This window comes from Alnus glutinosa, chromosome 4 (assembly GCF_958979055.1).
Source record: "Alnus glutinosa chromosome 4, dhAlnGlut1.1, whole genome shotgun sequence".
In the NCBI taxonomy this organism is placed as follows: domain Eukaryota; kingdom Viridiplantae; phylum Streptophyta; class Magnoliopsida; order Fagales; family Betulaceae; genus Alnus; species Alnus glutinosa.
This window is the reverse complement of record NC_084889.1, coordinates 16,155,264-16,227,352: the sequence shown is the minus strand read 5'-3', so window position 1 is coordinate 16,227,352 and position 72,089 is coordinate 16,155,264. Positions and strand designations below refer to the sequence as shown.

The 72,089-nt window shown below is 38.7% G+C and overlaps 2 protein-coding genes across 2 annotated transcripts; one reads left to right on the top strand and one right to left on the bottom strand.

Annotated features, from left to right (window-relative positions):
* Positions 1-27,985: 27,985 nt before the first annotated feature.
* LOC133865778 (ABC transporter D family member 2, chloroplastic) lies at positions 27,986-50,734 on the top strand. The gene is made up of 9 exons (XM_062302249.1): positions 27,986-28,634; positions 28,740-28,807; positions 30,409-30,735; positions 30,828-30,992; positions 32,033-32,261; positions 33,442-33,680; positions 33,774-34,098; positions 34,867-35,138; positions 50,408-50,734. Exons 1-9 carry the CDS (start codon positions 28,205-28,207, stop codon positions 50,573-50,575), a joined length of 2,223 nt encoding a protein of 740 aa, XP_062158233.1. The 5' UTR covers positions 27,986-28,204; the 3' UTR covers positions 50,576-50,734.
* A 4,024-nt stretch (positions 50,735-54,758) lies between these two features.
* Positions 54,759-64,753, bottom strand: LOC133865880 (uncharacterized). The gene is made up of 24 exons (XM_062302390.1): positions 64,733-64,753; positions 64,508-64,598; positions 64,132-64,287; positions 63,284-63,363; positions 62,902-62,988; positions 62,707-62,757; positions 62,495-62,612; positions 62,357-62,413; positions 62,189-62,253; positions 61,971-62,054; positions 61,837-61,887; positions 61,655-61,717; positions 61,504-61,550; positions 61,269-61,338; positions 61,117-61,179; positions 59,982-60,071; positions 58,417-58,455; positions 58,064-58,291; positions 57,891-57,976; positions 57,609-57,657; positions 57,407-57,487; positions 57,182-57,275; positions 55,579-55,746; positions 54,759-55,069 (listed from the first exon to the last, which is right to left on the bottom strand). Exons 3-24 carry the CDS (start codon positions 64,247-64,249, stop codon positions 54,915-54,917), a joined length of 1,944 nt encoding a protein of 647 aa, XP_062158374.1. The 5' UTR covers positions 64,250-64,287; positions 64,508-64,598; positions 64,733-64,753; the 3' UTR covers positions 54,759-54,914.
* Between the last annotated feature and the right edge of the window lie 7,336 nt (positions 64,754-72,089).

The window sequence follows — 72,089 nt, the reverse complement described above, 5'->3', positions numbered from 1 at the left end:
AGGAGTGTAAGTATGGATTTACTTACTAAGACAAGATACTAGTTTTAACATGCATATCATTTGCTATATTATTTTACCAAGTTTTTATCATGTCAACTGTAAGTATGAATATACTTACTGAGTTGAGTTATGGTGTTTTATTACTCTTACGTTTGAATTTTTTTTTTTTTTTTTTTTTTTTTTTTTTTTTTTTTTATGTCTTTTTATTCATCCTCATGAAATTGATATATACTTTAAGAATCTACCAAACAAGAACAAAAGCTGGTGATCGTAGCGGTGGTAGAACGGCGAGCTAGTGGGCTGATTAGTGAGGCTCACAGTTCAAAGGCCTAATATATAACTTAAGTTGCGGTGGATATAGTCGCCATCATTAAACATGTAAGCATTCAAAGTGGTAGGTGAACAGATGTAAATGTGTTGGTATTTAACCTATTAATAAGAGGTCTGAATAAAAATTATCATAAAACACAAAACTAATCAATTACAATGATGCATACTCAACACATTCATTACATGCATTTTCTCTTTCACTTTTGTTAGTATTTTGGCCTCATTCTGTGTTTTGGACAAAATCACTTGTATGTGAAAAGATGCTGTAAACAGGGATTTGACTATTTGGAGCTCTCTCAGAAGACTTTGCACTGCGAAAATTTCGGTTCCCTGTCAGTCGTCCAAACCCTCCACTGTGTCGAGAAGGTTCTATCCAGCTTGCATTCGTCAGGACTTTTCAGCAGCACGTCCGGACGCCTCTCGGTACTCGACCAGTCTCAGATACTTTCCAAGTTCCGATAAAGGAAAGATCGTCCAACCGTCCGGACGCGCGTCTCCGTAAGGCAAGAATCGCAATTCAAATATCCTCGTCCGGACGTCTGTCAGTCTTGGTCCGGACGCGCGTGCAACTAATATGGAAATTGCCGATTCGATTTCAACCGTCCGGACGACTGCCTCTCATGGTCCGGACGCGCGCATAGCAGATATGGAAATTGCGTGTTAAAGTTCAGCCGTCCAAACGCTCATTCCCCCATGGTCCGGACGTGCGAAGCCTTATAAGGAAATTACTTGCAGCGAACGTGCGACCATCCATACGATGTGCCATCCCGTCCGGACGCGGCTCTTAAACAGGAAAGATTTCTCAGTGACATTTTCAGAAAATCCTATCGTACAATTGTCTGTCTGGACGGGGCCCAACTATATTTTGTCTGATGCTCATTTGAGCCCCTAGCCTATAAATAGAGGCCCCTGGGCATTGAGAACTGCAAGAATTCGGTATTGAATTCCACAACTGCTCAGAGACTTGATATTTCCTCTGAAGCTATTTCAAGTGTACTGTTGCTGCGCTACATCTGAAGTCTATCTTAGGGGTTGGCCCTAAGGTAAATGATTTCATTGAAGACCCCTTCAGGTAGGAGACCTGGTTGGGAAGCATTCGTGTTGGGTTACACGTCAGAGAGCAAGGTACGACCACTGCATCGGGTATATGTGAGTGTTACTATCTTGTATCTATCTATGTCTTCTGAATAGTGAAATTCCTGGGTTTGGCTGCCCTGGAGTGGTTTTTCTCTTGATTGAGTTTCCACTTCGTCAACAAAAATCTCTGTGTCATTTACTTTCCGCTGTGTTTATTTTTGTTGACACTTTACGCACACACTTGTCGTTTTATTTAGAAGTCAAAATTCAATTTTCAATTGATATCAGAGCTTGGTACACTCTGAGAAGATTAAAGTTCTTGAGTGTTATTTCTTTGACTTCTATAATGTCTAAATTGAGTATGCATAAAGTTACTTCTGTTTCTCATGATATGTCTGTTCATAGAACCATGTTTATTAAGCCTATTATGTCTCATACTCAATCTATTTGTGGGAGTGAAGGGGTAAATCAGTCTATACCTACATGTCATCACTATGGTGTTACTGGACATATTCGTCCTAATTGTTTCCAGATTAGGTCCCAAAAACCTAGAAACAAAACTCTTGCCCCTAGAAAAGATGAACCAGGTTTTGCAGAACAAGTCAAAATGTTAAGTGATCAAGTTAATCTCATTAGTGAGAAGTTAGCATACCTCACCCCTAATGAGCAAAGATCTGTCCTGGTGAATAATCATAAGAAAACTTCCAAACAAGTCTGGGTGAAAAAGGAAGGTAATCTGTGTTTAGTTTCTCATACTGCACTGAAAATTCTTGATACTTGTTTGTGGTATTTGGATAGTGGTGGTTCTAAGCACATGGCAGGTGACAAGACATTACTGAAAGAAGTTTAGATGGGAAAAGGTGGACAGATCACCTATGGAGATGGGAGTCAATCCAAAGTCTTGGAAATGGAATCATTGATATTCCAGGTCTCGGGACATCCCATGAAGCTTTGTACGTAGAAGGACTCAAGGCAAACCTTCTCAGCATCAGCCAATTTTGTGACAATGACTTGGTGGTGCAATTCTCTAAAAAGTAATGTAACATATTTGACAGCAGTGGCAAATGGCTTATGGGGGGAGAAAGAACTGCTGACAACTGTTATGGTCTTCCTGGTCTCACTACAGATCCTCTTCTGCAATAAAGCAGCCATAGATGACAATGAGCTGTGGCATCGGAGGTTAGGACATTTAAATTTCTCCGATATGTTAAAAATTGCAAGCAGAGAAATTGTTAAAGATCTGCCCAAAATGGAGAAGACTGGGAAAGGAATCTGTGGTTCTTGCCAACTGGGGAAACAAACTCGAGCAGCCTATAAGAAGACCTCAGGTATTCTTACTTCCAGAAATTTAGAATTGCTGCACATGGATCTCATGGGTCCCACTTGAACTGCTAGTCTGGGTGGGAAAAGATATATTATGGTTATTGTGGATGATTTCTCTCGATATTCTTGGGCTATCCCCCTTCAGGAAAAATCTAATGCTTTTGATGCAGCTCAGCATTTATTCAAGAAGATTCAGGTTTAGCAAAACTGCCAGATTATAAGAATCCGCAGTGATCATGGAAAAGAATTTGAAAATTCCAAATTCAAAGAATTCTGTCTCTCATACGGAATCAAGCAAGAATTTTCTTCTCCTATCACTCCTCAGCAAAATGGAGTTGTTGAAAGAAAGAACAGGGTTATACAGGAGATGGCTCGTGTGATGATCCACTCAAGGAATCTTGCTCAACACTTCTGGGGAGAAGCAGTTAACACTGCATGCCACATTATCAACAGAGTATACCTGAGGCCTGAAACAAACAAGACTCCTTATGAAATTTAGCAAGGTAAGAAACCCACTGTAAAGTATTTCAAAACTTTTGGGAGTAAATGCTATATCCTTCGTGACATGGAGAATCTTGGAAAGTTTGATTCCAAGAGTGATGAAGGTATATTCCTGGGATACTCCACAAACAGTCGCGCCTACAGGGTTTTCAATAAAAGGACAAAGACTGTGATGGAATCCATAAACGTGGTTGTTGATGATGAAGAAGATGAGAGACCAAGCAGGAGTGAAGAAAGTCAGCTCAATACAGTTAAGCCAGCTCCAACTGATTGTACTAAGTCCTCTCCGAACATGTCTCCAGAGAAATCTCCATCTCCCACGGCTTTGGATACCACTCCCTCTACTTCCGAAGATAAGGATATTTCTGTTAATCAGCCTAAGCAAGCATGGGTGAAGCACAATTATCCTTCTCAGCAGCTCCTCGGAACCGTAAATGAAGGGCGTAGGCTAAGAAGCAGAGTCATTCAGCCCAATCAAGTCTCCTATAGCTGCTACCTAGCTCAGTCAGAGCCCAAGAAAGTTGATGAAGCTCTACAGGATGAAGGATGGGTGTCTGCCATGCATGATGAGCTCCATCAATTTACCAAAAATGATGTTTGGACCTTGGTTCCCCGTCCTGCTGAACATAATATCATTGGTACTAAGTGGATTTTCAAGAATAAAACAGATGAGCATGGCACTGTGGTTAGGAATAAAGCTCGCCTTGTTGCTCAGTGATATACTCAAATAGAGGGAATAGACTTTGATGAAACCTTTGCTCCAGTTGCCAGGTTAGAATCCATCAAAATTCTTCTCTCCATTGCTTGTCATCTTGGGTTCAAGCTATACCAGATGGATGTAAAGAGTGCCTTTCTGAACGGTGTTCTTCAAGAAGAAGTCTATGTAGAACAACCAAAGGGTTTTCAAGATCCTCATCATCCCCATCATGTGTACAAACTGAAGAAGGCATTATATGGGCTTAAGCAGGCTCCTCGAGCATGGTATGAGCATCTCACCACTTATCTCCTGGCTAAGGGGTTTACAAGGGGACAAGCTAATCGAACCCTGTTCATTAGGCAACAAGGTACTCACAAACTCATCACTCAAATTTATATTGATGACATCTTTTTTGGAGCTACTTTAGACTCTCTTGCCCATGAGTTCTCTGAGGAAATGAAGCAGGAATTTGAGATGAGCATGATTGGTGAGCTGAACTACTTCCTTGGTCTTCAAGTCAAGCAAACTGCTGAAGGCATCTTCATCTCTCAGTTTAAATATGCTAAGGATCTGGTCAAACGATTTGGTTTGGATGGAAAAAGTCGTGCCCGCACTCCCATGAGCACCAGTGTCAAGATTAGCAGTGATCTTGCAGGAAAATCTGTTGATCCATCCCTTTACAGGAGCATGATACGGAGTCTTCTGTATCTTACAGCCAGCAGACCGGACATTGCTTTCAGTGTGGGAGTCTGTGCTCGCTTGCAAGCAAATTCGAAGGAATCACATCTCACTGCAGTCAAGCGTATCATCAGGTATGTCAATGATACCCTTCTCTATGGTATTTGGTATTCTAGAGAAACAAATCTTGTTATTTCAGGATACTCTGATGCAGATTGGGCTGGAAATGCTGATGATAGAAAGAGCACTTCAGGAGGATGTTTCTATGTGGGGAACAACCTTGTAGCATGGATGAGCAAGAAACAAGCCTCCATATCCCTCTCCACTGCTGAGGCTGAGTATATTGCTGCGGGTAGCTGCTGTACCCAATTACTGTGGATGAAGACATTGCTAGGGGACTACGGATTCTCTTAAGATACTATGATTATCAATTGTGATAATACTAGTGCTATCAATATTTCCAAGAACCCCGTTCAGCATTCTCGAACCAAGCACATCAACATCAGACATCACTTCTTACGTGATCATGTGGAATCCGAGGTAGTCTCACTCTCATTCATCCCCACTGAAAACCAATTGGCTGACATTCTTACCAAACCTTTAGATGGTAGCAGGTTTGAGTCTCTTCGAAAAGCCATTGGTGTGTGTGCCATGTCCTAGACACGATGTTCCATGCTGGGATAAGCTTCTTGTCGTTTGCCAGCATGATGTTTTTAAAAAATAAAAATAAAAATAAAAATAAAAAATTGAGAGTTTGTAGCAGGTTGGTCCCTTCTAAGGTATGTCAGCTCTCTCATGCATTTTACTTGGCTTATTAGTTCACTATGCATTGATGAATTATTCTTACATATGGTCGAGAACACAAATATGGCATATGCAAAGGTTTCTTGCTCACTTGTTTTGATTGATAGCTTCTTTTCCTCATGCGATGAAAAATGTGCACTATCTCCGACTCTTCTATAAGGTACATCTTTCCTTCTCTAACCTCGTGTTTCTAGAAATTCTGGATAAGAGAAGAAGTGTTTGATAAGATGACCAATTTGAAACATGCTAGTTGAACCTAGCACCTATAAACTCTGGCATTTCCTTTAGTTTGCAGCACCATAAGATACAAGCAGTTAATCATATGAATTCTATGCTTTAAAGTATATATTTACTGCTTATGTGCTACATTTGCTTTATGCCTTGCCCTCCACGTGCAAGTAAAACATTTACGTTGTCCTTCATGGTACAAGTAAATCACTTATGTGCTGCATCTCAGGGGGAGTGTATCAGATGAGGGTGGCTAGGCCCTAGTAAGGTTTGACTTTTGGCTTATCTTCCATTTATTTTCTCTCTGTCTGGGAAAATCTGGTTGCTATTGGTCAAAATATTGAAAGTCATACCTTATGGGAAAAGGTCTCCACACACCCACACATTGCATAAGTATAGTGCTGCTTTCGTTACTCGAGTTGCAAGGGAATCTGTGCCTATCTTATTCTTGTCTATCAACTGTATGTTTGGATAATTTTGACTTGCCCAGTGTCTAATTTCTCAAGACAGGGATACATGCGTGTGCTCTTATACCTGTGAAGGACCTATCCATGCTGCTCCTTTTTTATTTCTTTCCTCCTTTCAGCTTGATGTTCTCTTTCCTTTTGGATTATGTAAAACTGTTTGACTTATATTACTCTGTTTCCCGGGTCCTTCTGAGACCGTTAGAGGGAGTAATTTTTATTTCAGTTGGTTTTTATTACTCTGTTTTATCCTTTGTCCCTTTGTAACAAAAATGGGGAGTAATTTTTTGTTTGGACCGGGAATGTCTTTTCGAACCAGTCAAGTGATTTTTTGTCTCAGAATGGCCAAATGGGGAGTTTGTTAGTATTTTGGCCTCATTCTGTGTTTTGGACAAAATCACTTGTATGTAAAAAGATGCTGTAAACAGGGATTTCACTATTTGGAGCTCTCTCAGAAGACTTTGCACTGCGAAGATTTCGGTTCCCTGTTAGCTGTCCGGACGATCGAGCCATCCCGTCCGGACGCTCATCTGACAACTGTTCCATCCATCCGGACGACGTGTCATACCGTTCGAACGCCAGTCAGACCAAGCATCATCCGTCCGGACGACGTGCACTTCCGTCCGGACCCTCCACTGTGTCGAGAAGGTTCTATCCAGCTTGCATCTGTCCGGACGTTTCAGCAACACGTCCGGACGCCTCTCGGTACTCGACCAGTCTCAGATACTTTCCAAGTTCCGATAAATGAAAGATCGTCCAACCGTCCAGACGATGTGGTATCCCGTTCGGACGCGCGTCTCCGTAAGGCAAGAATCGCAATTCAAATATCCCCGTCCGGACGTCTGTCAATCTTGATCCAGACGCACGTGCAACTAATATGGAAAATGCCGATTCGACTTCAACCGTCCGGACGATTGCCTCTCATGGTCCGGACGCGCGCATAGCAGATATGGAAATTGCGTGTTGAAGTTCAACCGTCCAAACGCTCATTCCCCCATGGTCCGGACGCGCGAAGCCTTATAAGGAAATTACTTGCAGTGGACGTACGACCGTCCGGACGATGTGCCATCCCGTCCGGATGCGGCTCTTAAACAGGAAAGATTTCTCTGCGAAATTTTTGGAAAATCCCGTCGCATAGTTGTCCGTCTGGACGGCCCATGTCCATCGTCCGGACGGCGCCCAGCTATATTTTGTCTGACGCTCATTTGAGCCCCCAGCCTATAAATAGAGGCCCCTGGGCATTGAGAACTGCAAGAATTCGGTATTGAATTCCACAACTGCTCAGAGACGTGATATTTCCTCTGATGCTATTTCAAGTGTGCTGTTGCTGTGCTATATCTGAAGTCTATCTTAGGGGTTAGCCATAAGGTAAAGGATTCCATTGAAGACCCCTTCAGGTAGGAGACTTGGTTGGGAAGCGTTTGTGTTGGGTTACACGTCAGAGAGCAAGGTATGACCACTGCATCGGGTATATGTGAGTGTTACTATCTTGTATCTAGCTATGTCTTCTAAATAGTGGAATTCCTGGGTTTGGCTGCCCCGGAGTGGTTTTTCTCTTGATTGAGTTTCCACTTAGTCAACAAAAATCTCTGTGTCATTTACTTTCCACTGTGTTTATTTTTGTTGACACTTTGCGCACACACTTGTCGTTTTATTTAGAAGTCAAATTTCAATTTTCATCTTTCTTTACCTTTCTTTTTATTTCCTTTGGTGATTTATAATTATTGATTTACGGGAATTATGGGACTCACTTGTTTGTTTGTGTAAATATGATGACGTCATCTTTACACAGATCATGATGTAGGAATTGAGTATGTGGGCGAAGATCCTTTCGCCAGTTTTGATGGTTTCTAAACCATCTTCTTGGAGCTTGATGCTTGACTCTGGGAAAGCAAGCCTTATCTTTGTGTTTGTTTCCATGTGTTTGCTTTTAATGTGTACTATTGTCAATGTTGAATTTTGTCTGTATTTTGTGTCATCTGTGGCACATATTTGGTACACCTTGTGTGTACATATCTTGTGTATTAAACATATGCTTTTATTTATAAAATTATGAGGTAGTTCAATCAGCTCTCTAGTGTTATGTTGTTTATTCTTAGTGCTATATAGAAGGACATATTTAGCTGTGAGATTGTATCTTTGATGTAGTAGCATCATGTGGAAATCGAAGGTTTTCGCATATGATTTTGCTGGTTCAAAATCCAGGGCGTTACACTCCCTTCATAACTTGGTTTTGAAATAACCGAATTTTAAGCCTGAAAATTTGAGGACGAAATCCAGCCCTCTCTTGTTTTTCCTCATGGTTTTCTCCCTGCCTTGTTTTTCAAAGAAAGTCGAGATCAACAGGTATTCGGTCTCCTGAACTTGGGACACCGGTTTCAAAAATTCAACGAGTCTATATTTCAAAATTCAGAGAAATTTCTATATTTTTTTTATATAAAATCCAAATTTATTGAAAAACAATAACATAGTTTGACAAGAGCATAAATGAAGAAAATAGAAAATTGTCGAGATACTACTGATAATATTTCTTCAGGTGCTCTGTGTTCCAAGGCCTTGGCATAGGTCGTTCATCTGTTGCTTAAAGGTAATAGGCATTTTTCCTATGTGTCTTGACAACTTGGTAGGGCCCTTTCCACTTAGGACCTAGTTTTCCTTTCATGGGGTCTTAGGTAGCGATAGTTACTTTCCACAGGACCCAATCTCTAATCTCAAAGTCTCGATATCTAACCCTTTTGTTGAAATATTGCTCAAATTTCCTCTGGTACGCTACCATTGTTACTTGGGCTTTATTCCTCCTCTCTTGCAATAGGTCCAGGTGTAGCCATATGCCTTTTTCGTCCAATCCTGAGTTGTAGTGCTCAACTCGATAACTCAAGGTTCCAACTTCGACCGGTATTACTGCCTCAGTTCTGAAAGTTACAGCCAAAGGAGTTTCCCTGGTAGGGGTCCTGGTGGTCGTTCCATAAGACCACAACACTTCTGGCAAGAACTCTACTCAAGCTCCCTTTCTATCTTCAAGTTTCTTTTTCAACGTTGCCATTAGAGTCTTGTTTGTAGCTTTCACTTGCCCGTTTGACTGTGGGTGTCCCAGCGTAAAAAAATAGTTTCTGATATATAGCTCTGCACACATTTCTGGAACGGCTCACAGTTGAATTAAGTACCATTGTCTGTTACAAATGCATGTGGGATCCCGTAGCAACATACTATTGATTTACACAAGAAATTCATGTCATTCTAGTTGTGAAGTCGTTAAAGCCTCCACCTCGGCCCATTTCGTGAAGTAATCTACTGCCACAACCAGGAACTTGCAACCTCCTTTTCCCGGGGTAGTGGGCCGACAATGTCTACCCCCCATTGTGCAAAGGGCCATGGTACCAAAACTGAGCTTAGCTCCTCCAGGGGATTCTTCATCACCTTAGCAAAGCTTTGGCACTTGTCACCGTTCGGTACAACCCTGGTAGAATCTTTGTTCATATAGGGCCAATAGTAGCGGGTTTTGATTGCCTTGTGAGCTACCATCTGATTTCTTGCATGGCTACCACATACCCCTTTGTGTATTTCACATAAGACCTATTTTAACTCGAACTTGGAAATACACTTAAGGAGAGGCAACGTGTATCCTTTTCAGTAAAGAATGCCCCCAATCAGGGTATACCGGGCATACCACATCCGCATCTATCATGACTTCTTATCCTCTGAAAGGTTTCCTTTCTTTAGATACTGGACAACTTCCACATCCCATTCTGAGGCTTCAGTGCCTTATATCTGCATAACTTTCACTTGAGGTGTAATTGGAGGCTCGGTTAAGGTTTGTACCTGTTGGTTCGAGGCTTCAATTTCTTCATCGGTCCCAGATCTGAGGTAGGCCAGGAAATCGCTCGCGTATTATCTTCTCGCAGCACTCTCGTCTCTATCACCTTCTCGAATGAGGCTCGAATTTCTTGTACCTTCGCCAAATACTGCTTCATCTTTTCTCCTCGGGCCTCATACTCTCCTTGCGCATGCCCCACTACTACTTGTGAATCGCTCCTTACTTTCACCTTTTTGGCACCCAGATCTCAGGCTACACCCATTCCAGTTATAATGGCTCATACTCAGCCTTGTTTTTGCTAGTTGCGAAGGCCAGTAGTATCGCAGACTCCTTCTCCGTCTCAGGGCCTATAAGGACGATGCCAACACCATTCCTTTCTTGGGTGGACAATTTGTCCATACATGCCACCCAAGTTTCTCTGACTAAGTTCAACTTCTTCCGGGAACCCACTAAACTTTGCTAGGAAGTCAGTCGACGTCTGCCCTTTGATGGCTATCCATGGAAGAAGTTAATATCGAACTCCCTGAGTTCCATTGCCCAATTCATCAATCTCCTAGAGATATCTGGCTTTTATAGAACCTTTTTCAATGGATATTCCGTGAGGACTCTGATGGTATGTGCTTGAAAGTATGGCCTCAACTCCCATCCCAAGACTATCAAAGCAAATCACAACTTCTTTATCCGAGGATACTGCTCCTCTACTCCGCGAAGAGCTCTACTAGTGAAATAGATTGGCTTCTAAACTCCTTGGTCTTCTCTTATTAGAACTGAACTCACTACTGAAGGCGTTACTGCCAGGTAGAGAAAAAGAACTTCCCTTTTGGTTGCTCTGCTGAGTAACAGTGGACTCCCCAAGTATTGCTTTAACTGACTGAAGGCCTTTCACATTCTTCGCTCCAAGCAAAGGCCTTCTCAGGATCTTGAAGAACGGACATTGACTGTGAAATAAACATGTTTAGGGTGGCGATTTTCCTGGTGAGCTGTTGCAACTGTTTGATGTTCCAGGGCGCTTGCATGTCTAGCACTTCTTGCACCTTCTCGAGATCGGCCTCTATCCCTCGCCTAGACACTACAAAGCCAAGAAATTTTCCCAAGGATACTCCAAAAGTACATCTAGAGGGGTTTAGTTTCATACTGTATCGCCTTAGCGTCTGGAATGTCTCAGCCAAGTTGATGATATGGTTGGTTGCCTGTATGCTTTACACCAGCATATCATCCATGTAGACCTCCATGTTTCTCCTTATTTGTTCCTTGAACATTTTGTTGACCAGTCGCTGGTATGTATCCCTAGCGTTCTTCAATCCGAATGGCATAACTTTATAGCAATATAACCCCCGATCAGTGATGAAGGTTGCCTTCTCATGATCCACCTCATGCATATGTATTTGGTTCTACCCTGAGATGGCATTCATGAAACTGAGGAGTTTATGGCCCAAAGTTGAGTCCACCAAAACATCTATCTGGGGTAAGGGGTGTCTTTTGGACAAGCCTTCTTGAGATTAGTGAAGTTCACACACATCCTCCACCTGTTGCTAGACTTTTTCACCATTACTACATCCACCTCATACGCGACTACTTGATTTCTTTTTTGCTTTACTGGCCGGTGGTTTGGATCCACATTCAGCTTGTGGACAATTATTGAGGGATCTATGCTTGACATACCTTCATGATTCCAAGCAAAGACATCACCATTGTCCCGAAGAAAAGCCATCAGTTCCTCTTTCAGCTCTCGGGGCAACTCTGATCCGACCTTCACACTCCTGTCGAAGTCACCGATCGACAACTCTTCCAATTCTTCAACCGACTCTCCACTTTGTAATTGCTATTTTTCTTCCTTGCACCTCGTCCTGAGGCCTACTTTCTCGAGAATGTCGTCCAGGGTCACATTGTAACACTGACAAGCCGCCCAATGGTTCCCTCTAACTTCCCACACACAACTCTCAGTTGGGAACTTTATCTTCAAATGTGGGGTCAATGTTATCTCTCTTAGCTCATTGAGAGCTGTTTTTTCGAGGATAGCATTGTACGCTGAGGGACGATCTATTAGCATAAATTTTTCCATAATGGTCATTTGTTGTAACGTCCAAGATATTAATTAGAGGTTTAGAACACAATTTAGATTGATTAAGTGAATAACTAGGTGAAATGTGGAAAAAGAACACTTAGAAAATATTTAGAATTGAGTTTCTGAGTTGGGCGTTTGGGCAGACCAATTCTGTGTCCGGATGGGTTAGTCAATAAGCTCAGGATTCAGTGAGTTTTCGGATGAGGCTTCAGCTTGTTCTGACAGCCTTAGCAGAAAGTCGCATTTTTCAGCGTGTCCGGACAGGTCTACCTGAGAGTTGGTTTGTGCGACTCCACATTTGCGTGTCCGGACCACCTACTTGCCTGTCTAGACGGGCGGAGACTTAAGTTGTTGGACGCGATTTCCAACTCACTTTTCCCACTCTCTCTCTCTCTCTCTCTCTCCCCTAGCGTTTGCATGTAAACCCTAGATTCTAGCACTTTGAAGCTTCCAAACTCAAATCCGACATTGAAAATGTATTCCTCGTTGCGAGAACTACGTTTCCACCAATTGTTTTGTAATAATCCCGACCTTCTTACCAGGGTAAAATGGTCCATTACTACCTATGAGATTGGACACCTTATAATTTAAATATTAGACATGATTTTTTTTTTTTTATATATTAATTTATCCTAAAGAAAATATCCGTTTTTATATTTTATTAAATATTGGTTCTTTTTTTTTTAGGTATATTAATATTAAAGGCAGTTGATATATTTAATAAGTTATATCGTTTTCTTTATTATTATTATAAAATCTCAATATTCAAAACCCTAGTCGCTACCATGCAAAAAGAACGAAACCCTTAGCTTATAAATACACATTCTAGCAGTCGCCCTCTTCTCTTACCTCAGAAATATTGTCCCGTCTCTCTCTCACCCTGTGTACACAGATTGTGATTCTCTCTACTGTTACCACTAAGCTGCAAGTATAATATTCTCTCTTCTCACTCTTGTTATGACCTCTCTGTACGTTCTCTTTTTTTTTTTTCTCGACTGACTTCCTCTCAGATTGATACAAATAGTCACTGGCCCCTAGTATATATATATATATGCTTTAAAACTTTATTGTGGAATTTCAATTGTTGTTTATGTGGCTGACCGTGCTGTAATCGAGGAGAGAGACCTTTTCACTTGAACCTATATTCCTTGTCTTTTATCGATACCACCTTCCTCTGGATTTTGTTTTTTTTTTCCTTGTTGCCCTTCCTAACGCCACCTAGTGGAGAGTTCCCTTTTTCCCTCTTCTCTCTCTCTTCTATCCATCATGACTTGTCGTTTATCATCTTTGTCCTTATTGTATTTTTTTTTCTTGTCCTAACGTCACTTGATTGCCCCCCTTTGTTTTTGGGTTGTCTTGGATATTTCCTTTTTATTGGCATAAATCAGACATCAATGACTTATACAATTTTCTTTTTCAACCTATTTGCTCTCACTTATACGTATTCCAATTTAGGTGCTACCACAGCAGGTCTGTTGATATATTTTTCTTTCCCTATATACACTCTAGCCTCTAGAATAATCGGGTCTTAATTATGTTCTTTAACACATGAAACCTCGTCTCCTATTTGATTTGTCAAGAACACCATATACAATTTTCGGACACTTTTGCCGTATTTTTCCTTCAGCCAATTTGTTAATTATTCCTTTCTTATGTACAGTTTTAAATAACTAAGTTACAATTTCAGTTGATGCCCTGCGTCAATACCTTATAGCGATTTATTTTAACACCATACAAAATGTGTAAAAGAAAACATTTAAATAGACCAAGTTCAATCTCATTAGGCTAATTAAGATGAACCATAGTGAGATCAGAGTGTTGTCTAATGACGGGAGTATTGTATTAATTTATTTCAACCTGTACCAGGTGATTAGCTAGCTGTCGAAATATTTCCACAATGTACTGCGTCCAGAGATGTAAGGGATTCTCTACCCCTTCTAAAATTATTTTATGTCATATTATTTTATCCATTAATTCTAGCATATTTACGAATAATTGTTCTCGTTATGTATTTCAAATTTACATTGATGCATGAAGGATAATTTTAAAATAGTTTTGAGATGAAAGTTGTTGGTAGAAATGATATTCTTGAAATCAACGGTTTTAAGAAAAGCTTTAGTTATAAAGGACTTTCTAATTGTAGTAAATTGCTTATTTGGTTCTCGAGATGGGAAGTTACTACTTTTTGAAATTAATGAAAAGAGGAGTGTAAAAAAATCCTCCCACACGTTGCCTCAAGAGTTACCAAGCATAGTGAAAGGAATAAGAATAATTTATGAGAAGGAGAAAGATTTTTATAAATGAGGCACATGTGTGGAGGAGACTATTATTTTTGACCCCAGAGATGTTGACAGAGATTCAAAGAGGATTAAGCTTGGTACCGTTGCTTGGATGGAAGCGCAACCGCTAAAGGACTTGGAGAAGGCGGTAATTCATCCCTGGGTCATGCTAAATGCACTTCAATTAATTAGCTCATGGGGTAGGCCTGTGGCCACAGTTTACCTGCCATGGTCACAGCAAAGACCGCGCAACCCTAAGTACACAGGGCGTAATAGTGTACATGGGCCCTAAATATGAGAAGTTTTATTTATCAACCAGTAATTCTATGCTTTATGCAAAATGCCGAACTTATATTTTGTGTTATGGAAATTTTAGGTCTCAATTGTGTTTAATAATCGTTTTGAAGAAAATGAATTTAACTCAACCGTTTTATGTTTGAGAGTTAACTCAAGAATAAGTGGGATTTAGAGTTAGAAAATGTTATGAGTTAGTTGTTAATGTGTCATGCAATGTGATAATGCAGTGGTGCATTGCAAGGCTTTCGTTGGGAATCCTTCTTTAAGCCAATTACCAAGTAGCCCAATGTGAGTATTCAACTCACTGAGAAAAGATACTACATTTTGTGAAGGTTTTATGATGAATAAAATGTTAGATTTGTGATAAACCGAGCCAATGATATTTTGAGGTGATATATGCATGTGATTGATTCTGATACCTTCAATTATATTGAGTTATGATTTGATGATTTATGAGCTTTGGAATACGTTTATTGAATTGTGAAAGGAATTATGTTTTTGATGATTTCAAATGGGTTGAGATTTTCGTGATGTATTTTAGAAAAAGAGATAGAGAAGCATATGAAGCTATACGATGCATATGTGTATGATAGCATGATCATGATGAGTATGAGATGCGATGAGCATGAGCATAAAACGAAATCATTAACACTGAACGTAAGACGAAGGTTGAAAGACATCTTGGCAGAGCAAGTGTAAGACCAATGGCTATAAAGCGACATGGCATCAGAAACAAGACCGTTTGGGTTGAAGTCCCATCAGCACATAACAACCAAGAGCAAGTGTAAGACCAGTGGGAATAAAGCCCCACGACATCAGCAATAGAATACAAAGAAAATGGATGTAAGGCAAGCATGACATGATGTGTGACATGATATATTTTATGATGTTTTCATAGCTAGATGTATTAGTATGCATATGAGTTTAAATGAAACAGAACATATGTATACAATTACAGCTAGATTGCATAGATGATTTATACGAATTTTCATACTAGACGTACCAATATGCCTATGAGTTTGAATGGAACAGAGCATATGTATATAGTTTCGGCTAGGGCGCATATGATGTTTTATATGGCACTAAGCTTAATTGTGCTTAGATACAAGTGTTTCTCGAAGTTTTGGAAATGCTCGTATCTCTACATAGTTGGTTTATGATGCTACTTATTGTCTGCTTAGACATAACCCTATGCTTGTAGTTCCCAAATGTTTGGAAAGCTTGTATACGAGTATGGCTTAATCATATGATGTGTATAAATGAGTGTATAAGTAGTACGATTTCTCATGGATATGAGGTGCCTGTGTTTACCGTATTAGCTACAAACATTTTAAAGAAAGATTCTCACAAATAGTAGCTATTATAGTAATCGTAAGGTAGAAAAGAAAAGAGTTGGATCATTGTTAAAACTTAGTGAGTTTTATACTACTGAGTTTATGGACTCATATCTCCACCTATGCGAACGTGGTTATCAACACGACTGTGTAGATATTGATATTGTGGCTGTAGGTACCGCTGATGTCGACAAAGACCCAGTGGCTTTGTATTTTGAGTACTACGGCTGAAACTTTTCGCGACAGTTGTATTTGTCGGACTTCTGAATAGTTTATATTTTTTTATAGACGTTTGATATTTGGCTTGTGTATGTCATTAATGTTGTAATTACCCTCTTGAGTTAATGAATTTAGTTTCGCTGCTACAGGTTTATCTCTGATATATTATGCATATGTTATTAGAGGTATTAGGTTGATGTTGGCTTATGAATAATCGTCATGCCACTGTGGTGATTATATATATATAAATGGGTTGTCACACTTGCCTTGAGATTGTTCCTGCCATCATTGGGAGTTTGATCGAACCCAGCGGTTGGACCTGTTCACCCACAAACTCCATCAATGGATATTCAATCGGAACTATTTTCTCCCGACCCAGATTGAACTTCTCGAGTACTGACCAATATAAGATATCCGTCGAACTCCCGTTGTCCACCAAGATCTGATGGACATTATGATTTGTTATGGTTAGGGTGACTACCAAAGCATCGTTATGAGGAAAGAGATCCCTGCATAGTCATCATCCGAGAATCCTATCACTGGGGATTCTTTCTTCTGGAACTTCACGGGCCTCTCAACTGCATACACTTCCTGATTCTTTCCCTACGGGGTATAGGCTTTCCTTGCTGAGTTGGATTCTCCTCCTCCAACAAATCCTCCGACGATGGTTCAGATTTCAGCTACGACCTTCTGGTGCCCCGATTCTTTGGGCCGCTAACTCCGACTCCTCTCTCACCTTCGGTCCTCTCTTCTCTCTTCGTTCTCCTGAGGGCCATTATCCTGCCCTCTGTCATTGCGCCGAGTAGGGTCTTGAGGATGATAGTCCCAGGGTTGATGATCTCGAGGTTGATACTATGTGGGTTGGTAGTCTTGGGGTTGATAGTCTCAGGGTTGATAGTCATGACGATTCTGGGGCCTGTTGTTTCTGTCATTCCCTGGCGGACTCCTCTATTCTCCTAAAAACCGGACCAACTTCCCATTCTTGATGAATTTCTCAATCAGCAACATCAAGGCTATACATCCCTGATATGGTGTGGAGTGTACCAATAATAAAAACAACTCACAATAGAAAGAATCTTTATAAGATAGGGACTATGTGAGGGTGTTGAATCTCAAGGATTGTTGGCTTTGTATTGTTAAGTTTACCAAGATTAATTGTAATATAATACAAAGAAATAGTTGATTGATTTGTAGCAATTATTACTAAAGTAAAACGTAAATGAAAGTGTTACGTAATCAGGAGAAATATAGGGGATTGATCTCGCATCTAACCTCATCATAATGGTAAATTGCATTTAACATGGAAATTTCACGTACATGAATATTATGACTCATGTGTGTGTGTGTCAAGCACCCAACGATGTCATCAATAAAATTCTTTTATTAAGAAATAAGCATAGTTCATCTTTCGAGAAGATATGAATGATCTACCTAAACTAGGGTGTAGAACAATTCATTCTTCCTAGGCATGGGCTATCAAATATCCTAATTAGCTTAAACATAATCAAGTGATAATCATAACTCATCTTTTGGCAAGCATAAATTGATTTACCTAAATTAAACTAACTAAGGTGTAAAGCAATTTATTCTTTCTAGGTATGGCCTCTCAAACCCTCTTGATTTTGTGTCTATTAAAACCGATGTAAAACCATCATTCACATAATCACAGAAAATATAAACGTTGAGTTCAATCAAGATAAATAATTTTCTAAGACAAGATTTATCAAAATCGAATATCAACATTAGAAACAATTTCAAGATTAAACAACCAATATTCATGTTCATAAAATTCTCAAGAGAAAACACAATTATACCATTACGAATTGGAAAGGGCTACCTCAATACCTTACGGAAGGTTTAGCCGCTCATGAAGACACTAGAAATCATCTTTGTCGGAGAAAAATCCATCCCCAATCGTTGTTGGAAATTCTTCACTTTTTGTACAAAACCCTAGCCTCTAATCCTATTGATTTCTATTCTTTAATGTAAACTAATTCGATCTCCCCTAATCTAGACGAGTCTAAGGTATTTATAGAGAGGACAAGTGAAATGCTTCACGAATTTGTACATATAAGAGCATTTAATCTAACTAGAAATCGTAAAATAACTCATAAGTGAATTTGGTGTCCTGTTGTCAATTCTGTCGCAAGATTACGCTCGATCCCAAGTATTACTGCACTCAAGCCCAATGTGATGGTGTCTTGCATGCGAGTCTTCTTGCTGCACTCGAGCTTCTAATGCGCGATCAAGCCCAAGTGTGCCTAATGCGCTCAAGCGTAGCTGAACTGCACTCGAGCTCACTTGTCTTGGTGAATTTCCCTTAGTTCCTAAGAGTGCTGTTAACATATAAACAATGCAAATCATCATATCACAATGAAACTAAGAGGCTAATATATGCAAACTAATGGGCTTGAATGTAAAACATTCAATGCTCATCAATCCCTCAGCATGATAACCTGTTGCTTCATGGAAATCGCAGTATTTATCTTTGTTATGAGGATGGGGGATTATCGGTATCTTTGGAGGATGGCGGAACTCAGGGTCTTTCTTTATCTCCATGAGGACTTTTGATACCTCGGCGTTGAGAGACGTGAAGTCGAAGTCTTTGAACTTCTTTACTAGCGTCTGCTCCTCTCTGTTTGCCTTTTTGAACTCTTTTCTCTTCTTCTTTGGGAGTGCCTCCTTGGGTTGCCTCTAGCTGACCATCGCTTTCAAAGTTTCCTCTTGATTGATAAATTCCTCCACCTTATCCATCAGGCCTTGCAAGGTGCCCAGCTGCTTCTGGGCCAACTTCTTCATTAGTGGTCCCTCTGGTGACAGACCCTATTAGATAACTGCAAAAACCATGTTATCAGTGGGATCTTCAACCGCTATCTTCTTTAGGTTGAACCAAGCCATCAATTCCTTAAGAGTCTCATTACTGTGTTGTGTAGTGTTAGCAAGTATCCCAAGGGCTTCTTCCGCATTCTTGCGGCCTTAAATTGCATCAAGAATCCTCTACCCAAATCTTCAAACTTATTGATGGAACTCGGGGGTAGCCTTTCGAACCAATCCCAGGCATTCCCCGATAGAGTAAGAGGGAAGGCCCAACAAACCATTTCATCAGGAGTCCTGTGAATATCAATATGAACCCGGAAGTTTTACAAGTGGTCAACGGGATCTCCCACCCTGGTGTAACTCATGATCTAGGGGGACCTTGAACTTCTTGGGTAGACGGTAGTCCTCTACATGTCAGGTGAAGGGTGAACTAGTGCCTAGCAAGAGTTTGTCCACCGTTGCAGTCTTGCCTTTGTTTCTCTTTTTCATCTCCCAGGCCATTTACGTGCACTTCCTCTCTAGATCAGCAAAGATTCTACCCAAGTCTCCTGCATCTTCCCCTTGATCCCTCCGAAAGTTGATTTCCTCATTCTCTCTCCTTTGGCGGTCACCCTCCCGGTGATCCTCCTTGTGAAAATTATCTTCCTGGTGGTCATCTTCCAGATGATCACAACTGTTCTCGTGGCTGTTGTGCTCTTCCCCCTCCTTGTGCTCTTCCCGGTTTATCTCGGGTTGAGACAGTTCCAGGATTCGGAGCAGCAACTCCACATTTTGTTGTGTCAGGCAGCTATTTGGGCCTCCAGTGCTACTACTCGGTCTGGTGGTTAGGCTGTATGATCGGCTCCAAATGGGATCCTCTCAGTCGAATTGCTTGGCTATGGGAACGCGTGTGCACTGCCATGACAAATAATTTTTATGAGAACGTAATAACGTTCCCACAAACAATGCCAAACTGTTAGAACAATTTTCGGTAAGGTGTGGACAACGCGTTCTTCAATGTTCCTCGTGTTCCCATGATCATTGTAAAACAAATAAGGTTAAGAGAACTCGCCGAAAGGGGAGTGACGGGTCTCAATCCGATGCCTAAGTAAGTTTCTAAGGGAAAAGTATGCTAAAGCGCAATAATTTAGTCTTCTTCTTCATACATAGTGTAGGGTCCTATTTATAAGCTAGGAGATGGGGACAAAGCCTAATTAGGGTTTCGTCCCTAGACAGTACAAGGAGCACTGCCAGAACCCGACTTGGGCTTGGAATGTTTATCAGAATCGAATTGGGATTCTTTCCTTATTCGTCTTAGAGTAAGATTTTGACCGGATTTCTTGAGATTGTATATGATATCGAGTTATTCAGGATTGTGACCTTGTAGCCTTCTTCCATAACTCATCCTTACCACTCTCAACGGCCAGGTTGACATACCAGTTTATAGGGCACGTTTAACCCGAGGCTCGAAAAGAAAAGTCAAACTCCAGGCCTGTGACATGTTCATTCTTGGGACTAAAGCTAGGTATGCACCAATCGTGTGTAGCCGAGAATAGCCATTCCCAGGGGTTGCTTGCCTTGTATTCTCCTAGAGGGAGCTTCTTTCCAGTAGACGTACAACGTGGGCCAGGGGCCCATAATCCCTTTTTGGACCAATGCTGGTTCGAAAGCCCATGGCCTTTAAGAAGGGCCAGACCAAGTGGAATTATTCCCAATAATCACAATATATATATTTTCTAAATTTCACACTACCCTTGGTAAATGCATCTCTTGTTCTTCTCTTGATTTTTATTTTATTATATATATTTTTTAGGAATCCTAAGCATCTAGCTTGACCCTTTATAGAAGTACTTATAAGTTCAAATAACTACCTAAAAAAAAAGGACAAAAAGATTTATGCTCCATTTGTTTCGGCGCAAAATATTTTTCGTTAGAAAATATTTTTAGGGAAATCATTTTTCAGGAAAATATTTTCCACCGAAAATATTTTCTGGCGTTTGGCGCGTATGGAAAATCCCAAATATTTTTATATTCCAATTCAATCATATTAACCTATAAAAATCAGTTTTTATTCACAACCCTAAAATGATAAAAATATAATATATATATTTTTTTTTTTTTAAAAACTAATAGTTTGAGTTCCGGAAGTGGTTTGGCGAAGGCCCATAGGTGGCTCGGTGGTGGTTCGGGGTGGCTCAATGGTGGGCTAGCGTTGCTCGGTGGTGGCTTGATGGAAGTTTGGGGTGGTTCGGTGATGGCTCAATGGTGGTTCGAGGTGGCTCGATAATGGGTTGTCGGTGGCTCAGTGGTGGTTCAGGGATGCTCAGTGATGGTCCGAGGGTGGTCTAGCGATGGTTTGAGAGTGGTGGGTGGCTCGGTGGTGGTCCGCTGGTGACTCGACGGCGCTCTAGGGATGGCTCAATGGTGGTCCGAGGGTGGCTTGGTGGTGGTCATGGAGTAGCTCGATGGTGATCTGGAGGCGGCTCGATGGTGGTCTAAGGGTGGCTTGGTCGTAGTTTTGGGGTGGCTTGGTGGTGGTCTAGGGATGGCTCGCTAGTGGTCTAGGTTTGTTTGGTAGTGGACTGATGCTAGCTTGGTGGTGGTTTGACGGTTTGATAAGAAGATACTCAAACTTGGAAAATGATTTACAAAATTTGAAAAATGTAAATCATTTTCCGAAACTATAGAAGCTTTTTTGGTCAAATCAAAAATATTTTCAATTTAACTATTATTTTCAGTCGCAAAAAATACCGAAAAATACCGGAAACATTTTTCAAAAAATAATTCGCGCCGAAATAAAAAAAAAAAAAAAAAAAAAAAAGTAGCGAGTTATCCAATTATGGGTTTAATTTGAAATTTAAATTCACTCAATATCAATAAATTGTTTAATTATTATGTCCTCATTAACTGAATGGACAAGCTTTGTTTTAGACCTAAAGTGAGGATATTTATTGGAAAGAACAATTTGACACGGCTCCAAGGAAGGGGAGTTAGGCTTTCTATAATAATAACATTGTTTTTTTTAAAAAAAAAACAGAGAATTAGTTATGAAAAGAAAAGAATATTGATTGTATGAGTATGTAGTTTTTTTTTTTTTTTAGAACAGTATGAGTATTTAGTTTTTTTTTTTTTTTTTTTTTTTTTTTTTACATGTCCACACAAGAGGGTGAGAGGGGATTCGAACCAGTGACCTCTGCTTCATGAGACGTGATCCTCAGCCGATTGAGTTACCCCTTGGGGACAGTATGAGTATGTAGTTATTCAACGTTAATGGTAGTTATATTAATTAGATAAGTTTTCACTAAAATATACAGAGATATATTATGATGTTCAGTTTATTTGCTTTTAGTTTTCTTCTTTGCATACACATTTTTTTTAGAGGGAAATATTGTTTTTTTTTTTTTTTTTTTGAAGAAACTAGAGAATTGCATTACTTAAACCAGCATATCTCGCTCCGCGTGTACAATAGATTGAATAACGAGAGGACACTCCCCTATCCAAGACTGCTCAAGTGAAGGAAAAATAGCATTTTTGGCAAGCACATGGGCTACCATATTGACACTTCTTTTTACATGATGAACTTCGACCGAGCTAATAGAGCGTAAAACCGATCTAATATCTTCAATAATTTGGCCATGTGATTGATAACAAACCTCATCCTTCAACAAAGCTGAAATCACTACCAATGAATCCCCTTCCAGCATCACCTTTATTGCCCCTATCTCTCTGCCGAAGGAAACTGCATGCCACATTGCCAAAGCCTCTGCCTGTAAAGGATCAACAATAAAAGGAATTTGGAATGCCCGAGCCGCAACAACCTAGCCTCCAGAATCTCTGATGACAACCCCAACTCCCATTTTCATCGTTGTCTGGTCAACTGCCGCATCCACATTGATTTTCCACGTATCAGCAGGTGGTGGAGTCCATCTGGCATTGACCGATGGAGGCGACTCAGGTGGTCTATTCCTGCTATAAAAAGCTTCCTTAAAGTCTACCATAAATTGCTTGGAACGCTCTATCACACTAGTAGGGGGTGAGAAAACATTATCAAAGACAAAGTTATTTCTCCGTAGCCATATCATCCTAGCCATAACTAGGGCCTTTGCTGCTTCTTCTTTGTTCAACTTCTCAAAGATTTGGCTCACCAGCCCCTTGCCGTCATCTGCTGTCAAAACCAATTTCTGAATTCACCCGCTTCTGTCTTGCCACACTGCCACCGCCGCAGGACACCTCCACAAACAGTGAATCACCATCTTTGGTTCCTTTAGACAGATAGGACAGTCCACATTAGGTGCAATCTTCTAAATAGCCAAATTGTACTTAGTTGGCAACAGATTATTACACACTGTCCAGCAGAAATGCTGAACCACTGGAGGAGCTTGTAGTTGCCAAATCTGTCCCCAAATTTTGTCTTCTACCCCAGCACCTGAGCTTTCTCCCCTGGCTTGGGTATCTCTCTCCATGGTTAAATGATAAGCACTCTTCATTGTAAAGACTCCAGTAGCACTACCACACCACACTAATCGATCAGGCTTCAAGAGTGGACTCACCATGACACTACAAATACGTGCCACCTCACAAGGGTCAAAAAGGCTGTTAATTAGCTCATAATTCCACCAACCCTTTTCCTTATCAATAAGGGCAGCCACTTTAGTATTCGGGTCCAGTGAAGAGGGGGGAAGGAATAACAACCGAGGATAGGGTGGAGGAAGCCAAGCATCCCCCAACATCCTAATCCTTTCTCCATTACCCACCCGCCATCCTAGTCCTGACTTTAACACTTCTCTAGCATGGCAAATACTACGCCAAGCATAAGAAGGGCTATAACCAACAGCTGCCTCCATAAACTCCCCGGAAGGAAAATACTTACCTTTAAAGACTTTTGCCACCAGGGGAATCCGGGTTGGATAAAATCCTCCACCCTTGCTTAGCTAGAAGAGCTTTATTAAAAACAGCTAAGTCTCTAAACCCCAACCCCCCTTTCGATTTTGATGAGCTCAACTGCTCCGAACTCATCCAGGCAATTCTATTATGGTTAGCTTTATGACCCCACCAAAACCTGGACATAAGAAAATTAAGAGACTTACAAAGATCTTTTGGGAGTTGGAAAACACTCATACTATATGTAGGGATTGCCTGGACCACCGCTTTTATTAAAATCTCTTTTCCCACCTGGGACAAAAATTTAACCTTCCATTCTGCCAATTTCTTCTGTACACGGCTACAAATACCAGTAAACGTACGGTTCTTAGATCGACCAACCATTGCTGGGAGACCCAAATACTTGTCAAAGCTTGTTGTGATTTGGATCCCACCTGATGTACGGATGAAGTCTCTGAACTCAGTCCCACTATTCTTGCTGAAGAAGATTGAAGTTTTCGCCGCATTCAATTGTTGTCCCGATGCTTTTTCATACAACTGCAGCACTAGGGAAAGGTTGTCCCACTCCTCAACATTGGCCTTGCAAAATAAGAGAGAGTCGTCTGCGAAAAAAAGGTGAGTTATCCTTTGCCCCCCAACTGAAATAGGGACACCTGAGATGCGTGTGTCCATTTCAGCTTTGGTAAGTAAGGAACTCAGCCCCTCCGCCACTATCAAGAATAAGTAAGGGGAAAGCGGATCCCCTTGTTGAATCCCACGAGTAGGCCAAATCTTCCCATATGGCTCTCCATTGACCAACACCGAATATGAGACACTTTTTACGCAATTCATAATAAGAGAAATCCATCTTTCTTCAAATCCCATAGCCCTCATCATCGCCTCAAGGAATGTCCACTCCACCCTATCATATGCCTTCCGCATGTCGAGCTTGACCGCCATGTACCCTTTTTTACTCCGCATCCGGGAGTTCATAGAATGTAATGCCTCATAGGCCACCAACACATTATCAGTTATTAAACGCCTTGGGACAAAGGCACTTTGATTTTTTGATATAATAGAGGGTAGCACCAATTTCAATCTATTAGCAAGAACTTTAGCAATTAGCTTGTATAAAACATTACATAAGCTAATTGGTCGATACTCACCAACAGAAGATGCATTAGAGTTCTTAGGAATAAGAGTAATAAACGTCTCATTAATCATTGGATCAAAAGAACCCCCATTTAGAAAAGCCAGAATATCCGACCTTACCTTAGCACCAATAGTACCCCAATGGTATTGGAAAAAGCTCACACCAAACCCATCAGGCCCCTGCGATTTAAGAGGTTGCATTTGGGCCAAACCTTGATCAATCTCCTCAGCCTTGAATTCTGCAGACAACATCTCATTCAGCTCTGGACTCACCCTACTAGTGACAGCTTCAATACAGTCCTCAACCCCTTCAACACCTTCAGCAGAAAATAAATTTTGGAAATAGCCTTTGAAGGCCTCCCCAATATCTTCAGATTTGGTCCAACCGGCCATATCCTTGATAGATCTAATAAAATTAGATCTTCTGCGTTGATTAGCCTAGGCATGAAAGAATTGGGTATTCCGATCCCCTCCAGAAAACCAATTCCGTTTTGCCCATTGCCTCCACCTAACCTCCTCCATTTCTAGAAGTTTATTAAGATCCCTTTGGACTTGCTTAATGGCTTCCAAACTCTGAGGATTCTCAGCATTCTGGAGCCTTTCAAGCTTTTTGGAGAGATTATCCATGGTCCTTTTGGGATTTCCAAACTTAGCTTTACTCCACTCGGTCAGCCTTGCTTTACATCGGTCTAGTTTACTCCAAGAATGTCCCTGGCTTCGTCCCTCATCTCCCTCCTTTGCCCAAGCCTCACTAACTACTACGGAGCATTCTTCATCCAAATTCCATTTTGCTTCAAACCGAAATAGTTTAGGTATGAAATGTCTCCCCTTATCAAACTGTAAACAGAGGGGTCTATGATCAGAAGTGGTCGCTGGTAGAACCTCAATCACCGAATTATTGAAGTGGGCACACCAATCTGGGGTAGCGACGGCACAGTCCAGTCTTTCTTTGACAAATGTAGCTGCATATTGTTTGTTACTCCATGTGAACTTCGAGCCATGATAGCCCAAATCACCCAAGTGACACTCTTCCAAAGTGGTTCGAAACTTGCTCATCTGAGTGGCATTACGTAGCATCCCTCCCACCTTCTCTTGGCTATTTGTTATCTCATTAAAATCGCCCATACACAGCCAAGTTGGGGAGCTTAGAGTTCGCAAGTGAGAGAGTAGTTTCAACGACTATTCACGAAGATTGCGATCAGGGTGACCATAGAATCCTGTGAACGTCCAGGAAAACTCCTCATCGGCCATTGTAATCAAGGCCATGATATGCCGTTGTGAATAATTCATTATTTGCACCTCCTTAGCATATTTCCATAGCATCACCAATCCACCACTGCGCGCCCAATCGGATCCACATGGAACATCCCATCGAACCCTATTGAACTCCTTAGTCTTTCCACTTTCATAGACTTCACTTTCGTTTCTATTAGAAACACAAAGCGGGGTTTCTTACGGCCACTTCCTCCACGTCACCCAGAGCCTCTCCTATCTTCTGCCCAATTCCACGATTCATACACCCTAACGGCATATCATGGATTTGAACCCATATCGGCGTAGAATTAAAAACCATTAGGGAAGGTGGAATTTTCCCATCAAATTCATTCAAGATGAGTAATGTACGTTCATAGCACCACGGTCGGCCCTCCAGCACACGTTTTCTGTCACTATCTTCATCGAACTCAAACAACCAGAGATTATCTTGGATCTCCTTGAAGAAGACTCTCCCTGTAGTTCTCCAAATACGTAAAAGAAGGGATTTAAAGGCCTCCTTATTGAGTTTTTTTGGAACACCCAATCTTCCAACCAAGCACTTCGATCCCTTCGTTCTCAGGTTTTCTGTCTCGTCATCTCCAATCGGAATTCCTTGTAACTCCCCTTTGGGTAAAGGGTAGCGACCATACTGGTCCCCACCCTCTTCAGCCATCGTTACAAAATCTAGGAAAATCAGATAATGTACTTTGGGGGAGGGTGGGACTGATAACCTCCTCTCCCGGCGACCGGAAGGAGACAAAAACCAACACCTCAACTAAGGTTCAGGGACAATCCTAAACTTGAGAGGCGCCGACTAACATTATATCATAATCAGAAATACAGTAATTTGGATGAATACCTACCTCACCAAGGCTCTCCACCTGCGGTGCATGGTTTCTCCGTATAAGAACCTTTTTCTAGAGGGAAATATTGTATACATTAGGAATAGGGGCAAACTATTTATTTTCGACAGACACTTCAATAACCTCTTTTTTTTTTTTTTTTTTTTTTTTTTTTTTTTTTCATTTTTAATAAAAAATAGAAATTATACTTGCCCATGAGCCATCACCTTGCAATATCTCCTCCAAACTTACACAAAAAAAAAAAAAAAAAAAAAAAAAGTTACAATGTCTTTCCTAAACTACTTATCATCAATTAACCTATGCCGCTAGGGTTTTAAGTTAAATAAAACGAAAAAAAAAAAAAAAGACAAAATGTTTACAATACCCCAAGATTAAAAAAAAAAAAAAAAAAAAAAAAAAAAGAAGAAGAAAAACTTGTGGCCAAGAGACCCGACAAAAAATTTATGAGCATCTTATATCATTTTACGGTGCATTTTGATATTTTCACACATCTCATCGAAATATAGTAGACATGGATAGAGTTAGAAGTTTTTATGGATAGGAGCCAATGGCTAATTTTTTTTTTTTTTTTTGGTAGGGCCAATAATCTAAAATTTTCTTTTTTTATCTTATATTTTTTAATTTTTTAGAAATTTTTTTCTCCCACCTTATAAATTTTTCTTTTAAAGAAAATTAGCCAGCATCCCCTCCCTCCGTTCCTAATAATAGACATTTCACGTATTTGCCTTTAAGTTAACAATAAAATAAATAAATAAATAGAGAAATACTACATCATACATGCATTGTCAAAAAAAATTAATGTTGGAGGTTAATTGAAAGGGGCAAGTAGTTTAGGGAGCTAATTATATATATATATATATAATTTTTTTTTTTTTTTTTTTTTGAAAGTTTGAGGAAATTGTAGTGATAGTTTAGTAAATGTAGTTAAAAAAAAAAGGGGTGGGATGGAGAGCAGGTGTGAGGCTGGTGTGGCGTTTCTAGGACCGCAGAAAGCTGAAAGACTTCCTTTGGAGTAGCGGATAATTGGGTGGTTACCAAAACGAAAAGCAACGTGAGAAGAAAGAGCAGCAGCTGTTTCGGCTTCCAACCAAAATAATTAATAAATATTCCCAACCCAAGAAGAAAAAGAGTGACAAAAATGGTAATTTAGAGAGAAACCCAGCAAAGTGATGGGAGTAGTACTGCAAATACACCCACACCCACAAGCATGTGTGCCTTCCGCAGCAACACATACTAATGTGTGCCTTCTCTTCAACCATTCATCAACGCGAATGTCCTCTCTCGTTCCCAATGTAAGGCTTCACCGGAGGGGCAGACGGAGGAGGAGGAGCATCGTCGTCTCCGCCAAACCCTCCTCCGACTCTTCCACTAAAACTTTAGATTCAACCCCAGAAAAGATTGATGTGAAAAGGGATGGCATTGATGTCAAAACTACGCTTCTGAGTAGATTGTGGAAGGTGGCGGCGCCCTATTGGTCTTCCGACGACAAGGTCCAAGCGAGGCTGCAGCTTGCCGCTGTCTTTGCTCTCACTTTAGGGACCACAGGCATCAGCGTTGGCTTCAATTTCCTTGGCCGTGACTTCTACAATTCTCTTGCCAGTAATTTCTCTTCCTTTTCTATAAACACCCATATATATTTATATGCATGTATGATATGCCCCTACTTTGCTTTGGTAGTGATACTATTTAGTTTTGCATAAAAAGACAAGGACCAAGAACAATTCACGAAGCAGCTTCTGTATTACCTGGGAGCCTTTGCTGGTGGAATTCCGGTGAGCACATTTGGTCCACTTTCTGTATTAGGTATTCCTCTGCTAGCTTTGTCTTCTCTTCATTCTTTCACACTTTCATTATGTGAGACAGATCAGGATGTCAATGACAAATAATGTGATATTGCTTGTTAGGAAGCTCCATTACCTTCAGCCCTATGTTACCCCCAAGGGTAGTTCAATCGGATGTGAATCATGCCTTATGAAATGGATATCACTGGTTCGAATCTCCCATTCCCCCTCCTCTTGGGGCTAGGGCTGTAAATAAAAAAAGTTGCTCGCAAACCGGCTTGGCTCGGCTCAGATTAGCTTTGCTCGGGTTCGGTTAATTTATTAAACGAACAGAGCTGTGCAAAAATTTAGATTTGTTTATTAAACGAGCCGAACTCGTATAAACTTCGCTTGACTCGTATTGGCTCGTATAACTTTATTTTTATTATTTTTAACTTTATAATGAAAACATGTTAAGTTTTTAAAAAGATAAAAAAATGCTAAGTATTTAAAAAGATGAAAGAGAATTGTCTTCGTAATGTAATAGATATAACTTGAATTATTGTAATTGTGAGTTTGGATATAGGTATATGTATATTTCTGTATATATGAGTGGATTTATGTGTATGTATACATGTGTGTGTAATGAAGGTATATAAATACTGTAAGATAAACATATAAACTTGAGATTTGATTGTTTAATATTTGAGTTAATTTCTCTATTACTCAAATAATAAATTTTAACCATAATTAAATAACTAATAATTAGTATGGATTTACAAAGAAATTTAACCAATCATGACATTTACTTTATATTGAATGAATAAGTTAATTGAGTAATTCATGAACAAGCTCGAGTTTGTTCAAAAAATAAATAAATAGATTGTCTAGATCACTGATAAGTTCGAGTTCGGCTCGTGTTCGAAAAAATAAATAAACTGAGCTTGAACATTCCATACTTGTCTCGGTTCAACTCGCCTCTGCTCGATTACAGCCCCACTTGAGGCCAATTACTTATTAAAAAAAAAAAAAAATTACTTTCAGCTCTATGTTTATCTTTGGAGGGCTGTTCGAGCTTTTTCAATACATTAAACAGAAAAAGAAAAGAAAACTTTGGAAAAGTAACTTGTTTGAACAAATATGTGCTCTATCCTTTTTTTGTTATGGAATTTCATTTTCTTTTTATTGCCTCAACTGCTTGAAACAAAGTCTAAATTTGTCGTAGTAATCTGTGTCTAAATGTTAAGGGAAAAAGAAAGAAACCCATATACATGAATGCTTGACAAATTAGTTAGTTATTCAATTTCAGTCATAGTGCTCGAAAGTACTATTAGGTCATGGAAATATGAGACTTGTTAATTTCACATATTTTTTCGTTTTTTTAAAAAAATTCTTTACCGTATTAGAGACAATCATACAGATATATCAAGTATATTTATAAAAGTATTGTCATTCAACTTAAGAAAAATGAAAGAACATATTGGTGGGTTTCTTTTTATGAGTATCCACTTCTATCCATCTTTGCTAGTACTGTAGAATTCGCATGTAGTCTCATGCACTGTTGATCTAAACATGTTTATGCAATTGTCCCCTTGTGTATTGTTGTTATGCAGGTTTTTGTATTGAGAGATTATGCAAGAGAAACTCTTTCTTTGAGATGGAGGTCTTGGATGACAAAATATTACATGGAGCGCTATCTGGAGAATCAGACATTTTACAAAATTCAATCACAATCAATTATTGATAACCCAGATCAGCGGATTGTTGATGATCTGAGTTCCTTCACGGGAACGGCCCTTTCCTTCTCTTTGACACTTTTCAATGCTGCTGTAGACCTGATCTCATTTAGTAACATCTTGTATGGCATCTATCCTCCACTGTTTCTTGTTCTTCTTATATATTCAATCGGCGGAACAGCTATTAGTGTTTTTCTTGGAAGGGTGAGTATCCTTTTTTCACAAAACAGTGAAATTTTTCCAATAAAGATGGTACAAGTTCAGCTGACTTGAAACTTTTCCACTTCTGATTTCAGGGTTTGGTGACCCTAAATTTTTTGCAAGAGAAAAAAGAAGCAGATTTTCGTTATGGACTTGTACGCGTTAGAGAAAATTCTGAATCAATTGCTTTCTATGGTGGTGAAGAAAACGAAATGCAACTTCTGCTGCAGCGCTTCAAAAGTGCTTTTGAAAATTTGACTGTATGGATGATTTGGTCATCTCCTGCTGTTTCCATTTTATATGGTTTGCCACATTACAGTCATGCTTTTGCTTCAACAACTGCCTGTTCTCTCTCACACCTTGAATATTTTCCCCCATTTTACTTACAGGATCTTACATTATATATTCTTGTATGAGGTTGTGAGAAGCATAATGGTATAATTTATAATGTTAGAGTCCAAGGGTATTTCTCTAGGCAGTTCCATGTTTGAAAACGTCATTAATGTTAGGAGTCCTTATGGCAACTTCAACATCTCCCCGCCCAACAAAGAGAGTTTTTATAACTGAAACACCATTGAGGTTGGAGTCATTTTTGGTTGACTTCAACATTAATACAACTGGTTTGGTCAGATTTTGGCCTTTTTCTTGTGGAACCAGTAAGTTGGTATTAATTGCCCCCCCTCTCCCCAGTGTTGGAAACCTAAGTTTTGGAGGCATAATCTCAGTATTACTAGGGTGTTTCCTGCCTGCAAAGATATTTGCACTTTTTTCTTGAAGCCACTGCTGTAGACTTTTTCAACACACACACACACAACACCCTTGTGTTTAATTATGCTGGATGTGTGTATGTTCGATATTGCCTCCAGAGCAATAATAACTGCTGGATTTCTTTATGAGAATTTAATCTTCTTTTATGAACATATAGTGATGTGGGATAGTACTGCTATCAACTTTCACTCCTGTGACCCTCACTCAATGGGATAAAAAACCCGCATATGTTACTAGCAGCTAATATTGCAATTGTAATGTCTTATCATGTTGTGATACTTATGCTTTAAATGTTTATTAACTCATATAATATGACATTAACTGCTGGATATTAGTACTTTTAATATTAATCATGGCCAAACATTTTACTTTTAACTTTCACTTTCTTTTTCCTGATTGGTTCCTCCTCTAGCTTCTCGTTGATTTTTGACTAATTCAAGTTATTAGTTTTATTGATGAGTCTAATTTCTTATGTTGATATATTCATGGCCCATTCTAAATGATCAATTACTTTTATTGTTTTGCTTTGCAGCAATTGTTGATAGCTTCTAGAAATCTAGAGTTCTTCACCAGTGGCTATCGCTACCTCATTCAAGTTCTTCCTGCTGCCGTTGTTGCTCCCATGTATTTCTCAGGCAAAATTGAGTTTGGTGTCATTAACCAGTCAGTATCTGCTTTCAATCATATACTTGGAGACTTCTCTCTCATTGTTTACCAGTTTCAGGCTATCAGTGCATTTTCAGCTGTCATTGATCGACTAGGTACTGTACTTTTGTCCTGTTCTCTCTCCTTGAATAAGTAGGCTCCCTTACATCTTTAAGCAACTACAAAGGTGACATACCCATTCGGCCCATCCTCCAAGGGGATCTCCATGAGAAAGGATAAGATGGAAGATTTGAGGAAACATGGATGCATTTTTGACTTTGCTACAGTGTTACTATTTCTGGAAAGCAGAAGGATGTTTGGCTGGGATGGATATAAGCTGTGACGTAATAAACAGTGTCCCATAGTTTATGAGATATCTGTACATCTGTTTTCCCTAGACACACTTTTATCCAACCATTATTTAAAAGTAGTTTATATCTAGGAGATTTAAAATGATCAGAATGTTGCTAAAACTGTTGTTGTTTAATGTATATTGTATTGGAGTGTGTGTGATTCTCCTTCTCATGCCATTTTTGTTGTTAGAAAATATTGTTGTCCATCTTCCGCTATTGCCATTCTTCTTTGTGTGTGTGTGATTAGAAAATATTGTTGTCCATCATGCACTATTGCCATTCTTCTTTGTGTGTGTGTGTGATTCTCCTTCTCATGCCATTTTTTTTGTTAGAACATATTGTCGTCCATCTTCCACTATTGCCATTCTTCCTTGTCAAGTTACTTTGTTTTACTTCTACTTATTTTTGTCTAATAATCTCCTTTTACTCATTCATGAATTTATCTCCTTGTCTCGGGTCCCTCACTGCATTCCTTCGAAGGCGGGTTCTGCTTCCAAGCTGAAAGGCCAAAGGGAACTAAATAATTTAAAGTGTTTAGTTAATTATGAGGGGTCCAGCCGTGGCAAAGGCACAAGGAAGTAGTGTCGTTGTGGGATTTTGTTTCTCTGGGTTGTTGGGTTCTTTGTTTGCTTGGGCTGTTTTGTGAGTCTTGGGGTTTCTTTTAGTTCTTTTTTTGTTTTTTTTTTTATTAATTTAATTTTTTTTTCTTGTTTGGTGTCCTTGTGTATACTTCTAGTGTACTTTAGGGGCGCCTTACACTTTTTATAAAATGCGCTTGCTTATCTATAAAAAAAAAAAAAAATGATTCCCGAGTTCTCAAATGCACGACCCATGAGGCATGACTTTGTGAAACTGGCAAGGGAATCCTCGATGGGTTAGATGTCGTTACATTTGAACACTTATTTGCCTAAAGATAACATCTTTTACCCTCCCACATATGCAGGTGAATTTGATGATGTTCTAGATAGGAGCACCTCTAAGAGTGTTTCTGACCCCTTGGAAGAGATACGTATTGTGTACCATAGTGTTAGAAGTTCCCATGCACTGGAGTCCAATGGATCCATGCCCAAGGACGTGCACCAAAAATTACTGGATCTAGAGAATTTGACTCTGCAGACACCAAATAAAGCTACACTTGTTAGAGACTTATCATTGGCGATCAATGAGAAGGATCACTTGCTGGTTAGTGACTTATTTTTATTTTATTTTTGAATTTTTATCTTGGCAAGCCTGTAGGGACTGAAGAAATTTCCTGGTATGTTATCGTGCTAACAGGTAATGGGACCTAGCGGGAGTGGTAAGACTTCCTTGTTAAGAGCTATGGCTGGTCTATGGAATACTGGAAGAGGAACAATCACATTCTATGTGAAAGATGGAGAATATCCTCTGCCATCAATTTCTTCAGATGGGAATCCTCCTGAAGTAAGTACTATGCATGATATGCATGGGGAACTTGAAAGACCTATAAATAGAAATTCTAGAGGCATATTTTTCCTTCCCCAAAGACCATATATGGTTTTGGGAACACTTCGTCAACAATTGCTTTATCCTACATGGGCTGAAGATGCGATTGCCAACTCAGAGGGTGCTAAACCATCTGGTATGTAATTAAATTTTTTCCATTGCATGCTCTAAAATTGTTAAAATATCTCTACATCACATTTCTGCAGCACATTTGTTGTTTGGCAAGCCTCTTTGTAAGCTCATTTTTTCCAAATATATCGCTTCATAGTTTAAATTTATCCAATGCTATCAAATAATAATCTTTCTGGCCTCAATGGGTTTTGGGTTACAACAAAAAGTGTTGGAATTGACGGATCTTTGCAATAGGAAATTGAATTTTGATTGGAGTGTGTAAACGAATGTGCCAAAAGCTTAAGTGGATAGGATACAGGTCCGCCAATGCATATCAAGCTTAACACCCTAAGACCTCTTGTGCAGGCCCACCCAACACCCTAACCAAATGCAGGCCTTGTGCATGAACTTGAAACAGAAAAAGAATACTGTAAAAGAATTGGAAACAAATATGGGTTATGTCACTTATCACGATCGAACTAAAGATCTCTTAGATAACCAAGGCTCCGATATCATGTTTTAAACAACTTATCCTGAAAGCTTAAGACATTAGAAAGTAGGCCAATTAAGCACCCCTTATATTATAAACTAATAGAGAACTTACAGTTCAAATACCATTGTCCTCAATATTAGCTTATACGATTCAGGTAGGTATGCCATTTTGAATCATGTAATTATTGAATTGAGTGATTATATTATCACTAAGCTTCTCATCTTTTATATGTATCCAGTTCTCATTTTTATTTACCATTCTCAGCTTTGATCTCTGAGTGTAATCAAATTTATTTCACAGGTTTACTACCTTTCTTGATGCGGGTACCAATCTCAGGAAATGTGAGCAAGAAGCTTGCTAAGCCCACAACAGATGATCTTATACAGGTCTTAGAGGACGTCCGGCTTGGCTATATATTGTCTCGTATTGGCAGTCTGGATTCGACATGTGAATGGTCAAGTGTTCTTTCCCTTGGAGAGCAGCAACGCCTTGCTTTTGCACGTCTTTTGCTTTCGAAACCAAAATTAGTTCTATTGGATGAATCTACCAGTGCTCTAGATGAAGCCAACGAGGTACCATATACTTTTAATCTTCTTAATGTTTTATTCTATAATGCAAGTTTTGTTACCAGATTAGGCTAGTCTAGGGAGCACATGTTTTACTTTGTTCCTCCTATATGGCCACTGAACGATGTACTCATGCGAGGCAATGTACCTTTCCAGTCCTTTACATCCTATCAACTTCTAGTCAAGTAAGTTAATTTTTTCATACAAGATGGTTCAGTAACAGTACACTAACTGTGGGCCCTACTTATTTAATAAGGTTTAGGGTAAATTACACTCCACTCCCTCCCCCTCCCACCCTCCCTGAAATTAGCATTCTATTTTCTGATCACCCCTCTAAACTTTAAAATGTCCAGTTAGCCCCCTATTTCGAAGAATTTGTTGCTATGTCCTTCCTTTGTCTAAATCATTAGTTAATTTGGACGGAAGACATAATATGTGGGTTGCACATGCTGATTGAAGCTATGAAAATATCAAATTACCCTAAAATAGTGATTGGTCCCCTTCCTATTCTCTTGTGGCCAGATAAATCCAAATAGAAGAAACTCTAAATGAACAAACATGAACAATATCCTGACTTTGGCCCCCGTCAATTCCTCTTCACCTGCTGCATTTTTTTGTTAGTTGTGCTGCTGCTAGCCATGGTCCTTTGTGCTGCCGTCAATCCCCTGTAACTTGAAGTAAGATGCAGCCATCTTTCCGCAAGGGCTGCCCAATCGTAAAACCTGACCATGTCAGACTCTCCCTCTCTGATTTCGCTCGCCAGAAGTGAGTAAATGGTCGTATTAAACTTATCTACCTCTTTGGTGCTGATTATGGGGACCAAATCTTCTACAATTCTTATGGTAGTTTATCATGTATGATGTCTTAAATTTCAACCATTGTGTCCAAATTAAATGTCTCATATTTGACATTAGCATTATTATTTTTAAAAGATAGTAATGTGGTAAATACTAAGGTGGGAGAGAGGCTTCGTTCTTCTTTTTTTTGTGTCGTTGGTATCTAAGCCATTCCAGAAGTACTACCGGAAGGCAAGAGAAGGTAGATTAGTGCATTTGGATGAGCTTTTATTTGCAGAAAGTGTGGCAGCAATGAGGTTGCCTGTCAGTTTTACAGCCGATGAAGCAGCTGCAGTGCTTCCAATGATGGATTCTGTTGGAGTGGCAGATTCCATGGAGGATATTGTTAAGCCATCTACTTCGATGAAGGGTTTCCTTTGGCGGGGGTTTCTCAAGCCAAGCCCGGCTATGAAAGTTTTTACTCTTCATACCTCGTTTTTAGAGTCGGCCGTGGTGTCATCGACTCTGGATGTAAAGGAAGATGGGGTGGTAAGGAATCCCTCCCCCTTGGGTGGTTGCATCACTCCAACCGTTGAAAAGAGTGATGATTTTAGGGTGAATGGTTTGTCCCAATCTCAGAAATGGCCAGTAGGTTTTGGTCCGTTTTGGTAGATGGTTGTGTGGGAGCAGGGAGATAAGATTTGGGATGGGGAGGATGGAGATTCCCCTTACCCTTTTGGTTGTTCTTCCTCCCAACATGGCATTGGATTGAAAGTTGGATAGTGTTGACGACGAGGATCCGTCCATGGCGATTCTGGATGCCTTTGAAGAGGACTTTTTTCGGGAAGTTAAGGTTGCGCGCCCGAAGACCAAAGGTAGGAGTGAGATTTTGAATTTGGTAAGTTCCATTAACTACGGTGATGCAAGCGCGTCCACTTGGCACGGGAAAGGCAAAGCTCACGTGCTGTAGCGGGGAGTGCTTCTTGAGGGTTCGAGTTTGAGGGCTTTTGGTATTTGAGGGTTTGTTGAGTTTCTTTCTTTTTGTGGGCTGCTTTGGTTGTTCCTATATACTTAGGGCGCCTTACATTTTTTTAATAAAACTTAAGTACTAATAAAATGTGGTAAATACAAAGGTAATAAATGCTGGGTTGGTAAAAGTGGTCAATGTTGATGTGACAAAATCTCAACCAACCATTTAAGAAATTGTACACCGTATAATACCATATGAATTATAGAGGATCCAAATTCTAATTCTGTTGCTATCCTTTATATGTAGAAGTTGTTTTGGAGGAGTCCTTGCTAATGTTGACTATGGACGAACTGAAGCTTCTATAAAGGTGTAGAAGCCTTTCTGTCACTCAAAGGTGACCCTCGTACCTTGCACCACCTCCCTCCGATACTTTATCGACCCTTAAACATTCACAAACTACTATTTATCAACTTCCCCTAAACGAACACAAACATATCTTCCTGATTGTACTTTAGACTTAACTCCTCCCCTCTCTCCTACACAGTCTATAGAAGGTAAAGAAGGAAAAAGGTGAAACTCATTGGTGAACTAGTCAGGGTTTGTGGCTTGGTGGTAGATGTGTGGATTTGGAGATGAAAAATAAAAAGAAGGGATTTGGGGGATCTATGGAAAAATTAGAGTTTTGATTGGGGGTTGAAAGTAAGAAAATGGATTTGGTGGCCATTGGCAACTGGAGATGTTGGATTGGTGAGGGGTATTTTTGTTCTCTCTCTCTCTCTCTCTCTCCTTTTTTTATTTTTTTTTTTATTTTTTTGGGGGGGTGGGGGGGTGAGTACCTCTCTCTTGCACCGAAAGTGGATCTTACTGGGATTGTTCCATGTGCTTTAACTCTCTAGTCTCCATTGTTTCTTTTCTTCCCGACGATGGAGCACACTACGAGAACAATGCCCACAAATTCCACAGTTTAAGAGCACTTAAAACAAACATTAAGAGAATTTTGAGAATTTCTGACACTTTTTCTTCGATTTCTTAGGTTCTAACCCATTCGATGGGGGCTATATATAGCCACATCCCCATTGATGGGGGTTTATAGAAACACATGGAGTAATGCCCATGACTATTACAAGCCGTTTGGACTAACACTTTGAGGCTTTACTCCAAGCATAACCCCAAGGCGTGGACTGAATGGGCACGCCCACTGTGGGCACTCTCCACCTGATATCTCCCAGTCATAGTGTGTTTTACATAATGTTCATATTGGCATATGAACATGATGGTCCAGGCAGGGAGTCCAAGTTTTACCTGGTGAGTTGGATGACTATTTGCTTCCTAGTCCAAGTTTTACCTAGTGGTTGGGATTAAAAAATTTCATGTTGTTTAACAAAACTCTTGGCAAATGGCTATGGACATTTGGACAAGAGGAGAATTCTTTATGGAGACAGGTGATTGTTGAGAAGTACGGATTCAGAGAGGGGGTTGGCATTCAGAGTAAGCTCAAGGCCTTAAGGGTTAGTCGTTGGAGGAATATTAGAAACTGTTGGGGGACTTTCTCCAATATTATCTCCTTCAAGGTTGGGGACGAATCCCGCATTTGCTTTTGGCATGATGTGTGGTGTGGAGATGTGGCTCTAAAGTACTCATTTCCAAAACTTTATTCACTAGCCCATAACAAAATGGCCTTAACATCAAACTACTTGTGTAACACCCTTGTCCCACATTACGAAGATGAAGAGTAGCCCACATAGAGTTAGTGGTTTGTAAAGATATTCATGAGTGCTAGGTTCCACATTGCCTAGTTATTAGATGAAATTGAGCTTTATAAGGGATTTTTGGGAAGTTCCAGACCGACTAGTCCTTTGGGGTAATAGCATAGATGGGCTAGCGCTTTTTCCAGGGCCGTTACAAAGGTATTAGAGCTACCTAGTAACGCTAGGCATGTGGTACTGGAGCACCGTATGACGTGGCCTTGACATCCTCGTTAGGGGTTTAAGGGGGGAACTTGTAACACCCCTATTCCACATTGAGGAGATAAAGAGTAGCCCACATAAAGTAGGTGGTTTATAAAGATAATCATGCGTGTTAAGTTCCACACTACCGAGTTACTAGGTGAAACTAATGTTTATAAGGGGTTTTAGGAAAGTTCCAAATTGACTAGTCATTTTGAATTGGTAGCGTAGATGTGATTAGCGCCATTCCCTGGGCCATTACAACTTGGATCCCTTGAGCTCTTCGATCCATTGGAATTTGAGTTTCATTAGGGCAATCCAAGATTGGGAGTTGGAATCTCTTGACTCCTTTCCCAATCTATTATACTCCTCAAAAATCCATCCGGGAGAAGTGGATAGAATGTTGTGGATCCCAGCTAGTAGTCATGGTTTTGAAGTGAAGAGCCATTATAAAACATAATAAACTAGAGATCATTGTTCATTCCCAAGAAAAATATTTGGAAGGTTAAGACCCCACATCGCATTACTTTCTTCTTATGGACAGCAACAGAGGGTAGAATCCTCATAATTGTCAATCTTAGAAGGTGGGGTGTCTCCCTAGATAACTGGTGTTGCCTTTGCAAAAAGAATGAGGAGACTGTAAATCACCTTCTCATTCATTGCAAATACACTAGTGATCTTTGGCTCCTGGTTCTCAACTTATTCGGGGTTTCATGGGCGATGCCTAACAATGTCCTAAAATTGCTTTATTATTGGAAGATCTAGGGGTGGGGACAATACCAAGAGGCAATTTGGAAAGTTATTCTTGCTTTCTTAATGTAGAGCATATGGGGATGAAGAAATCAGCGCTTCTTTGAGGACTGCGAGTCCAATGTGCTTTCTCTAAAATCCTCTTTTCTGAGATCTTTTTTGGATTGGACTGTTATATATGTTCCTAACCTTTCCTCACCGGATCTAGTAGATTTAATTAATTTTTTTAGATTCTATATAGGGTGATTGGGTATACTATCTGTGTACAAGGGCTCTGCGGCCTCTGCCCTTTTCTTTCTATAAAATTATTATTCACACACAAAAAAAAAAAATCATGTTCATATTGGCAAATAGACTGTATGACTATCGAGCACACTTGGAGAAAAGGTTGGGGGCATTATACCAAATCTTGCAAGGACCGACATAGCAATATCCCTATAACTGTCTCATTATGCCCCGACTCATTTGGCCACATCAAATTAAAAATCTCTAATTCCTCTCAAGTCCAATATCTGAAAGCAATGCTTAACCTCCATAAAAACATGATATACCCTTGATTATTTTGCAACATCGAAGTACATATGGAGTATACAAAAGAACCCCTAAACTTTGTTTGAGGATAGGACAGAGGTGAGATGAGGCTGAGTTCGTCCCGGTGGTGGTCTGTAGAGTCTAAGGAGTTTGGATTGTCGGTAGTGGGTGGTTTTACAGGCATTAGGATTCATGAGCGTCGGAAAGGGGTGTTGAGGTCCATTCTGATTGATAAAGATGAGGCTGCCTGGTTGATAAAGTCCTTTCATGAGCTGGTTACGGTGCTTGATAGTAGAGTGTTTTGGAATCAATCCGTTTCAGGTTTTCCGCGGATTCTTGCGCAGCAGTGTGCAAATAGGCATGGGTACTTTCTGACCATAGAAGAATATGAGGGGAGAAGAAGGAAAGGGTCTGTTTTAGTGCCTAAAGGAAGACTTGGTGAGGGGTGGAAGCGTTTCGAGGAGGAGCTCCGTTTAGCCCTCAATAGCCTGCTTGCTGGCAGTTCTCCAGAGCACTTTAAAGGCAAGGCTGTGTTACAGTCTAATCGTCTCTTTGAGAGAAGAAGGAGCTTTGCTGACGTTCTGCGAGCTCCTTTGCCGAAAGAGAAGGCGTGTTTTTACCATGAGGAGGTGGATCCCCAGACCCGGACATCGTCTCTGGCGATGGGTTCTAGTGATCAGGCGGCCCTTTCGGCAAAAATGGCTAAGGCGAAGCAGGCTGGGTTGAAGATGGAAGAGTTGGCGAAGGATTTTCCGGCAAAACCGGCGGGGCAGAAGGATGAGAAGACGGAGAAGGCCTTTCCGCCGAATCCGGAAGGGCTAAAGATTCAAAACGCAGGCTTGGCTGAGTCGTCGGATAGGGTGTCTGTGTCAGACCTTAGGGGTAGGGGAGAGGGCTCTAGCCCTTCTGTGTTGCCTTCTGCACCACGCAAGTCACACGTCGGTGATTGCCTCGAGCTGTGCAGCATCAGGAAGACGTTGGAGACGTTGCATGAGGAAATAAGGTTTTGTCTGGCTGGGCTGCGTCAGTTGGAAGTCGAGGTGATGGGTAGGTCTAATTCATTGGGCTCCAGTCCCTCTCGGCCCAATTCCCTGTTGCCCGATAGAACCTCTTCGAGTCCACCAAAGTCAGCCCATCCTTTGCAGTTTCCCATCAAGAGGCCCAAGTTTCTGTTTAAGCCTAAGGCTGGGTCGGTTCTGCGACCTATTCCTACTCGCCAGTTCTCGCTGGACGTGGGTGCATCTTCTTCTGCTGGGCCGTCGAAGCCGTTGGGTAGGTGTCCGGCCATCTCGAAGGCTTCGTGTAAACCAAGTCCTCCCAGTCGGGTGTATCAGCGTCGGAAGTCACGGAACCGGTCTTCCTCGACTGCATGGAGAGCTAAGCCGGGACTAACTATACCGGAGACTGGATCGAGACAGAGCAGGGAGAAGGGGGAGGATTCTACGAGGATTGGGGAACAGAATTTCTCTCCGGCGTCAGACGAGTTGCTGCGTGGTGGGTTAGGAGTGCCGAAAGTTTTTCAGCCCGCTGATAGTCAGTTGGAGGAGCTGGCAGTTTCTGGTCTTGGGCTGGAATCCAACGGCTACTGTCAGTCTGGGCTGGGATCTACGTTAGCTGGAGAGGCCATCGTTCTAGGAGAGAAGGGTTCTGTTGCTGAAATGGGAATCAGTATGGAATTGTCGGCAGAGGATGGAGGGCTGATGTTGGCTTCCCAGGTAAATAGCTCGCTGGTGAATGCTGGACTGGGTTGGTCTGGGTTTGATATGGATTCTGTGGCTCAGAGGCAGGAAGAAGGTAGTCTTGAGCTAGTTTTTTTCTCCTCTTCAGAAGGTAAAGTGGGACTCGAACCAGAAGCTTGTTCAGGGGGATCTCTAGTGGGGAAGTGCCCCTGGGAAGGAATGGTGGCTGAGAAGGGTATTTACTATACTGAAGGACTCTTGATGCAAGATAAGGCTAGGAATGGTGGGGGGATGTTAGAGAGTTATGAACCGATTGTTATTACTCCTTTGGCAGTGGAGGATGTAGACGGGCAGAGGGTGTCGCCTAGATGGGTGGTAGAAAGAATTAAGAGGTTTTATTCTACTATTGGGCTTTCTTGTGGTCGTTTTGAGGACAGATTGCTGGCTTTGTTTGAGGAGATTGAAGCGGATAGAGATCTCTCTTTGGCTGAACTGAAGACTAAGCCTTCGCCTGCTAAGGGGGTGAAAGGACAGAGGGAACTAAATAGGCTATCCTGGTCTATGAATTATGAGAAAAGAGGGGAGCAGTCGGACAAAGGAAGGCATAAGGGTAGGGGGCCATCTCGCTTTTATGACGCCTAAAATTTTGACGTGGAATGTTAGAGGGATTAATGCAATCAAGAAAAGAATGGAGATTAGAGGGCTTCTAAGGGTTTGGAAGGCGGATATTGTTTGCTTGGTGGAGACAAAGATGGCAGTTATCTCAAGGGAGGTGGTTCGAAGTTTATGGGGCTGCCTTTATGTTGATTGGTGCTATCTGGGTGCTAATGGAGCGTCGGGTGGAATTTTGTTAATGTGGGATAGAAGGGTGGTGGAGAAAGTGGAAGAGTGTATTGGTAGATTTACTGTTGCATGTTCTTTGCGTAACATTGGAGATAATGTTGTTTGGGCTTTTGGGGGGGTTTATGGTCCGAATGATGACAGGGAGAGGAGGGATTTGTGGGATGAATTAGCGGGACTGATGAGTTGGTGGGAGATGCCTTGGTGTATTGGGGGAGATTTTAATGTGATTCGTTTTCCTAGTGAGAGATCTAGTGGTGCTGGCTTTTCTGCAGCTATGGAAGAGTTCTCTGATTTTATTTTCTTGCATAATTTGGTGGACCTTCCCCTTGAGGATGGCCAGTTTACTTGGTCGAGTGGCCAGGAAGATCTAACTTGGTCGAGATTAGACAGGTTCTTAATTTCTCCAGAGTGGGAGGATCGTTTTCCTGAAGTTTCTCAGAGGAGGTTGACAAGAATTTTCTCCGATCATTTTCCTTTGTTATTGGATTGTGGCACAAATAGAGGAGGAAACAGGTATTTTAAGTTTGAAAATATGTGGCTGAAATACGAGGGTTTTGTTGAGCAGGTGAAAAAGTGGTGGATGTCTTACGAGTTTTCGGGTCTTCCTAGCTTCGTTTTGGCCAATAAACTGAAGGCCTTGAAGGCTGATTTGAAGAAATGGAATGAAGAAGTGTTTGGTGATTTAGGGAAAAAGAAGAAAGAATTACTGGAGGGCATTCGAGAGCTGGAGTTAATCGAAGAACAACATGGCCTAGAGGAGGTTGATAAAGTCCGAAGGGTAGATATGGCGAGAGAGATGGAGAAGACCCTTCTTTTTGAGGAAACTAGCTGGAGGCAAAAGTCTAGAGCTTTGTGGTTAAAGGAGGGGGATAAGAACACAAAATTCTTTCACAGAGTGGCCAACTCACATCGTAAATTCAACCAAGTGGACTCTATGAGTATTAATGGTATAACTTCCAGAAATCCTGCGGAGATTAAAGAGCACTTAGTTCATTTCTACAGTAATTTGTACTTGGAGAATTGCTCGTGGCGGCCTAGGGTGGAGGGCCTATCTTTTTTATCCATTGAGGCGGAGGAGAGCATTTGGTTAGAAAGAGCTTTTGAGGAGAAGGAGGTGTGGGAGGTTATCAGGGATATGAATGGTGACAAGGCGCCGGGTCCTGACGGTTTCACTGCGGCTTTCTTTCAGAAGTGCTGGGATTTTTTAAAAACTGACATTATGGATGTTTTTGCAGAATTTCATTCTCGAGGAAAGTTTGAAAAGAGCTTGAATGCTACGTTTGTCTCTTTGATCCCTAAGAAGACTGGTGCCATGGATGTCAGAGATTTTCGCCCTATTAGTTTGGTAGGGGGGGTTTACAAGATTATCTCAAAGGTCCTTGCCAACAGATTTAAGTCCGTTGTGGGCAAGATTATCTCCAACACTCAGAATGCGTTTATTGGAGGTCGACAAATTTTAGACTCTGTGCTTATTGCAAATGAATGTGTGGATAGTCATATTCGATCGGGGGAACCTGGACTCCTATGTAAGCTAGATTTGGAGAAGGCTTATGATCATGTGAATTGGGATTTCTTGCTATATTTGCTTCAAAGATGTGGTTTGGGGGAAAAATGGAGGGATTGGATACGTTTTTGTATTTCATCGGTGAGATTCTCCATTCTTGTTAATGGAACCCCTTCGGGTTTCTTTAATAGCTCTCGGGGATTGCGTCAAGGAGATCCTCTTTCTCCGTTGTTGTTTGTGGTGGTTATGGAGGCGTTGAGTCGGATGTTGACTGCCGCATTGGACCAGGGTAATTTGACAGGGTTCTCAGTGGGTTCCAGTGATTCAGAGGCACTAGTCGTGAACCACCTGCTGTTCGCTGATGATACTTCGATCTTTTGTGGTGCCCAAGAAGAACAAATTCGCCACCTGAGATGTATCTTCTTAGGATTCGAGGCAGCCTCTGGGTTGAGAATTAATCTAGGAAAATCAGAAATTGTCCCAATTGGTGGGGTAGAGGAGGTTGATAGGTTGGCCAATCTTCTTGGATGTAGGGTTGCCTCTATGCCTATGACTTACTTGGGTTTGCCGTTGGGTGCTTCTTACAAGTCCAATTCTATTTGGAATGGTGTTATTGAAAAAATGGAAAGGAGGTTGGCGTGTTGGAAGCGGATGTACTTGTCGAAGGGTGCCCGGTTGACTCTTATCAAAAGTTCGCTCTCCAACATTCCAACTTATTACCTTTCTTTGTTTCCTATGCCAGTGAGGGTGGCTAATCGTCTTGATAAAATCCAAAAGGATTTTCTTTGGGGAGGCATTGGTGATGAGAAAAAGTTCCATCTAGTGAGTTGGAAGAAGATCTGTACACCTTTATACGCAGGTGGGTTGGGAGTTCACAATCTCATCCAGTTCAATCGAGCGCTCTTGGGTAAATGGTTATGGAGATATGGTAGGGAGAGAGAGGCTTTATGGCGTTTGGTTATTGATGCCAAATTTCAGAGTATTAAGGGCGGGTGGTGCTCGAAAGAGGTCTTGGGTTCCTTTGGAGTGGGTGTATGGAAACATATTAGGAGGGGGTGGGAGGATTTCCGCAATTTTGTTCGTTTTGAAGTGGGGAGTGGAGCTAATATTAGTTTTTGGCATGACCGGTGGTGTGGGGATAGTTCCTTGAAGCAATGCTTTCCAGCTCTCTTTTGTATTGTTAGGAACAAAGACGCGACGGTGGCGGATAATTTGGTGGTCCGTAATGGTGTAGTTCAGTGGAATGTTCTTTTCACAAGACATATCCAGGATTGGAAGTTGGATATGGTTCTCTCTCTCTTCGACCGATTATATTCTACTTCGATTCGTCATGGTGAGGGTGACAGATTAGTGTGGAATCCCTCTAAAAAAGGTTTATTTGAGGTGAATTCCTTCTATGTAGAGCTCTGTAGGGAAGATGGCCCTTCTCTTCCTTCTTTTCCTTGGAGAAATATTTGGCGTGTTAAGGCTCCAACTAGGGTGGCTTTCTTCGTATGGTCAGCAGCTTTGGGCAAAATTTTGACTCATGATAACTTGCGTAAGAGGAATGTTATAGTAATGGAGTGGTGTTGTCTTTGCAAGAAAAGTGGGGAGTCTATTGATCACCTGTTGCTTCATTGTGAGGTAGCTCGGGCCCTGTGGAGCTACGTTCTTAATTTATTTGGGGTTGAGTGGGTTATGCCACATTCGGTGTTGGAGTTATTGATTAGTTGGGGAGCGGCTATTGGGAGTCGGCATGCGAAAGAGGTTTGGCGGTTAGCTCCTCTTTGCTTGTTGTGGTGTATTTGGAGGGAGCGGAATGCTCGTTTGTTTGAAGATGTAGAGACACCTATGGTGGAGCTAAGGAAGCGGTTGCTCAACACTTTATACTCTTGGATAGCGCCATATCGTAGTTTGAGTGTCTTTACTTTTGTAGACTTCTTAAATTTACTTTCTGTTCGACCCGCTTAAGGGCCCTCTTGTATACTTCCCGTGTATAAGGGTTGCGACCCTTAGCGCTTTTCAATAAATTGCTATTACCTATCAAAAAAATTTTGCAACATCGAATAAGCTATACAACCTCCACGCAGTGGGTACAAATACAATATGGATGTGTTACCAAATAGTCTTTCCTTCGCCCTCATGTAGTAAGTTTCAGTCCAATCACTTTCCCACAACACCGTGTGAGCAGGGCGTGCTGCGCAGTGTGGTGGTGCTCGCATCGCTGTGAGGCACACGTTGCTCCACGGTGGTGCATGCGGACCACCACCGAAATGGGCGGATGTGGGCTAGCATGGCTGCACACATAAGGACCATTTTTTTTTTCTTCAAAAGCAGCACTAGAACAACAGAGTCTGCTTTGACCACTGTTGACTTTATAAGCTGTTCATCACTAAATGTCTCCTTTATTTTCAACTTGAATTATATATTTAGTAAATAGAACCTTACGAATGATTTCTCCAAATTTATCATCATCTTGCTCTTCATACTTCAAAAAATACAAAGTTTTTGCAGGTATACCTATGATCTCCTCACCACATTCCTGAAACGCAGTTACCCATGTTAGGCCAGTGTGGTCCTGTATCTGGAGCTGGAGTATATACCTGTAGTCACATTCCTCAACGGACGTTATGGACTGATCACACCTCTCACACCGCCATTTTCCATCCCCATTATTTGTAACCTTCTTGCTGCATTGCCGATCACCAATCATAATAGGGCATCTGATACCAATGTTAGAAAAATATGCAGCAGAAAAATTAAATTTCGGTACCTCCCTCTTGCACTGGAAATGGATCTTACTGGGGTTGTTTCATGTGCTTGAACTCTTTAGTTTCCAGCGTTTTCTTCCTGACGGTGAAGTACACTAGGAGAGCAATGCCCACAAATTCCAGAGTCTAAGAGCACTTAAAACAAACCATGAGAGATATATTTTTGAGAATTTCTGACAATTGCTGTGCTTTATGATGATTTCACCCATCTAATAGGGCTATATATAGCCGCACCCCCATTGATGGGGAGGCTATAGAAACACATGGAGTAATGCCTCAGGCGTTACCCCTCCATTTGATAGATATGATAATGGTTAGATAGAACGGAGTAGGTGGTACGGTTTTTCAAGGACATTTGGCTAGAATTCACAAGGGCACGTGGACATTTGAAAGGAATATATAGGAGTAATTTGGTTATTTCTCATTTCAAAGAAACACATGCAACGTACATATTGCATTCTCTATCCAAATTAACACCTGATATGAACAAACAAAGAGGGGAACATTGCAACACTTCTTCGAATTAGGGGGCTAATTGAATGTTTCTAAGTTCAGAAGGGGACTATAAATGGGGTGGTAGCTTTGGTTGAGAAAATATGTAATTTACCCGTAAGTTTAATCTTAATTTATTTGAGAAGATTGAAGACGCTGGCTACGTACGGTTTAGGTTTTGTGTAATATTTATATATATCTTCTAGACAAGGAGATATAGTTTTTTTTTTTTGGATAAGTAAATGAAATTTTATTAAAAGTGTAAGGCGCCCCTCTAAGTATACTAGAAGTATACACAAGGAAATGCCTAAGAAGGCATAGAAAAATGAACAAGAAAATCAGAATAGCTAATTGACATGGGTGACAAAAAGGCCTCTGTCCAAAGATACAACATATGAAAAAACGAGGCTACAATATCCTCCATGGAATTCTCCAAGTCTTCGAAACACCTAAGATTTCTCTCCTTCCAAACACACCAAAGAATGTAAATAGGCACCATTTTTCAAACTGCAGCATTCCTTGACTTACCCGCCTTCCACCAACATGCAAATAAATCGTAACTCTTCTAGACATAACCCAAGACATACCAAACCAAGAAAAGACTTGATTCCACAAAGTAGAAGCTACATCACAGTGAAGAAGAAGGTGGTCCACAGATTCCCCGTCTCTTTTGCACAAGTAGCATCTATCCACATTGATGATCTTTCGCTTCCTGAGATTATCCACTGTAAGAATTTTCCCTAGGGTTGCCGACCACGCAAAGAAAGCTGCCCTAGAAGGAGCCTGAGTTCGCCGCACACTCTTCCAAGGGAAATGTCTACCCTCACAGCTCGCCAAGGAGCTGAAATATGACTTAACCTTGAACACACCTTTCTTGGAAGGGACCCACCTGAGCCTATCTGCACGATCTCTGCTCACCATGGCTAAATGTAACTCCTGAAAGAAGGAGGCAAAGACATCCACTTCCCAATCATGCGCCTCTCTAACAAAGCTCACGTTCCACTGAATAGAGCTGCTCAAAACTTCCATATCATCCGCAACGGAAGCATCTTTCATCCGAGCAATACAAAAAAGAATAGAAAAAGCTTCCTTCAACACCATATCCTCGCACCACAGATCATGCCAAAATTTTGTCCTAACCCCATCCCCCACCTCCACTCTAGTAAAACCAGAGAAAATCCTCCACCCTTTCCTGATATTTTTCCACAGTCCCACCCCATAGGCACCTACAGGCTCGTGGAAGCACCACCCACCCCTCAAACTACCATACTTGGAATTCACTGCAACTCTCAGCCAAGCTTCTATCTCTATTCTATACCGCCACAACCATTTACCTAACAAAGCATGGTTGAACATCAACAAATTCCGAATACCCAACCCCTCTTCTAAAATTGGGGAACAAACCTTCGACCAACTCTCCAAGTGAAATTTTGATTCTTCACCCAATCCACCCCAAAGAAAATCCCATTGTAACTTCTCTAAGCGAGCAGCAACACTCATCAGGAGATGGAACAGAGACAAAAAGTAAGTAGACACATTGGCAATGGTACTCTTAATAAGGGTTACTCTACCACCTTTAGAGAGATACATCATTTTTCAACTAACCAAACGATGCTCTATCTTCTCAACAACCCCGTCCCAAATATGAGTGGACTTATAGGAAGCCCCCAAAGGAAGACCAAGATACTTCATCAGCAAAGGGGCAAACCCACACCCTAAAATGTCGGCTAGCCTTTCCACTTGATCAACATGCCCCACTGGAATTAAATTTGACTTTGTCAAATTAACTTTCAAACCCGAAGCTGCTTCAAACAAGAGGAAGAGACTCCGCAAATTATGCAATTGAGAAGAATAAGCACTACAAAAAATCAGAGTATCATCTGCAAACAGTAGATGCAAAAAATCTGTGTCACCTACTTTAAAACCTTCCAACAAACCCCCACTAACTGCAGCTGAGATCATGCGGCTCAAGGCTTCCATCACAAATACAAACAAAAGGGGTGACAAAGGATCCCCTTGTCTTGGACTTCGGGAGTTACTGAAAAAACCATAGGGAAGCCATTGATTAACACCGAAAACCGCACAGACGAAATACAATGAGCTATCCACGTACACCACTTTCTCCCAAAACCACACCTCCTCAACATATACAAAAGAAAATCCTAGTTAACATGATTGTATGCTTTCTCCAAGTCCATTTTACAAATGATGCTTGGCACCCCCGATCTAAGCCTATTATCAATGCATTCATTAGCAATGAGTATCGAATCAAGAATATGCCTCCCTTTGATGAAAGCACTCTGAGATTTGGATATGACCTTCTCCAAGATTGATTTCAATCTGTTTTCTAGAACTTTAGCAATAATCTTGTAGATGCCTCCCACTAGACTAGCAGGCCGGAAATCTTTGATGGAGTTATCCCCTAGAATCTTCGGAATAAGTGAAATAAACGAAGCATTCAGGCTCTTCTCAAACAAACCTCTGGCATGAAATTCATAAAAGACCTTCATAATGTTCACTCTCACGACATCCCAACAAGCTTGGAAGAAAGTCATAGAGAAGCCATCAAGACCCGGTGCCTTATCACCATTCATAGTTGACACTACCTTCTTGACCTCCTCCTCTTCAAAGGCTCTCTCCAGCCAGCTTGCATCAGAATCTGTAATAGAATCAAAGGAGATACCATCCTCCCTAGGCCTCCACCTACTCGGCTCATGAAAGAGCTTTTGATAGAACTCAACCACGCGTTCGCCAATTTCTTTCTGTCTTAGACAAGGAGATATGTTTCCTAATGGAAGAAATGATGCTATTAATAGCCATTGGCATTAATTCTTGTCTGCAGAAAATATTGCTTCTATACCACCCATGAAAATCAGACTCGGTTCTAATAGAATTCTTATTATTGTGTACATTTCAAGTCACGATAACTAGCTTGCTAATTTTTTGATGCAGCCTAGAGAGGTTGTTTAGTTGAGTTGAGATGACATGACATATCTTCAACCTGAGGTTTTTCTAATGGCGCTTCTGTTTGCAGGTTCATTTGTACCAGCAGATTGGAGCAGCAGGCATAACATATATTAGCATCGGCCATCGGAAAACCCTTAAAGACTACCACAATAGGATCTTACATATATCCCCGACAGACCCCGACAGTACCCAACAGAATTGGCACATTGATTTGATTAATCGTGACACCGTATGATATACTGGACCTACAATTGTTGCTGTTGTGGAAATAATCATGTATTTTTTCCTTCTTTGCACAAGGTTACTTTCATGTTCCAAATTTGGGAAGGAGAATTCTAATTGGGAATTTGTATTTAAAATGGCAATTCAGTTGCCTGTTCATATTTTGCTCTTCCACGGCAGATGATTTTGATTTTTTTTGACTTTGATGTTTTCTAGTAAATTTTCAGTTACTATATAACATACTGAACTCTCACATGGCTGCAGCATTAGTTTGGCTCACGTACTTGTAAAGAATCCCAAAACTAGGTGGAACGAAGGTGGAAGTCTGCGTTTCTTCATTTTTCTTACTAAATAAAAATGTTTACCTGTCACTTCTTTTTGGTCAGTAAGAAATATGTGCTATGAACTTCAAGGTTATCGTGGGTTAATCTGGATAAGAAACTGGATGCTCTTCATATCTGAAAGGTTTGTGGATTTAAGAATAGAGAAATGCTACGTACACTTCTAAGTGCATACTCTCTAACATGACAGTAAAAATAACTTGAGAGTGCAATAGAAAAATGTTACTACGTTCGTTTTCTCTTAAAAATAACTTGTGGTTGTATGTAGCATTTTCTCTTAAGAATAACTTTCCAATGCAATTGGTCAAGAGTACAATAGATCCTGGCCTCTGAAAGCGCTTTTTTTTTTTTTTTTTTCCCAAGCAAAAAGGCATGCAGGAGAGATTAACCGTAGCTATTCTACCTAAGCGTGATCATAGTAGTACCTTTTTGCTAGGAGCAGCACATAAAGGGTTTAGATGGTAAGAACCGCAGGCGCTTCCTCAAGTTCAACTAAGCTATAATCTGACCTAGTCTCATTAAGGTATCAGTAAGACTCAAGACGGTTAATACTAATAGGAATTGAGATTTTTTATTTTAAGAGTCGAACTTTCACCTTAATACCTGCCCAACCACTTAAGATTTTCTTGAGATCATTGAACCGCCACTGCTGATAGTGGCCTCGAAACGCTCTTGTTCATTTTGAGCACGTTCTACTTGCTGCAGGGGGGGTCTTAATGCTCCTCGGCCTTTCGTTTATAGTTGTTGCCTTTTGGGTCATATAGCTGGATAATGGTTTTTATGTGTTCAAAATGACGAGGGAGAAAACCTGTGCTAGTATTTTGGATGGTGGTCCTTGTTCTCTTGTAGTGAAACTCATGATTATAAGGAAATGGCAACTGCGGATGCAAACTTACAAAAAATAGTTTTTCTAGCATCCTGGTTTGGGTGAATTCTACAAGGTGCCTTTGTTGTTATGGACACCACAAAAGTACTAGGAAGAATCAATGGGAATCCCAATACAAGGATGATCCAACCAGCATCATGAGGGTTTTGTTTTATCATTTCCTAGAATGTGTATAGAGATTCAAGCAAATAAGAAATTACTAATGATGATGCAAAAGTTTCGCACGATCGGACCGGATGACGGGTACTTGCAAAATAAGAGAATACCTCCAAAGTGACGCCGTTTCGAGATGCCTAAGGGGAGGTTCTGATGGTTAAAGCCATATTGTGTTCTTAGAGAGAGACTTGGTGGAGAATATTTTGGGCTATGGATGACATATTTGTTTTGGGAGATTGGTGAGTCTTTTCATCCAAGGCTCCTTGGAGGGGGTTCTTGGTGGGTGTTGCCTCATTATTTGTCACGCAGAGCGTTTATAGCTATGCAATAACTATATGTGGGGAGTAATTCTATACATCATACACATGTCCCTCTTGTGTCCTAATAATAAAGTAGTTTTTAAAATTACTATTGATTAAATGATGATTTTAAAAGCCATATCATTATTAAAAGGACATATGTATGACGTCTAGAATATATATATTATTTATGAGTTTAAGTCTCATATATATATATATATATATATGAAATTAAGCTTATAAATAATTTTAATTAACGTCGGGGAGAGAGAGGTGGCAAATGACTCTTCGGCATGCCTATGAATACAATTATAGTTTTAATAAAATCTAAGACTGAAAAGTTACTTTCATTTTTGTTATCGTTATGTAACTCATAAACATTAACAACTAGTTAAAAAATCATACGAAACAAATTCAAAAAGGAAAAAGAAGAGAAAAATACACATACTCTTTCAAATTATCAAGCAATTTGCAATGTCTCTTCGAAATTTTCAATTGAAGCAATATCTCCTTCCAAATTACCAGAAAACCGCAATGTACTCCCTTTGTACCAAAAATGACAAAAATACTCATATAAAAAATACAAGAAAAAAAAAAATCAGAAAAACATTAAAGAATTTTTTTTTTTTTTTAACAAAAAAAAAAAACTGGTGACCCTCGACCATACTGTGGGTTTTTCTTTCTTTTTTTTCGAATTTAGAAGGGGTATTTGTCTTTTTGAGAACTTTTAGAGGTATTTTGTCTTTTTGTGGGACAAAAGGGTTACATTATTATTTTTTGATAATTTAGAGGAGGTATTGTTTTAATTAAAAGTTTAAAAAGAACAATGTAAATTATCTGATAGTTGGAGGAAAATACGTGTATTTTTTTTTAAAAAAAAAAAAAAATACAATAGGCATAAGAGAGCGGGTCATACTGACTACTGAGGACCACCAACAGTGGTCCAACATTCATCGGGAGAGTCACCAGAGAGTATATTAGCACCTCCTTGGCCTTCGTGCAGCCACAAGTGCATCCATTTAGTATCTGCCATACATGCCTCAATCGTGGATAGCATAGGAAAAGTTGTTGCTTATTTATTTTCCAATTTAATAAAATTATTCATTGTAAAGTTTTATTTTTAGATGTAATTTAATAAAATTATTCATTGTAAAGTTTTATTTTTAGATGTGTGTGTGTGTTTTAATTGTATGAAATTTGTAATTGTAGTTACCTAAGATTATAGAGATTGATAATTTTATTGAGTCCTAATCAAATTCTAAACGAGTTAGTGTCGAGGTAAGTTTAGCAAATCTATCAGCAATGAAAAAATCATGCAGCGATTTCAAAATATGAAAAGTCGTCAAGGAAAACGGAATAATTTAAAGTTCAGCGTGAAAAATAAAATTACAAGTGTTATTTATATGTTTTAAACGGTAATTAAATTTTGTAAGGTTGTTTATTTATTTTTTGTTAGTTATATTGTTTAATTTTTTTTTTCAACTCTATCTTTTAGTTTTGCCTCTTGTGAACCAAAATCATGGCTCAGGCATTGATTTCAATAAATTTCAATTATAACTTTTGACTAGTAATTTTGAGATATATAGCTAATACTTCTCTTAGTTGAGATAAATAGTATCAAAGCTAGTATAAGAATGTCATGTGATACTAGAGTATTGTAAAAGAACGCTAAGGACGTGTTGATTCACACAATACCATAAACTGTACCAACAATTGTTAAGTCCATATTGATTATTTATTATCTACTTTTATAAATGATTTCAGAAACCTCCATCGGTAATTCTTTGTCCTTTTATGGTATAGCATATATGGCTAGTGCTTTGAAACCCCCCTTAGTTGATTCAACCTAGTCTATGAGGTTTTGAGGGACTACTTGTATTAGAGAATAAAATCATTGTATCAAAATATCAATATTTGATTAATTTTAATTAATGTAATTTATTAATAGTAATGTTATTTTGTAGATTATTATATGACTGCTATACAACTTGATGACATGGCAGTAAATTCATTAAATGATACAATATTTTCTCATTGTCCGACTAACAAAAATAAAAATTAAAAACAGGCAAATATCATATAATAATATTTTATATGGGTGAGTAAATATCTTCTCTCAAACAATAAAATAAGTCCTGTATTATTTTCATCAAGCTGACCAATAAATACATGACATGTGGGTGTATCCATATCCACAAATATCATGTAATAATATTTTATATGGTGAGTAAATATCTTCTCTCTAACAATAAAATAAGTACTCCTGTATTATTTTCATCAAGCTGATCAATAAATACATGCCATGTGTGTGTATCCATATCCACCTCTCACATACCACCTAGGAAATTATGCCAAATTTTTTTTGATAAAAGATACAGAAAAAAAAAAAAAAAAAAAAAAAAAAAAAGAAAAAAAGAAAAGAAAAGAAAAGAGGGTGGATATTGTCGATTGCAGTGGAGATATTGATATCCCTTTTGTTGGGATGGAGCCACTTCCCACCCTGTAGTCTGTAGATATAAATACACATATTTCTTTATAGTCTCTGATATGGAACAAATCTTTCATTAAAACCTAGATGAAAAATATGACCAAAACTCGAACCTTACAATTGAAAATTCAAGCCTTTATATGTATATATATCTCTACATTTCTCTTTGTTGCTAATTTAATCTAAAAGAGGAAACAGGGTACAATGTAGTGGGAGTGCTTCCAAAATATTGATGGAAAGCGGCCCATTTTACAAACAAAATGTGTTCTTGCATTTGCCATGCAGCTGGCCCTTGTAGTTGACCAGCTTTTGAATTGAGGCAAGATGGAGTGAATATCTGCAAGAGGGCCAATCTGCCAGTCAGCAGTAATACAACTGAAAATGTGTACTAACAAGGTTAAAGTTGCACAAGGAGCTCTATGCCAGGCGATCATGAAAATGAGTAACTACTAGTACTCTTGCATATACATGCACATATGATAGTGAAGGTATATTAGTTTTGCATAGAAAATGATAAACAATCTGCTCTTATATTAGAAAGTTTTCAATATATCTCTCTTTTCCAAGGCCAACAAGTTGAGTCCTAGCAAAAATAGGAAACTCAGTCCAACAAAAGTAATTTTCAGCTTCCCCGTGTACCAGGAAATACAAGCCGTCATTCAAAAACTTTAAAACCACCACCTTCATCCTTAAGAGGTGTCCCCAAGCTAAAACATCTACCCCATACTCAACTGCTGTACAGACAAAACCGACTGCTACCAAAAAGCCTTTCAAGAAAACCATAGCACTTGCAGAAGAAACTGCCATAAGAAAATCACCAACTTTCTTCCAAGTGCACGCCATTACCATTGCTATACACACCATTTACTGATCCATTGGACTTAATTGCACTTCCATTTTGGTGGATTTTCGCCATTGAGTGTCCATTACTCATCGCACTAGTCAAGGACTTCCTTCTATGGGCATTCTCATGTACGACAGTCTCCAAGCGCCCACATGCTGCTGCTATAAGTCCTGTAAACATGACCGAGAAATAACATCAGCCCATCAAAATAGATTCAAATTCATGAGGAAAGCCATTAGAATTCTATCCTTTCAGGAATAAGGAACCCATTTCTACTTCTATAGCAAACAAAAATGATAGTTAATGCTACTTAATAGTATATGTTTCTATTAGTTGATGGAATACCAGAAAATCAATAATAGTAGTTTCACGGCTTGTTTGCAAGGAACAATTTCTTGTGCCCCTAAACACACATACATGAACAGAGACATGCCGACTGTTCCAACAAAGCAACCTTCCACAGTAAAGATTAGGACAGTCCTAACTATAATAAATAACGATAAAAATCACAACAATAACTCAAACTGAGAATAGATTATTACCATGTAGTCATATTCTAATGAAGCCCACTCTAAATCATCACAACCTTATTGAATAGGGAAAAAAAACCCAATAAGGAGGTAATTACTCGAGGAAACTGCACTATTCCCCATCAATCTACCACTCAATCTTTTAATTTGGTTAATATACCCTACTGATCTATCATTGGATTGCAATGTCCCTCTTTTGTGACCAAAATGAAAAAAATATCTTGCATAATATAAAAAGAAAATCCAAAAAAGATAAACTAAAGAAAAACTAAAAATGGCATCACTTCAGTCTATTCTATATCTTTTGCTTCTTTTTTTTTTTTTTTTTTGAATTTTGTCCTTTTTTATTTTATTTTATTTTTTGTGTTTTTATGCAAAGTATTTTTTGTCATTTTGGGGGCAGAAGAGGGATATTACAACCTCAATGATAGATCAGTAGGTTACATTAACCAAATTGAAAGAGTGGGAGAGACAATGCAAATTGCAATTAAGGGGGGGGGGGGGGGGGGGGGTTGGGGTTTAGTGTAGTTTTCCCTAATTACTTCGATCCATATGTTGCCTTAAAAACTTCATCCAATAAGTCATCATGCAAAACATATGCATCACATTCAAACATATACAACAACATTACCAAACAGACTACAATTGTTAGTGGAACACTTACAAATGGACTCTACTAAAATTATTGAACCTAGAAGGACATGAGGCTTGGATGCTTGCCTGATAAACAAATATTGAGAAATAGAAAGTGCCTTTCAAATTGAAAGATTACAAATTTAGCATCTGTATCAATACATGGCCCTCAAAGTTACACATGTCAGCATACATACCATTTAGAATGTCTTCCTTTTAATGGTGAATGTTGAAAATCATATATGGATCATTGCATCATTAACATACAAGTAAAGGCTTGACCTTTATTAACAGTCACCAACGTAACATCAAATAATTCACCAACGTAACCAAATAATTCACCAACATAACATCAAATAATTTGATAAGTTGTAGTTCTTGCAATACATCAGCAATTGATTCCAAGGTGCCAATAAAATCAACAATTGGGTTTTAGAAGTACCTAAGAACAGTGCAGAAGGTTTTCCAGGTCTTGACTTAAACTCAGGATGGAACTGAACACCAACAAAGTACGGATGACCGGGCAACTCAACAATCTGCATTCATTACACCAATAAACTGCTCAAAATCACCAGAAACTAAACAATTGATAACGTTGAAGAACTGAATATTCTTGCATTTGTTTGATTGTTTCAACCCCATAAATTATGACCTATCAAATACTTACCTCCATGCGCTGACCAGTTTCATCTCTGCCAACAAAGGACAGACCAACATTTTCAAGTTTTGATATCATATTTGGATTGACCTGTACAGTAGGAATAATTTCCAGTAAACTACTTAGTCAAGAGCGTAGTACAAACTGCATCTTTTTTCATAAAGAGCATTGTTATGCATGCATGGATTATGTAAGACTATAGATACATCACCTCATATCTATGCCGATGTCGCTCATCAACAAAACTTACATTGCCATACCTACACATAAATTCAAATCATATTGCCAAGTTAGCTGAGAGATGTTTGCTGAGTAGCCATTAAATATAATCATGACATTCATCCCACAAGGTGTCACTATAAGTTCCTACATGGAGATATTAAATTGTTAAGTAGAAGCATATTAATCATCACTGTAGTGTACCCCCAACGAGGTCGTGGAGGGTGAATGGTATATGTATGCATGTAAGCTTAAGTTGGTATTAAGTCCTTACAACTTAGCAGATATGCAATCGGTAACATTGAAGAAAGTCCTCCTTGATCCCAGACGCATAGTACCACCCATATGAGTTTTTGAACCCTACTAAGTAGAACAGAGACTAGGTTAACCAGATTGAACATTGCTATTTGACATCAACTTCGTTAAGAAGCATGTAAGAATAAATACCTCTGGCATAAATATTACACAAGGATTTGTAGTTTCAGGATCAAACTCTGTGCTGTTAGCGTCATGCAAACCAAGAACAGATCGTGCAAACTCAATAACAGCAATTTGCATCCCCAGGCAAATCCCTAGGAATGGAACTTTTTTCTCTCGAGCATACTTTGCTGCAAGAATTTTTCCTTGCACTCCTCTATCACCAAATCCTCCTGGAACAAGAACACCATCAACACCCTGCAATGGAAGACTGTTTAGAAGATCAATGGGAAAAATAACTCCACATTAAATAAAGTGCAACCAATAGTCATTATGAAAACAGAATATTATTTTAAGGCAATCAATCCTTGAAGAAGACTCACCTTTAAAAGATCCCATGCAGCTTTATAAACATCAGGGGACTGCAAGCAGCAGAAGATAGCAGTCAATTTTTATTAACACATAATACATAAATGGGTAAATAACACAAACTTCCCTTTGAGATATCGCAAAATGAAAAAGACATCCCTTCTTGTTTCTAAGATAGCACTGACCTCCCTTGTCAGGGTTATACAAAAGCCGTTGACAACAAATGTTGAGTAATGCTAAAAACTACTTTTTTATCCCGACATGGCAGTCTCAACCAACCCATGAATTAGTTCTTGTCAAAAAAAAAAATCTAAGTATTGGTTAGGATTGCCACATCAGCATTGTAAGATATAAATGTGGTTTATTGCATTTCTCACAAATGTTATGTTAATTTTTTACCAATATTGACTAATAGCATCTTTTTCTCTCTTTTTCACGCCATTTTGGAGAGTATGGTGAGAGATTCAAAGAGTGCGAATTTTCATGTTGTTAAGAAGCTCCCCTCTACCCTTTACCGTTCAGGGGGTTATCCTCTACGGGGACATCGGCTCCCTCATTGAATCCATCCACTAGGCAGGGGAGAGGCAAGTCTCACGTTTTCTAGCGTTGAGTGCCCTGGGGAGTTTTGAGCTTTGCTGTTTTGTGGGTTTTGGGCTTGAGGGTTTGTAGGGTTTCAGGTTTAAGGGCTTGGGTTTCCTACTCATTTGGAACCTCTCGTGTATAGTGTCTATGTACTTAGGGACGCCTTATGCTTTTTAATAAGTTATTACTTATAAAAAAAAAAAAATTAAAAAAAAAAAATTGTATGCTTAATGGATAAAAAGAAAAAGAAAGAAGATGAGGAAATAACAAAAAAAAAAAAAAAAAAAAAAAAAAAAAAAAAAAAAATTGGGGAAATGAAATGAAAACAGACATGCGGTGGAGGGGGTTATATTTGAGGTGAAAATAAAAAAGGAAGAAAAATATAAAGAAAAATATAATGAGAGAATGGATGTGGCAGAAGCTCTTTCATTAGTTTTTATTTTTTTTATTTTTTATTATTATTACTGTTTTCCTTTGGTTGTTCAAATCTAAATATAGAAAGGGATCTTTCCTCTTTTTTTTTTTCTCTCCTTCTAGCCAAGTATTTCTCTAGCATACTTTCTATATACCTAGATTGCGCTTTACGTTTTTAATGATATCTCGATTACTTATTAAAAAAAATATGAGAGGGATCTTGAGAAGAAAAAACCAGGATTGGCCTTAGATTTTGTGTTCTGCATGTAAATAACGGTGAGAGCAGTGGACTTCATGCACAAGCATAGTCAGCTTCTGCTATTTTCGCTTTTTCTTTGAACATAAATGTTTTAAATTGTTTTAAGGCTATTTCAAAACAAAAAGCATATTTGATGATGTGGCCTTTAACTTCCATCATTAACAATTAACATAAGGCAGAAAGTGCTAACCTAACATAAAAATATAATGAGTGGACTGTCAAAAAAAAACGAGGATGTCTTTGTCATTTCATTAAACCTCAAGGGACGGATGTGCAATCTATCCTAAATAAATATTATTAAGGCAAGTAAAAAATGGCATCCACCTCTTTAGCAGTAATGTCTTCAAGGTCACCTGCCGCAATCCATTCTACAATAAGCTTCCGGTGGCAAGCGACAGAAGCATGCAAAAGAGCCTGACACAAGAAGCTAGATAGTAAGACCTGATCTAACACAACTTTAAAAGCATGCAACATATGAAATATGAAATAAATGCTTTATATGTACAAAAAACTATGCATGACTTTCATATGGCACACGGAAATGTATGGTAAAGAAATTTGTCTTTAACCCTTACAATCAGAGGGCTAACACGTGTAAGGGTGTCCTCCCGACCTTCAAGTGGAGAATAGTAGATTCCCCAATCTAAATCAGACAAAAGAATCCCCAAAGTTCCTCATTTTGAAAGGATAGCAAATGCCTAGACACACCCACTTACACCATCACCTTATTTATAGGTGAAAATTGAAGGATAAAGTTGTCCAATTATAATTGGGGAGGTTGCTCTCCTCCACCTGGAGTGGGGAGGATAAAAAAAACCCTATACAAAGACAAATAGATCTGAAATAAGGACCAAGTGGGCTATTTCAAAATAAGTTTCAATGGCTAATTGGTCCACACAATTTATATTCACAATATTGCAGCTGCCATTATGATAATATGAATTGCACATATCATTCACTGAAATGGTGTAAGTATCCAAGTTGAAATCTTTAACATAACCATACAAGATGTGAAAAAGATAACTTCAAAGGATAATTTAATCTTTCTTGTTCAGAAACTTCCTAAAATCAAAATTATGTGTCCTATTACCAACAAACTTCGTGGGAAACAAGGGTTTCTACCCTTGACGAAAACAAGTATTAAATAGAAAAGGAGAAAAATATGGGTTCACACCATAAAAGGAAAATTTGCACAAACACAGATGCACGTGCTGTGGCACACACATGCGCACTCACAATTCGTTATTTCAAATTGCATTAGTACTTAATGCAATGTAGTAAATGCAAATACAATTACTCTACATCAATTAGACTATACGCAGAACTAAAACCGCCGCATGTAAATGTAAGAGAAGTTCAGCAGTGTACTAAAAGAAGCAATTTCACATGCATAATAAAAAATGTCTTGATGATTAATGGAAATTGGATTTAAATAACTTCGAACAGTAAAGCGACTTACCTTTAAAACAGAGAGGTAAGAATCTGAAAGGCCTGTGTATTTTCCAACCATGGCAATTCTAACCTGTAATATAAATGGCAATTACGAACATTATTCTTCAGATTATACAAATAAATGGGTATCAACACATGAATGAGATGCCTTTGACCTACAGGATCATGCAATGTGTCAAAAACTTTTGTCCTTGCAGTCCATTCCTCTAACTCAGGCTCCCTAGCAACACTGCAAATTATGGAAATATTAATCGGCCACTGGAAAAAAAAATGCCTCTTGAAGTAGCATAAACATTCTTGACACAGTCGAACTCTATAAGGAGAGAGAGCAGATGCGGCAAAAGTGGCAAGAAATAGATTAAACAGGAAAAAAAAATGAGTGAGTAAAACAAACCCTTGAAGGTTCAGCCCTTTCAGGATTGCTTCATGTGCCTTCTGATTCTATTTGTGATGGTGGGGAAGAGAGACAGAAACAAAACATTTTCAAGCCTTTCTGAGGAACAAGTACAAATATAAACAGTTTTGAAATTGATAACACTGCTTACTTTTAATAGCAAAGGAACGTGCCATATGTTTGGGACATCATAGAGAGTAACAATGTTTTCCTCCTGTAAATAAGTCATCTCTGCTTAGAAATCATAACTAATGGTTTTGAGAACATCAGCATACACAGATACAGACATAGACACACACACAAACATGCGTATTGGTATGTATGTGATCATACCGGCACGTGGCAAAATTGGGCAAGTTTTCCCTTAACATTCTCTTCAAGTGCCTGTCAAGGACAAAATTATAAACTTGAGACTACTGCTGTTGCATGAAGTTCATGAAAGAGAAAGAGGAAGGGAAAGGAGGGACCTTTGTACTACGACAAGCTAGAATATTTGGTGTCAACCCCAGTCCTCTGAGTCCCCGAACGCTATGCTGGGTAGGTTTTGTTTTCTATTGAAAATTTGAGCACACTACTAATTAAAGCCATCTTATTTTTTAGCATACAAGACAACAAGATGTATAAGGCTATGATTCAGTGCCAAAAACTAGTATGCACCACAAATATAAAATGCTGCATTGAATACCTGCTCACCAACAACATTGAGAACAGGGACAAGGCTGACGTGAATTAAGCAGAAATTACCAGTGCCTAATACAAGAAACGCTAGGGTAAAACCAGTTCACATAAATTCAAGAAAACAAATTTACTTACAAGAATCTCTAAAATAACATTCTGCATTTATTTTTCTTACCCACACGGTATGAAAATTGACCAAGCGCCTCAATAAATGGCATAGATTCAATGTCTCCTGCATAATACACATTTATTTTAAGCTTAATAATAACTAGGAAATAGCCCATCTTGATTCACATCAAAGATGTTAATGTACCTATAGTTCCACCCAATTCAATGACACAAACATCAGCTGGACCTTCTTGTCCATCCACTGGTATTTTTGCTGCACGCTCTATCCAGTCTTGAATGGCATCCGTAATGTGTGGAACAACCTAGAGTGAAGCAAAGAATAGAAACAAAATTCAGGAACCATATAGAATAATGAAAAGCTTTAGACAAGGAAAAAGGTTGAATGTTGAAAAAGACCTGGACAGTCTTGCCAAGGTAATCGCCTCTTCTCTCCTTGTCAATAACGGACTGTTAAATATCAACACAAAGAATTAACTTAAATAAAATAAAATAAAATAAAAAAAATATTAAGGACAGCAACAAGTCTATGGTATTTCAGACATACTCAACTCGGTAGACATGACTACAAACAGAAGTAGAAATTTAGTGTACCTGATATATTTTGCCAGTTGTAATATTGTTGTCACGGGTTAACTTGATGTCCAGAAAACGCTCATAGTTTCCAAGGTCAAGGTCCACCTTCAAAGGAAAAAGCAAGTCATCCTTTGTTCCTATAACAATAAAAGATCACACCCACCCTCTAAAGACAGAACATAGTAATTAAAGAAAGAAAAAAATGTGTGGTTTTAAGGATATGTGATAAGAACACAGATAACCCAAATAAATCAGTGAAAGTGTGGTTAAAAGTAGTGTCAGAACCGTCTTCAGCTTGCAGTTATTATTCTGACAGAAAAGGCTGACATTTATTACACAAATGATCTTTCCACCTATGTGAAAATAGACAAACAGAAAACAATCCATTAAGTCAACTTACCTCACCCCCATCGTCCAAGACAAATACCTCCCCATGCTCAAAGGGAGACATTGTCCCCGCATCTGTGTTCAGGTAAGGATCTGCACGAATGGAACAAATTAAAAATCATAATAAGAACAATACAAATCATGGTTTGAACCTGTCCAAGCCATTCCTACCAGAACCCCACTTAGGTTTGGACCCCAAAACAGGGTAAGGACACTTTAATGACAAGTAATAGAGATAGTGCTTATTACATGCTTGACTTAAACAAATACCTTCTTTCATAAGAATTTGGCATCCAAGATGTTATTTTAAAATATGCACCATGACTTTAACAAGCTAATGAAGGCAAGGTTCTGAATGGCCAATGGAAATTATATAGGCTTTGTTTGATAAAACTTTTTTCCTTCTCCCTTTTGTTTCTCTTTTCAAAACAAAAACATTAACAAATAATCAAAAACAAAAGGTCACATCAGAATACTTTATCAAACATAAAACAAAAAACAAACTCTAAAAAACATTAACAGAGTCATGCCTTTTGTTGTACGGTAAGAAATTAAACTAAACTTTTACTGTAACATGTTTCATATTTGAGCAACACCTAATTGATGAAAAATGATACCATGGTCGTGTGAAATTTTTTCCATTTGTATTAGAAAATTACCAATTTAGATATCTGACAACAGAAGGTATGAATAAGATTACATATGCTCAAGAAGAATTAAAAACAAAAAAAAAAAAAAAAAAATGCTAAAAACAAAGCAAAAAACAAGAAATCAAAAATCCTATTTTTTTTTATAATAAGAATCCAAAAATGCACCTAATCTTTCTAAATGAGAAAAACCAAGAGAGAGAGAGAGAAGTACCAATCTTAATGGAAGTAACACGAAGTCCACAGGCTTTAAGGAGAAGTCCAATGCTGCTAGCAGTGACTCCTTTTCCTAGACCGCTTACAACACCTCCCGTCACCAATACATACTTCATTTTCGCTCTTTTATTTTCCTTGAACAAAAATCCAGAGTCTGACGGAAGCAAACAACAACCCACTATGAAAAAATAACTCAAAGCACAGTTCAAAAAACTAGCAGCAGAAGCACTAGTTATAGCAACCGAACAAGACCCAGTTCCTCTTTGTTCTCATAGAATCAAAGAATGATTACGACAACGTGAAAGAAGAAAGCGCGAATTTATACCACCAAAGAAAAAGAAGAATGAACGGAGAGAAAAATGAGGGAAGCTAACCTTTTTCACAATGGCGGTCTTTACGAAGACTTTGCCTTTTTTTTGCTTTCTGGGATTTGCGGTGGCTTTCTGTGACGCTATCAATCAAAGTCTAGTCTTTACAACAAAAAAGCAAAAAACAAAATATCAGCTCTCTCTCCTTCGATTAAGAATATATAAAGAAACAAACGCCCCGACCAAAATGAAAATGGGATCACGAAAAAGATATAGATTTCGGCAACAAACACATGCTCTTGTTTCGCCCCCAGTGTTGTTCTGTACCATGAAAGAACGCCTCAGTTCTCACCTTTGTTTTTGTTTCCGTTTCCACACTCTGTCTCAGGCGGCGGGTCTCTTCGCTCTTTCGTTTATGCTTTATATGCTGCTATGCTACCTCTTTATTTTTCTTTTTCTTTTTCTTTTTCTTTTTTCTTTTTTCTTTCCTTCCTTTAAAAATTAAAAGACCTCCAAAAAGCCTCTCCCCAAGATTTTCTTTTTTTTTTTTTGTTATAAAAAAGCGCGACAGAATATTTTTAGTTGTTAGGGTTTCTTCTAAAGAAAAAAAAAAAGAAAAAAAAAAAAAAAAGAAAGATATTTTCCTTTTTCCTTTTTTCCTTTTTTAAATTTTTTTTTAAAAAAAAAAAAGAAAAAAGAAAAAAGTGTTGGCATATTTATTGACTTCTTAGGGTTTCTTCGGACCCTCTACCTCTCTCGTGGTGGCTTCCCTACCTTTTATTCAAATATTGGAAAAAAGAAAAGCTTTTTTTATTTTTTATTTTCCATCCGTTGGAAGTTTCCAAAAGATTTTTGAAGTTTGAAGAATGGAAAGGAAAAGGAAAAAGATGCAAAACATGGACGAATTGGTTGATTCATTCACACCGGACAAAACAAAAAAGGCTTCTTTCTTTTTATTTATTTTATTTTATTTTATTTTATTTTTATTTTTTATTTTTATCGAAAGAGCCTGAGAAAACACAAGTGGCGCCCGCTCAGCAGCCCCGTGAAGTGCCCCCAGCTCGAACCCCAATCAGCGGATAAGCCATCCTCTCCTCGTGCTGAGTACCTACTTGGTTTTTAACGCCGATTTTCTCTAGTAATTAACATTATCCTTAGGTCACATCATCACACCTTTTTCCCTAATTTTGTTATTATCATGGTTGGTACACAAATAAAAAAGTAGCTATTATTAGGAATACTAGTGATTCTCATGTTTTAATTATCTATTATTTTTAGGATAAAGTTTTTTTTTTCTTTTTTAAATTAAATTGAGTTGACAACAAATGATTCTCACATTTATATTTTTAACAACATAGGTTAGTTTAATAAATTAATTAGAATAAAGAAATAATTATTCAATTTGAGGTTCTATTCTATGTAACTAAAATCATAAAAATTAAATCCATTAACCACGTCATTCTTATTAGAAATCATGAGGCAAACATACGTGAGGAAATTGGTCATGACTTCATTGAAAAGTCATGAACAAGATAATCCTAGTCATGACCTAAAATTGATTGAATTAGGATTTGAGAGGAGCCATTTCATAATCTAAATTAAATTTTATATATTTATTGGTATATATATTGCTACATGATAAATATATCATTATGTCATTAAATAAATTTTAAATGACATATTAACATACACGCGTAAATGAAACGGATTAAAATCTAAACTATTAAATGGAAAAGATCCTATTCAAAATTGATTACAATTGCATTCGCATACTTCCCTAAAATTATAATGCATTATTTTGTAATGTTCCCTTCAAACTTTTCATTTCCAAACTATCATAAAATTAAAATCTACTATATCTGTACCAAAATGATAAAAAAATATCCTTATAAAAATTTAGAAAAAGAAAATACAAAAAAAAAAAAAAGCACTAATTTTTTTTTTCTTTTAAAAACTTCACCTATAATCCTTAATCTTTCATCATTTTTGCAATTAAGTACTCAAACTTTTAAAAATGTCAATTTAGGGTATCAATCTTTTAATTTTTTCAATTCCAACCCTCCGTTAAAGTTTTCCGTTAAATCCTGTAAAAATTTTCAAAATAACCCTGTTTTTTTTTTAAAAAAAAAAATTATAAAAATGTCCAAAAATTCAGGCATGGCTACTCCATGGATCTTCTACAGCCATGGTGACTTTTTTTAAAAAAAAATAAATAAATAAGGGTATTTGTCCTTATGAAAATTTTTACGTTTGGGTGTTTGATTTTTTGAAATCTGAATTCAACAATAATTTAGAGTGCAAATTTCAAGGCTAATAAAATTGAAAAAGATGTTTTAATAGCTTGACTTTCTGAAATAAAATTAAAATAAATAAATAAATGAAATAAAAAAAAAAAGTGAAATAAAATTTGATTTGTTTTTGAAAAAGTGAGATAAAATCTTATTTTATTCTTGCTTCCAAAGTGAGATAAAATCTTATTTTATTATTTCCCATCAAGTTGAATAGTATTTGAAATTGACGTCACACATTATTGGCTTCAACAAATACATATACAGGCCTCTTCTTTTTTTCTTTTGTCTTTTTTTTCTTTTCTTTTCTTTTCTTTTCCTTTTTTTTTTTTAATTAAGTATTGGTTCTATTCTTTGATTAGTATTTGTGCTGAACCAAAATATGATTTTATTTTATTTATTTTATTTTTAATTAGAAATCTTGACAGTGCATTCCCCCCCTGTGAGATCTAGAAATGGTAAAATCATCTCTCAGCTTATGGGAAGTACTGACCAGAGGAAAGGTAACCAAACTCAGTTTTGAGTTTCAGAAATAAAACATTGGGCTTGGGTGTTGCCAAAGCTCTGTGTTTTTGGTGACTCCCATGCGTTTAAAATGATCTCCCCAGTCTACCTCATTTAATGCGAAGGAACCAACGTGGTTAGAGGCCGAGCTCGAACTTATAATCGAGTTAAATATTTTATTTAAGTTTAGTTTATTTGTTTTTAACGAATTTGAGTTTGTTCATGAGCTATTTAATTAACTTATTTATTATTTATATAAAATAAATATCATGATTATTTTTTCGGAAAAATACATTTTGTTCCCCTAAAGTATGACCACTTTTGCGTTTTAACTTCCAAATTTTAAAAAGTAACATTCGATGCCTACAAACTACCAAACTGTGACAAGTTAGCTCATCTGTTAAGTTTTTTCGTCTTTTTAGATGAAATGTCAGTAATGTGCGGCACGCGTGATGTTTAACCAAATAAGATTCTAAAAATGCCACTAGAAAAAATACATGCCTTACCCCCAAAATATGACCACTTTTTCATTTTAGCCTCCGAAGTTAAAAAAGTGACATGCGACTTGCACAAACTACCAAGCTATGACATATTAGCCCCTCAATTAAGATTTTGTCTTTTTAAACAATCTGTCAATGGCGTACATCGCATGCAACTTCTAACTACCTAAACTTTCAAAAACGCCCAAATGGGGATGACTGAAACCACCCTTAAATGGTTTGGGGGTGGCTCAATCACCCTCATTTGGGCGAACTATGGATGAAGAACTACCTCCATAGCCCATGGGGTGGTTTAGCCACCTCAAAATAGTCAAATTGGGGTAGAAACCACCCTTAAATGGTTTAGGGGTGACTCAAAAACCCAGTTTGGCCGAACCAAGAATGACAAACCACCCCCACAGCCCATGGGATGATCACCCCCAAATGACCAAATGGGGTAGTTTTCTAGTTGGGGGGGTGGCTTGGGCAACCCCCATTTGACCATTTGGGGATGGTTCAACCACCCCCAAGCTGGACATAGGGAGTGGTCGAGGCACTCCTAATTTTTTTTTCTTTTATTTTGTTTGTTAGATTTTTTGTTTCTCTTTTCTTTTTTTCTTTTTCTTTTTTTTTCTTTTTTAAACAATTTACCCTATAAGACATTTTTGCGACGCACATAATTGACATTTCATCCAAAAAGACGGAAAGACTTAACACATGAGCTAACTTGTCACAGTTCGGTAGTTATGGAGGTCGAAAGTCACTTTTTGAACTTTTGAGGCTAAAATGCAAAAGTTGTCATACTTCAAGGGGTGAAGTGTATTTTCCTCCAAGGGCATTTTTGAGAATTTAGGAGATTAAAAGTCAAGTCTGGCTCACATGATTGGTATTTTGTCTAAAAAGATGAAAAAATTTAACGGATGGGTTAACTTGTCACAATTTGGTAGTTTGTGGGGGTCGAATGTCACTTTTTAAACTTTATAAGCTACAACGCAAAAAATGGTCATACTTCGGGGGGAGCGGGTAAAGTGTATTTTCCCCCTTCTTTTTTTTTTTTTTTTTCGTAAATCTATACTAATGATTTGTTAATTAATTATTATTAAGATTTTATCATTTGAGTTAATTAAATAAATTAACTTGAATCTTAAATAATCCAATATCGGGTTTATATATATGTTTTATAGTATATAACACCCCCGCCTTTTACAAAAAAGCATAGGTGAAAAATTCAATTTCCACGTGACATTACGACATCATCAGAGTTAAGAATTGACAGCGGAATATATATTTTTCTTAACAACTAGGAACATAACACTTCAGAGTTGATTGAATTACTTCATTATATACAAATACGAACCATATGTTCTAATATAATAAATACACTTTTTTTTTTTTTTTTGAATAAAGATTCTCATAAATCATTAAGATGAAACTTGCTCAGCAAGTACAATAGACTGGATGTAAGAAGGACATCCCTCCATCCACAATTCATCTAAAGAATGCAAAATAACACATTTGGCTAAGGTATGTGCTGTAGAGTTTACAACTCAGCTAGCATAGTTTATTTCCAACTGATGCACACTTTGAGCCAGCACTTTTGTATCTTCTACCAAATGACCATAGGAGCTCCAGTTAGGTGAGGCTTGGTTAATTGCCGAGACTACATTCATAGAATCCCCCTCCAACACCACCAGCTGAAACCCACAATCCACACATAATTTCACTGCAAACCAAGCTGCTATAGCTTCAACAGCCGTGGGGTCATCTACCAATGGAAGATATTTTGCTAATGCTACTTTCACCTCTCTTGTTTCATTCCTGACCACTACTCCAATGCCCATTTTCTTCGTTTGAATATGCAAAGCCGCATCCCAATTTACTTTGAGTCATCCATCCCTTGGGGCCCGCCACCTATAAGAGGTTTTTTCCACTGCCATATGCGGCACATAATAATAAATAACCATTGTTTTATCCAACATATAAAATATTACACATTAATATAAAAATCTTACCAGTTCCATCCTTTGTCCTGACCTGCATAAACTTGCATGAGATTATGGTTAGCACCACAATCCCATACTGTGGTCAAGTGAGTCAACAGCCTTCAATAACATAATAAAATACTAATCTATTTAAAAGTACACTATGCAACAATATGATGACAGTTATATATACTTATGCACCATCTCATTAACAATTCTATAAGTACAGTTCCATTTATTTATTAGTATAGATGGATAGATAGATGCTGTGAAACTTTAACACATGATACGGTCTTATCATTGCCGTGGGTATTTTACCATCTCCGGTCTTACAGTAAATAGATGGATCGATAGATGCCGTGAGAGGGGTTCTTTTATATTTCTTTACTTTTACCTATTAGTTGATCGAAAAGATGGGTTCTTTTACTGATTAGTTGACTAAAAAGAGGGAAGAGAGGAGGCTTACATAAAGGAGCTCTGGAGACTTCTATTGTCTCCCTTCTTTTTCTTCTTCTTTGTTCTTTCACTTATCCTTTTCATTCACTTTTTTATCTTTCATTTCTTACCCTTTTTCTAGAGTATTCCATTTTCTTTCTTGTACATCTACTTCTTTATTCTTTTCATTTTGTTTTTTCTTCTTTCTGCAAGGCCAAACTAATAGTGAAAAGAAGGGAGAGTTTACCCACGGTGAGAGAGAGTTCCTGGGATGGAGATGGTCATTCTTCCCTATTTCTATCACTTTCTCCGAACACAATCTGTTATATATTATTGTTAGATTATAATATTGTAAGTGTGATTTGGTGGCTAAGTGGTTTAATGGTTTTTTATTATCTTGAAGAGCAGGAGTTCGAATCTTATGATTAGCAAAATGTTGGTTTTGATGTATTTATTGGCTAAAATGTTTCAGCTACAAGAATGCGGTTGTGAGGATTTGAAATCATGCGTTGGATGATGAAATAAGGCGCACATCCATTAGGCCAACCACTCTATTGGGCATTATGAGACCGATAGTAATATTTATATCGTAATTGCTGTCAATTACATGAAATGAAAAGTTATGACTTTTCATATGTGCTCCTTCAACATTTATAAATATAATCTTTCTCCACTAATTTTATCATTCAGTTTTTCATTCTCAATTTTAGAAATTCATAAGTGAAATTGTAGAAATTTTTCAGAATTGCTATATGTAGAATTTATAGCTTTGTTATATCCTGAAGGCGATTTGGTAGCAACCTATTAGCAAACTCATTCAGAGTGGGGAAAATATAGTCTTAAAGATAGTGATTCATCGTGCCTCAAAGCTATCTTTTTGTTTCAGATTTTTGTTCTTTCCCACATAATATTTTCGTAACAATTTCAGTATTTTTGTTTTGATTCTTCTTCTTAAACCTTATATTTCTAACAATTTTAAGATGATATTAAAAATGGAAGGAGGATCCGACGTAACAGATTTCAAAGTTATGAATCAAGACTTTATGAAATTGGATAGGTTCGATGGAACCAATTTCACTCGTTGGCAAGATAAGATGAAGTTTCTCCTCACTACACTGAAGATTTTCTATGTTCTCGATCCAAACCTGAACCCACTTTCTGAATCAATTCCTAAAGATACCGATGTCATCAAGGCAGAGAGAAAGAAACGTGAAGAGGATGAACTTGTCTGCAGATGACATATTCTAAACACTCTTTCTGATTGGTTGTATGATTTGTTCACTGCAATTGAGTCACCGCGGGAAATTCGAAATGTACTGGAAGCAAAGTACAAAACAGAAAAAAAAAAAAAAAGAAAAAAAAAAAAAAGGTACAGATAATTTTTTGATTTTGAAGTACTTTGAATTTAAAATGGTAGATAATTTGTCCATTCTAGACCAAATGCATGAATTGCAGGTTTTGGTCAATAAACTCTGTGATCTTTCTATTAATATACCTAAGTCATTTCAAGTGGGAGCAGTTATTGCAAAAGTCCCACCAAGTTGGAATAATTACAGGAAGAAGCTTTTACATATGACAGAAGATCTTACATTAGAGCAAATTGGAAAACATATGCGAATTGAAATAGAAAGTCGAATTCGTGATGATATCCAATTTGAGTCTAATGCGATTGTTAATAATGTCCACAACAGAGGTAGTAGAACAAAAAATTATCTTAAAGTGAATAAGAAGGGAACTAGCTTTAAGAAGAATAACTATAAGGATCCTAACAAAGATAAAAAGTATAGATCATGTTTTAACTGTGGAAAAAATGGCCATTATATTCATGAATGCATATTCTTAAAGAGCAAGAAGAAAGAAAATGGCAGAAGTTCAAACATAGCAAATACAATTGAAGAAATTATCGCTATGGTGACTGATATGCAAATTGGCATAATTATAGAAGTGCATATGGCTGTGG

Coding starts and splice junctions, on each gene's coding strand:
- LOC133865778 (XM_062302249.1), top strand. CDS start 28,205: ATGGGAGTAGTACTGCAAATACACCCACACCCACAAGCATGTGTGCCT. Junction 30,993..32,032: donor GTGCTTTTGAAAATTTGACT/GTATGGATGATT, acceptor TTTGCTTTGCAG/CAATTGTTGATAGCTTCTAG. Junction 34,099..34,866: donor AGAGGGTGCTAAACCATCTG/GTATGTAATTAA, acceptor TTTATTTCACAG/GTTTACTACCTTTCTTGATG.
- LOC133865880 (XM_062302390.1), bottom strand. CDS start 64,249: ATGAAGTATGTATTGGTGACGGGAGGTGTTGTAAGCGGTCTAGGAAAA. Junction 61,180..61,268: donor TTGACACATTGCATGATCCT/GTAGGTCAAAGG, acceptor TTTATATTACAG/GTTAGAATTGCCATGGTTGG. Junction 58,292..58,416: donor CTGCATGGGATCTTTTAAAG/GTGAGTCTTCTT, acceptor CTTCCATTGCAG/GGTGTTGATGGTGTTCTTGT.